The following is a 72,089-nucleotide window of genomic DNA, read 5'->3' as shown; positions in this document are numbered from 1 at the left end:
TTATGATGATTTCACAGGTTTGAACAATTAATTACCCGCCCCGCCATCGGTGGCCAAGCTTTCCAATTCTACACTTCTAACTCCTGGAACTCTCACCTTCAATCCCTCCATCTTGCTCCCTTCTCAAATTGTCTTCAAGTACTGTCTAAAAATTTACCTCTTCTACCATGCCTGTGGTCACCTCCTTCCTCCTCCCCTCGTTTTCAGTGTGCTCTGCCACGGTAAAGCACTCCGAAATGTTATTCTGCATAAAGGGCACTATATAGAGGTAATGTGCTGACCACTTTGAATTATTTAGGCATTCGCCTATGTTTCTCAAATCCGATTCAATATTATAGCTGTGACTTACACCAGATGTACTTATTGTTTAACTCTGTAATTGGGGTCAATCATGTATGAATGCAATGGTCATACGGTCATATTTTTCATATTTAGTTTTAATATCCCCTGAAGGGGGCAGTAGTGTTGCATCATGGTTTAATTTTTTTAAGAAAAGGATGGCATGTAAATTGCAACCAATATTGTAATAATTATTACAGGTGCTTATTAACCACATCACAGATCATAATTTTCATCCCCAGCATTATTGGAATGGTAACCTGATAATAAAATAGGCTGGGGTATGTTTCAGACATGGATACAATTATGATGGACCTGATGTCACAAAAATGTTTTGTGAAGTTAGTTAGTTACACATTTCTGGCTTATTATTTTCTGATTTCAATAAATTCATAAATTAAATGTCAAGTTTTTTTCAATAGAGATCCTCATATTAAAACAAATAGTCATTTAAATTTTGCGATGATTATAAACTACATTGATTATTCATTGCTGAATGCTGTCTAGTTCATTCAGGAACAGATTGAATACTAATCATTTATTGCCTTTTGACCATGACACACTGAGGTCTGCTGTGTTCCTAGGTACCAGAAGGAACACAATAGGCACTTTAATTTGCTGGCTCAGTGGCACATTTTTGATATCAGATACAAAGTCAGATGGAGAGTCAGATGAAGGGTCAGCGCACATTTCAACAGCATCAAATGAGACTTCTGAGCAATCACCCACCAACCTTTTTTGGCCAGAGAAGAGGCTCTGTACAGGGTAGCAGTGTTGCAGCCAGTCATGTCTTTGCTGAAGTGAATACCAGACGTCAAACACGGAAGCCCTTTATTGCATCCCATGAACTAAGGTTTTAGACTTGGTGAATTCTGCAGGGAACATTATATTGAAAAAATAAAAGAAACAGAATATAAAAATAATCATCCTTGCATTTGATACAACAACAACAAAATTACATTTGTATAGCGCCTTTCGCATTGGAGGGACGTCCCAAGATGCTGGACAGTCATAGTTTTGAACCCGAGCTTGGGGGTTGGGATCAAGGAGGGTAGAGGGCAGAGGGGGAAGCAGGGAAGCACAGTCGAAGAGAAGGGTCTTGAGATGGGTCTTGAAGGAGGCAAGGGAGGGGGCAAGGCAGAGGGACTGTGGGATGGAGTTCCAAAGGATGGGGGCAGAGTGGCAGAAGGCCCACCCGCTGATAATGGGATGAGCGAGGCGGGGGACGTGAGGCAGGCCAGAGCCCACTCAGGGGAGGCAGCGAGCAGGATGGTAGGGTGTTAGGAGGTCACAGAGGTAGGAGGGAGCAAGACCATGGAGGGCTTTGAAGGTGATGTCCAGGATCTTGAACTGTATCCTCTGAGTGATGGGAAGCCAGTGGAGTCAGGCGAGGATGGGGGTGATAGGGTCACGGAGCCTGGTGCGGGAGAGGACACGGGCTGCAGAGTTCTGGATGATCTGCAGCCTATGGAGGGAGGAGGTGGGGAGGCCGACAAGCAAGGAGTTTGCATAGTGAAGCCTCGATGTAATGAAAGTGTGTACGAGGGTTTCGGCGGCCTGCGGTGTGAGACAGTGGCGGAGCAGGGCGATGTTACGGAGGTGGGGGAAGGCAGAGCCGGTCACGGATACAGGGCCTTATCACATAGTTGAGATGACTCAAAGCTCTTCACAGAATATATTGAAAAGTGGATTTACTGTAATAACATCTCAAATAAAGAGCAATGTCTCTTCTACTTCCCCCACTCCACTCCACCACCAAAAATATAAACAAAAGCAGGAAGACTACTTTAAGAATGTTTGAAAAAAACAGCTGCTGATTGATAAGAAGTGTTACAGTGCTTGGAGACTGTTGAAAACAAATAACAAATAGCTGGTGGACACCTGAGATGGTAAATCATGTTTGAGATGATGAAGGGCTAGGACAGTTATTCTTTGACCTCCTTGTCCTGGAGTGAATCCATCCCCAGATGATGGGGGAAAACTCTCCTGTTCCTGGTGACTGCGAGTATCCCACATAATAAGGAATTGCAGCCTTAGAAACGTCATGCTGTGGTGGTCAGTATTCTCCTTTGATGTTACGAATCATACATAGTCCCAGCAGAGTACAGGACGCTGGATCTATACTCTGGATGTGAGACACGCTGTACCTGACCTGGAAATTTCCAATGCTGACATAAGGTCAACGGCAGAGAAAAAGAAGTTCCATTCTCCAACACTGACATTCCTCACCCAAAATACATAATCTCTGCCCACAAAGAATACACATTTAATTAACACTTAATACTAATTAAAAAAAACTAATTAAAAAAAGTGCTTTACAGGATATATAGGATATACAACGTGGTTTGACTGTGTGTTTTATGGACGAACCCACCAGCCAATTTGTGCCACAAACAGCAATGAAGTGAATGACTAATTTTGTTTAGGGGATTGTTGGCCAGAACACATTTCTTTCCTTCTCTTTTCAAACTGTGCCATGGGATCTTTAACGTCCACCTGAATAGGCAGACAAGACCTCGATTTAATATTTCATCCAAAGGACGGCATCTCCACCAATGCAGCACCAACCCAGCACTGCATTGGAATGACAGATTAGACTATATGAGTTTAAAACCCCAACGTGGGACGTGAACTGACAACCTTCTGACTCAGAGATGAGAATGCTACCAACTGAGTAAGGTTGATGCCAATCCTACACTTGATATAATGGCATTCACTTCGGGAAAATGTCGCAAAGCGCTTCACAGGAGTTACTGTAAATTGTAGTTACTATGTCGTGAACAAATACAATTTTGAATTTCAGGAGATGAGATCTAGTTATCTGAATAAATAATTTTGTTAAAAATTATCTAAATTCTAGTTGGTTTTGTTTGCATTCTATCAGATTCATGTTTCACACACACAAAGTCTAAAATGCACGACAGAATTTGCAAACTATATTAACTGTGGTAATTGCAATTTTGGATTTGTGATTCCTTTATTTTATCAGCCACATGTGGAACCTCATCAGAATGCTTATAGTATCCAAACTAGACTGATGATTCCACCTATGTACTCCGCTTACACATAGAAATGTCCCTGTGATTCTCCCTGAAGAGCACACCCCACTTAACTAACTCTGTGAAGCACTTAGCACAGATGGCAAGAGGCAAGGCTTGGGGACCTCAGAGTATGCTTTGGGATACTGTGAGAGTTTAACTGTTGGTTAAACTCCGCCAGTATCCTAAAGGAGTTACTTAATCGATCAGTGTTGTGGATTGAGAATCATTACACAGCTTGCCATTGACAGCACTGTCTGGCCAACTTCTTGCTCAGGTAGGACCACATAGGCCCAGGCCTTTATATAGTGAGGGCCTGTTGTCACACCACACCAGCAAATCCCTGCAAAGACTTGTTGGTGGTGGCACCCCGAGCGCTCGGTGCTCTTTTTGAACATCCGATAGGTTTAATGGGTTTACTCCAGCACCCGGATAGATATAAGTTCCAGATCTTGTTTGAGCAGTCCCAGTGCCCTGGGATGTCCTTCCGAAAGGCGCTATTCAAGTATAATTTTGTTGTTGTATAGTATTTACTCCCCTCCAGTTGAGGGTAACGGAGGAGAATGTCATGTTCCCTGAATCAGGGAATGTCTTAGTGATCCATTCCCTAATCACTGAGGTGTTGGAATAAGTGATTTTGTGATTGTAAGAGGTGATCAGATTTGCCTTGTCAGCCACGATTTGACCAACCAATACCCAGATGCGCTGATTTTTAGGCAGAATTAAGTGGACTTTGCGTATGCCGGTCAATGTGGGGATTAAGGGTTCCAGGATAACTCTGAACCCCTTCTCCTCCAGCTTTTGGGTTACGAATTTATAGACCTAGTTATAACTTTGAATGCAACTTGAGTACATCTGGAAACATGACTGGGCAATGTGGACGAGTGTCTCACAGGATTGACAGCCCCCATCATCCATTGGATCGGCTCCTCCGTGCAATGGGAGCAGGTTGCCTCAGACATGCACACAGTCAATATAGGACTGACTGGTGAGGACCCTAGAGCCACTGGATAAACAGTTTTGACATCTGGGGACCAGGTTGTTAGTACGGAGCCCACACCAATTGACCATCATCTCATGCAGCTGCTGATCCCAGATGTTATTTGCCGTCTCTGTGGAATGAAAGGCCTCACCCACAAAACACTGTAACGTGTCGCCTCCAGAATGTTTTTCCCGGAAGGGGTCGGTATCCACTGTCGCACATATTAACGATGATTGGGATTGGAGTAATTTAGAAAAGTGTTGTGATGTGAGGGTCGGGGATCGAGATCCTGAAGAATGGAATCCCTATGTCTGCATCCTGGGTGGAAGCGTGGAAGAAGCTTGTGGGGGTTTCCGCAGGGAGCCAAAGACACTGACAAACAGCCCCACGAGTCTGTCGATCCAATGTTCTACCGGCCCTAGACAAAATGGTATTGTTGTTTTGGGATGAGTTATTGTTATTGTTATTCCCAGCCTTTACTATGCTAATTACATGTTGCTGTGGTTTGAGGGAAGCCCGAGAAAGATTCTGGAATCCATTGTATAAGACCCCATGGACTCTCCCCCTGCATTCATCTCCTCAGTGGGTAGAGGAGAGTCATAGTTATTCCTCCCAGATCACAGGAACACTTGTAACCTACCTGAGAAATTCTCTCATTTCAGAACATCAATGGCATTATGAGAGATGGTGGGGAGGGGGGCACTGCCACCTAGTGGACAGTTAGAGTTTAATATTAAACATCCCAAATAGTGTTAGAGGTCATTGTGTTTATCGTAAGGATAATTATCCCAAATCCGAAACTTTAATCCTAAATCTCATCCTAATTTTATTACAGATTTAAAATAAGACTTTTCACTTGTTTTATTATTTAATTTTTAAACTGTGCTTGAGACTGCATGAGCATTGGATTTAACTGGAAACTGATGAAACAAAGAGCTATTATTATAATTGCTGTAACAAAAGTATGGTGGTAGTAAAGGCTTGGAATAACAATGAGCACAATGCGGTTTTAATAGTATACTTACAGTAAAATGAAAAATAAAGATTATAAGAACATGTTTGATGGGATTCAAGTGCAGACACAAGAAAGTTCTCTGGGCGAATCTTCTGAATACAGACCAACTGTACTCATGAAACCAGGCTCCATACTGCATTGTGCAATACAAATACCCCATTATAAAAACATAGGAGAATATTTTACACTGACCCTGTAGAAGGTTGAGGATTCACTGTAACTTTCCCTCTTGCTGTGCTTTTTGACTTCAATTAATAATTATAATAGTATTAATAATAATCGTTGGATTTGGTATAGTGTCTTTTACGTCAGGAGGAATGTCTCAAAGCACTTCATAGGATATACTTAAAGTGGAATAATTGTTTATTTGTAAGTGAATTGTTGGGAATCTAAGAAAATAGAGAATCAAATAAGGTAATTTAGACCAACAAGGCTACTCATTCCACAGCTCCACAGAACCCATGTCTGGTGTTCTGTCCCACAAACAGTCATGGAATGATCAGTGCTCATACAGTCACACATAACATTTTGCCCACAAAATATTCAGTCAAAACCTCTTTACAGTATACCTTGTGAAGGAATCTTATGAAGGCGACGTGATAGTAACAACAACATTACATTTATATACCGCCTTTCATGTCAGAAGGATGTCCCAAGGATGGACGTTCCAGTATCCCCACTGCTGTGTGTGATTAGCTGCCCCCGTTTTGCTCACAAAATATACAGTCAATTCACTTTACACTATATTCTGTGAAGCGTTTTGAGATGACTTGAAGACGTGATAAGCAGCTATATCAAATGCAAGGATTATAAGGATTATTATATTCCCCAGTGCTCTTCTCAGGCAGGTGTGTAGCCAGTTCTTTGCTGACGATAATTCCCCCATTCTGGTTCTCACTCACTCACTCTGCTTCTAACTGTTTTTCTTGAGAATGTAAAATTTCCTCCTCATCATCTGTTTCTAGTTTTCCCCAGCTGGCTTCTTCTCATCCCCTTGATCTCTGATGAGATGATCTCTGCTAGTTGTTTCAGCTTAATTTGCTTCCTCCTAGGGAGCCTGTCAGTCCGATCTCTCCTGAGTTGTCTCTGGTGTATTTCAGCTTACTCACCAAAGTATTCTTAGCTGCACCTGCGTTTTCACATCTTCCCTGTCACGGATAGTTACTATTCCTGACTCATGCATCTCTTTTGATAGTTGGAAGTGTAGGTGGCATCTTGGGTTCACGTTATCCTTTAGCACAGATGGTGGAAATCAAACAAAGAACAAATGGGCAGTCCTGGTAGCTACAATGCTGCAGCACGAGACTCCAAAAAAAACAAAGTGAGACTCCAAATAGTGAAACTCCAACAGTGCCCCAATGCACACCCTAGGGTCCCCAAGCCTTGGCTCTTGCCAACCTGTGCCTAATACGTCCCGGAATTAGGTAAGCAGAATGCATCCCTCCAGTGGGAGAGTGCATATTCCATTCCAACAATCTATCTCTAAAATTTCCATGTGTAGGTGGGATGCATGGAATTCTCAGCTTGGTTTCATGGTAATGGATTTCCGCATGAGTCAGACAACTGGCTGACTAAAGAAAAGACTCCCAGGTTTGAATCTCACTTCAATTTTTAAATTCCAAAGCATTGGGGGCACTAATGACACAGTTGTGTATGCGTGCATTTGCAATTGTTTTACACGTATAACTTAAAACTTGGGCTGGGTGAAGTGGCTTAAAAAGATGGAGATTAAAAGTTCCAATTGCTGTCTTAAACAGGCAGACTGAGCTGCCTCGATGTACCAGCTACCTGCCTGCAGTGATGTTGAAAAGGAGCTTGTGGGGAGGACAGCAGTTTGAATAGCACCTTGATGCCAGAAAAAGCACTTTAAGGTATAAAGTATGCCTCCTGCAGGGAGCTCCATGTATTATGCTAATTTACGATTTCGCACACTGACCTGAGATGGCTTTGGAAGTGAGTTCAGCGTGATGTTTATTAAGCGCTCTGGGACGTTACACTGTGTGAGGGGCACTATATAAATGCAAATTGTTGTTGTTTCCCAACAAATGCTTATTTAATGCCTCAGATTGTCACGGGGGAGAGAAGGAGAGGATGCTTTTGTCTTCAGTGGCACTACTGAAAATCACCTCTTCGCTTGGGGGTCTTAAAGCCTCTGGCGACAATTGTGCCAATTTATTTACCATGCGATTGTAAGGTAACAGTTCAGTGTTGCATGTTCCATTGCTTTATATACCTTAGCTAGGTCATGTGGGGAAGGGGAATAGTTAGACGTACGTACCTACTAGCTTGCAGAATCATGTCTTTACATAGTTGTCCCTGGGTCTCAACTCTGAGCCAAGAAGCAAACCATGTATCTGGGGCGCTAACTAAATGGAAAAAAGAGAAAAAATCCTTCATAATGATAATAATCCTTGCATTTGATAAAGCCCCTTTCATATCGGGAGGACATCTCAAAGCCTTTCACAGGATTTACTGTTTTTTGAATGTATTGACTTTTAGGCCACAAAATGTGTTTCCTGCTGGGAACGCCACACATGTTACAAATAAAAACACAATGAATAATCCAACCACTTTGTAACTTCAATCAAACTGTTACATTTTTAATTGTAATCGGGATGAATTACAGCCCTGAAATTGAACCAGATTTAAGTGTGTGTTCCTATAGAGCAGCACCATGTATATAAAACACAATTGTGACTACTTGTATGTTATGAGATAAATGTAGGATTTGCTAGGAATAAACTCATTCTGACAATGGAAATGCACGCAAGAAAAAGAAACTAAGTTCAGAACACATCCTGACAGCTGGAGCAAAGCTGACTGCCATCTCTCAAAGATGTTCCCAAGTTAGTAGGAGGATGTGGAATCTTCCTTTGCCTTGTAACTGATAGTGCAGGAAGCAAGAGAAAGATAACATTGTATTTTGTTCATTTCCTGTCCCTCTTTTGCCTTTCTTTGGGGATTTGTCAGTGCATTGGTGTAAGCCAACAACCTTTTCTTATGCGTTTACCGATGGTATCTTAATTGAAATTGTCACTCATCCCAGCGATCCATTGTTGAATAAAACATAGCAGCTTTCACACAGTAAACAGATTGCCAATCAGTGCAACCACCACGTTCTATGCTGGAATAGGATTCCTCAACAGACACAAATAAATTTATTTCAGAATGCTCTGCTCTCTATACAGCTGGGTGATTGTAGCTAACCTCCCTTCACTGCTCCCCACCCCCTGAATACAATGCAATAATAATTTGCTATTATCAGCAAATCCACAAATGTTCTCCTGTGCCTATTTCCAAATCATATCAACTTAAATTTAACTGGACTAAAGGAAGATTACTGATAGCATCTAACCTATAATTGGTTTATTTGTCCTATTGAACATGACCAAAATAATGTAAAAAACAAGTGACTATTGTAATAATTCAGGTCACAAAATATTGCAAATATTGCCACAAATAATCGTTTTGCTTTCATTCTCTGACAAGCATATGTCACCACAGAGGCTCAGTTTCAGAAGTGGGTGAGCGAAAGTGAAAAGTATTTGGATGTCTGATAAAAAGGTAGTTATATAAGAAAAAGGAATGAATGAAATTGTGATGAAACAAAATTGCCTTTGCTGATCTTCACATGGAAACAATTTCCAACAGAACCCTGTTTTATTGTTTCCATGAAAATCATGGATTTTGTTTAGCACAAAAAACTTGGATTCAAAAATTTTTAATCGAATTTAAGTCTGATTTTCTTGAAGAGACATATTTTATGGGTGAAACACGGCTGCTGCCAATTGCGCACAACAGTGTCCCACGAACAGTCATGGATTGAGTAACCAAATTATTATTATTATTTTTTTTGAAGATTTTATTACCCCCGGAAAAGCGATCTGCCAACCGACTATCAATCGAGTTCCTACTTACTGCTAGGTAAACAGAGGCGTGTGGAGTTAGGAAACTTGCCCAACTTTTCTCCCTGCCTGGGAATTGAACCCAGGTCCTCTCGCTTGCGAGGCGAGCGCTCTAACCACTAAGCTACAGAACTCCACAATATTTTTAGTGAGAACTGCAAAGATAGGAACACTCATTCTTTCCTTGTCACTTAATTTTGTTTTGTATAATTGGTACCTGTTTCTTTTCACTTTAGAGTTGGAGGTTTGCTTCCCATCTAGCTGCTTTCTTTGCTGAACTGAAATGATATGCAAAGAATGTAAGAAAAAGACAACTTGGCCCAACCACTCCGGGCCAATGTTTATGCTCAACACCAGTCTGTTGTAATTGGACCCTTAATCTTATCAACCTCTTATCAACCTCTTTGTTATTTAATAGTACGTTCACCAGTGGTTTTAAATTGCTCTAGATCACTGGTGTGCACCTAAATAGAATTATATGTTGGACTATGCATGGGAATTTTGTTCCATGAACAGACACTTTCGGACAGAATTATATGGAACATGATCTTCAGCTTCTCGCATTGCATAAAGTGGTGATCTTCAATTCTTTCCTTTGCTGTCAGTGCCATCCCATTGTCTTAGTTAAATTCAGTGTCGGATTGTTTCCTTTTATTGAGTTATCTTCAAGAACAGTGTTTGTGCCATACTGTCAGTACAGGGTAGGAAGTTATCAGAACTTACAACACAGGAAAAGAGGACCATGATGAGACTATTCTTTCTATAATCTTGGCCTCAAGAGCAGTGATATTCTACTCACATGAAAAAAAGCATTACTGAAGCCTAATCTGCATTCATCAGCAATGTTGAATTATCATTAAATATTTAGGGGCTAAATTCTCACTAGATGAAGCAAACCTAACACAACAGAATTAGAACTAACACCAGGTTTATAGCAGACATTCTCAGTAATGTACACTTCTTAGCTACCTGAATAATAAGAATCCTTTGCAGTTGATATAGCGCCTTTCACATCGGGGGTACATCTTGGAGTGCTTCACAGGATTTATTGTAAAGTGTAGTAACTGTGTATTTTCTGAGTGAATGGACTAATTGTCTAATGAAACAGCAAGTTTATATATCCAGCTTTGGAGTGTGGAATTTTAGGAGGCAATGAAACAGTGCCAAGCTTCAAGACAGATAATGGAAAACTTGAAAAATCCATTAAAACAAACAAAGAGCATGCTGACATCCAACAGTAAGGTCAGTTTAATGGTAATCTTCTTTCAATGAAATCTGTCTTTCAGAAATTATTTTTTACAATAAATAATTTTATTATACTGTACTTTCTTTAGCTGGAAGGAAAATTAATTCTGGGGCTTCATATATATCAAATATACAACAACAACAAGATTCCATTTATTGAGCGCCTTTCACGTCGGGAGGACGTCCCAAGGCGCTGTACGGTTGGGTCAGGACCCGAGCAAGGGGGAAATGGTCAGGGTGAGGGGAGGGAAGGGAGGGAGCGAGGAGGGGGTAGAGAGTCGAGAGGGGAGCTGAAATATAATCATGGATTGCCTCCAGTGATTCAATGGTCCAATTGTTTAAATGCTCCGAGATGCTTCCCTATGTGAAGGCACTATATAGCTGCAAGTTGTTATTATTGTTGGCCAAACTGTCTCTCACCTTAATCTTCATGGTTCTATGTTTGAATGGTTCAGATCGTACCTTTCACACTGTTGCCACTTCATCTCCCCAAACGGCTTCTCCTCGAGCCCCCGCACCATCTCGTGCGGCGTTCCTCAGGGCTCAGTCCTTGGTCTCTTTCTCTTCAATATCTATATGCTCCCTCTTCGTGACATCATCCGCAGACATGGGGTCAAATTCCACATGTATGCGGACACCCAACTCTACCTCTCTGCCTCCATTCTCGACTCCAGAACCACTGCTGTCCTGGCTATCAGACACCAAGTGCTGGATGAGAGCTAACTTTCTACAGCTGAACATCAGCAAGGCTCTCCTGATTGACTCCCGTCAGTGCCTCATCACATTACGCACGGACAGCATCACGATCCAAGGATGCACACTCCACCTCACTGAGTCAGTCTGGAACCTTGGTGTCTTGTTTGACCCTCAACGGTCCTTTCTACCCCACATCCGTGCCATGACCCGCTCTGCCTTCCCCACCACCGCAACATCGCCCGGCTCCGCCACTGTCTCACACCTCAGGTCGCCGAGACCCTCATACACACATTCATAATATCCAGGCTTGACTATGCAAACACCAGGATCTGCGACCCTATTACTCCCATCCTCGCCCAACTCCACTGGCTTCCCATCACACAGAGGATACAATTCAAGATCCTCATCTTCACTTTTAAAGCCCTCCATGGCCTTCCCCCCACCTCTGCGACCTCCTAGCCGCCTTCCAGCCTACCAGCTCCCTCCGCTTAGCAGACTCCGGCCTGCTTCACGTCCCCCACCTTGCCCGTCCCACCATAGGTGGTCTTCAGCCACTGTCCTCCCACCCTCAGGAATTCCATGCTGCAGTGCCTCTGCCTCCCTTGCTTCCTTCAAGACACACCTCAAGACCCTCTTCTTTGACCGTGCCTTCGGCCACTCTCCTACCCTCTCTGCCCTCCACCCTCCCTGATACCCCCAACCCCGCTCGGGTCCTAATCCCTGACTGTTAACTGCCTTGGGACGCCCTTCCGATGTGAAAGGCGCTTTACAAATGTAATTTTGTATTGTATTTTGTATTGTGCCTTTGGTCACCCTCCTTTCCCCCCTGCCCTCCACCCTCCCCAATCCTGAACCCCAGCTCAGATCCAAAACATTGATTGTCCAGCGCATTGGGATGTCCTCCTGATGTGAAATGTAATTTTGTTGTTATTGTTGTTAGCTGAGAATGGGGAGTGCTGAGAAAGTATATGTATGGTGGGTGTGGAACCTGATCAAGATGTATGTCAGCTTTGGCAATGGTAGCACACTTGCCTCTGTCAGAAGGTTGTGGGTTCAAGTCCCACGTCTGGACTTGGAGCTAACATAGTCTAGGCTGACGCTCCAGTGCAGTGCTGGTGGTGTGTTGCATTATTAGAGGTGATGTCCTTCAAATGAAATATTAAACTGAGGTCCTCTTTGCCTGTTCTGGTAGATGTTAAAGGTCATATAGCACTGTTTGAAAAGGGAAGGGAGTTTCTCCCGGTGTCCTGGCCAACAAACCCCTAAATAAAAATGGGTCATTCATTTCATGACTCTTTGTGGGACATTGTTATGTATAATTGTGCTGTCATATTCATCTGTAAATACACAGTCAGTCCATTTTACAGTAAATCCTGTGAATCGCCTTGAGGTATCCTTCCGACATAATAAGATGCTATATCAAATAGAAATACAAAAGCAAATGATTAAGGTTTGTTGGTGGAGAATCCTGCCAGTAATTGTTCCATATGGATGAGTATTTGAGCTACACTGTATGTGACACATAATTGCACCCTTTCATGCTGCTACTGGCATTTGGCACAGGAGAAGACAGCAGGAGGATATGAGCAGCCACGTAACCCACTGAGAGTCAAAATGAACCATTCGTCCTCCATGATGAGCAACAAAATCCACTCCAAAATAGCTTACTATTTCCTTGTATGCCAAGGCCTGATAGCCACTGGGTCTTCATATTAGTTTAGTTTGATTTTGACTGGTTCCAAATGGAAATGGAATAGAAGCTCCATCGTCAGGACTCCTTCAAATTGGTGTCTGAATAGCCATCAGGTATATGCCCATATGTTACTAAAGAAACAATATACTGATGTAGATCATCTACAGATGTCTCAAGAACTCAGCTTTCTGCAACCATTGTTAACATACACTGAAATCCTGCACATGCATTGACTCGTCAAGTGTTTTCACACCATCACATGTCAAGCAGCTACATGATCTAACACCTTCTGGCATATTTATAGAAATCTTCTTATATGATATATGAGATAATAATACAATTATCCTTGCATTTGATATGCAAGGGTTTGATACGGTTAGCAAAAATAGGTTGTTTGCACCTGTTGGGGCGTTCGTAATGAGGTGACATAAGTATAAGATACCACTTAGGGAGAACGTTAGAAGGAACTACTTTACGCAGAGGGTAATGAGAATGTGGAACTCACTGCCCAAATCTTGATTTAAGAGGACGCTAGATATACACATGAGAGATATGGGAGGGAGTAAGGAGTGGATGGAGACTCATGTGGAGTACAAACAATGACACAGCAGACTAGTTAGGCTGAAGGCCTGTTTCTGTGCTGTACAGTCTATATAAACTGAATGCTTTATCACATCAATGAAACATCTCAAAGTGCTTGACAGGCTTTTACAATAAAGCATAGTAGTTGTATAATTGTAGGCAAATAGAGTAGCCAATCCATGCACAACAATATCCCATGAAGTGAATGACAAATTTTACAATCTCCATCAAAGTCACAAACCTTTGTGCCCTTAAGGACCATTCTTAAATTAACTTTCAGAACAAAGTAAGCATTAAAGCACTTAAGCAATCATTCCCTTCCCCATAATAGCCAGCACAAGATGACAGAATATCTGTGGTCTGACAAACAATTTTTGAGGACATTCTAGGGTTCTTTTTCTTGGTATTGCATGGCTCCTTCTTACAGTTTCTGCATTGTTGCTGGCATATTGCAAAGTCAACTCCTTCTGTGCCAAACATTCTGTGATTCTACGTGGAAACTATTATTCAGAGAGTTGGCAATCACAGGCATTCACCAATCCCAGTAACACTGATGTCTGATATAACCTTGGAGTACTTTTCAATACCATCAAATTGTTACCAGTTCCAACTAGAGGAGCATTGCACAGTTTCTACTTGGCAATAAACGGCTATTTTGATTTCAAAATGATAAGCAAGACATGTTATAGATCTCGTTATCACATGGGTATCAAAGCTTCATTCTCTAGTGGTGGCCAACATGTGGCCCATGGGTCGGAAGTGACTCCCCGAATATTTGCATGAGTCAAGGCAAGTCAGTGTTCGATTGGTAGTGTGTTTTCATTTTTTTCTTAATTGAATGTTTCTTGATTTATGGCATAAATCATGAAATATTCAATCAAGAAAATTTATTTTGTTGGCTGACCATAAAGTTGACCCCCCCCACTGCTCGTGATGTTAAATGTTCCAGGATTTCAAATCCAGATCGTGTTCAAATCTATTCACTTCCTGGCACCTCCCTACCTCTCCGACATCCTCACCCCACTCCACTACCTGGCAGCTCCGCTCAACCTGGCACCAACCACTTGCTCGGCACTCACATCCTCTGCCTCACCATCGGAGGTCTTGGTTTCACCCACTACACCCCAAAACTCTGGAACACTCTCCCTCCGTCTTGCCCCCTCTCACCCCTTTCAAGTTCCAACTGAAAACTTTCCTCTTCGACCATGCTTACGGCCAACCTCCCCCTCCCCCTGGCTCCCCATCCCCCTGGCTCCGAGTCAGCCTCCGCCACCATTAAGCGCTCTGAGACTCTATCCTGTGTGGAGGGAGCTATATAAGTGCAAGTTGTTACTGTTGTTAGTGTTGATTTGATAGTATTGCTGAAGTAGCTGTAATAAGGGCAATGGACAGTGATATTTGGGTTAATTGTCTTTCGGATTTTTTGAGTACAAATTAATTTCAAGTGAAGTGTCACTGGACATGCCTAGATCCTGCCAAACGTATTCTATAACAATTCTACTTTAACAGGGGATGGTGTTCAAACTGCATTTGAACTTAAGCAAAGAAGGGACAGATTCCCAGCCCATGACACTCAAACAGTGCTCCACAAGCAATAGTGTGTAAAACTTTGCCGGCAGTATTTCACACAGATTTTTTTGGAGTGACATGGAATATTGAAGTGCAGCTGCAACATGTCTTGTTTCTGGCGCACATATTACAAGTCTGGAGTATGTCATTGCTGTCACACTGGTAACACCAGCAATGGATGGCAGGTTGGACTGAAGGCCACAAATATTTGTATAATGTAATGTAAATTTATGATCCATGTGTAAAAAAGAGCTGCCAATGGTTACATTAAAGCCAGCCATATTTGGGCTTGGATGAGGGTAGTTCTATCTGAATGTTGCGTATGAGTCAGATATTCTTCTGTTATGTCTGTTTGTACAAGAAAATTCCTTGGAATTGTGTTCTCCAACTTTCCAGTTATGAAAATGACAGCAAATTGATCCCCCAACTAATCTCTAGTCTATCAATGGACTGGAAAAGCAATTGCAACCCCAATTCAAGTGATCAAAGATAACGCTGCTCCTGAAATCACTTTGGCTTTCATCTGGAAATTTAGTGATGCACCTATTATTTATTGCATAATGGACTTTCTGAGGATATCCTAAATTTTGACACAAATTGATGTTACAGTTTCCTTGACAGTATCATAAGAACATAAGAACATAAGAACATAAGAAATAGAAGCAAGAGTAGAACATTCGGCCCCTCGAGCCTGCCCCACCATTTAATAAGATCATGGTTAATCTTCTAACCTAATTTCATTTACCTGCCCTATCCCCATATCCCTTAATCCCTTTAGTTTTTACAAATCTATCTATCTCAGTCTTGAATATATTCAATGACTGAGCATCCACAGCCTTCTGGGGTAGAGAATTCCATAAATTCATTACCCACTGAATGAAGAAATGTTTTCTCAGCTCAGTTCTAAAAGGCTGACCTTTAATCCTGAGACTATGACCCCTAACTTTAGATTCTCCAACCAGGGGAAACAGTCTCACACTATCTACCCTGTCAATGCCCTCAAGAATCTTATAGGTTACTATAAGATCACCTCTAATTCTTCTGTATTCTAGAGAATATATGCCTAGTCTACTCAAACTCTCCTCGTAGGTCAACCCCCTCATCCCAGGAACCAACCAAGTGAACCTACATTGCACCCTCTCTATGACGAGGAGACCAAAACTGCACACAATATTCTAGGTGCAGTCTCACTAAGGCCCTATACAATTGCAGCAAGACTTCCCTACTCATGTACTCTAACCCCTTTGCAATAAACGCTAACATGCTATTAGTCTTTCTAATTGTTTGCTGTACCAGCACAATGACTTTCTGTGATTGGTGTACAAGGACACCTAAATCCCTCTGAATACTTACACTACCTAGTCTCTCCCCCTCTAGAAAATAAACAGCTTTTCTATTTTTTCTACCTAGGTGAATAACTTCACCCTTTCCCACATTATACTCCATCTGCTTTGTATCAGCTTTGTCAAAGTGGTAGTATGCTTGCCTCTAGGAAAGATTAAGTCCCATATTGGACTTGAGCTCATAACCTATGCTGATTATGTATATCCATGTTTCCTTTACAAAATGTAATTATCCTCCATGTACCATATTAGTACATTCCATATCCTTTACTCCAAATAGCTTGCTTTTTTACCATTACAGTCACCTGCAAACTTAGACATTCTACTTTGAATACATTTATTGATGGTTTAGAATTATTATGAAATATAAAGGTTCCAGGAATGATCCCTAAGTACCCTGCTGATAACAATTGTCCAAATAAAACTACTGAACTTGTATTACCATACTACTTTTGACTTCTTTCTTTTGTAGCCTATTATTTAGAGCGCAGTTTATAGCTTCCTCCTCCATATCGAGAGTTTACAATTCAATCACAAGTCTCTTATGAGATCATCTTGTCATGTGCATTGTGAAATTTAAGAAGTATATTACCCTCCATGTCAATCTCCCTCAATTCAATTGCACCCACAACGAATGCCATCATCTTGACAGCATGTCCCACCTGTCATAAACTCATGTTGGCTTGGAATTTACAAATCTAATCATATCAATGTAATTTTCAATACTTCAACTGCCAAGAGTTCCAGGGAATTTCAGTCTCCCCAGGGCAGCACAGTTTTTTTCTTGTGATTTCAGCAATTTACAGTATTCATAACTTGATTTGGACATGGGAACAGGTATCTGAATGTGGATAGGGTTGAACCTCTGGAAGTCCACAGCGATGCCAATCTCCACAGATCTTCTGCCAACCGACAGGGGGATTTTTAGGCTGCAATCTAGCTTCACAGAAAGATGAGATGAAATCAGCATCCAAACACAGTTACAACATGTCAATCTGAGACACATCCCTTGGATTGCATTCTGCAAACCTTGCATTTGTAGAAGAAGAATCCTTGCCTTGCCTCTGGTATAGCGCATTTCATGTGGAAGGCCCTATATAAATACAATTTGTAGTTGTTGTTAGGCAAATGTCTCAAAGCGCTTCACATGATATACTGTAAAGTCTAGTGGCTGTATTTGTAGGTAAACGCAGCAGTCAATTTGTGCAAAGGAACATTCCAGAAATAGCCCTAAAGTTAGTGACCAATTTGGGGGATTGTTGGCCAGGACACCAGGAGGAACTCCCCTTTTCGAAAAGGATCCTAGTCTTTAGCTCAGAGAAAAAGGAAAAACAAACTAACAAGAGACCAACAATGTGACTCAAGAATTATCAGTAATTTTTTTTACTGTAATAAAAGCTTCATGTCATAAAATAAACACTTAGAACAATTTCAAATCAGTTTGAATTCTACTGCTCATTTTTTGGCCCTATTCTTCCTTCCAGTTTTAAATGTTTTCTCTATTTCTAACTAATAACCTTCGTCTGAACTTTCATGTATGGTTTTTCTTTTCCTTACTTGGAATAGACCATTTCCCAATCTGTCCTGGAGGTGGGGCCCTCATAACCAAAACTTGGCGCTCCATTGGCTGGAAACTGGCTCCAAAAGTTTTTTGTGTGTAGCTAATCGGGGTTTGGGTCATTAAAGATTGGCCTGATCGTATCCTTGAGACAACTAGGTCAACCTTTTGACATCTTTCCAGTGTGACATCGGGTGCTTGCTGAAGGAGATAACTCATTGTCAGGCCGTGCAGGAGGCACTGCCAAAATAACTTATCTGATTGGCAACAACCTGGGAGTTGATTGCCAGACTGTGGAGGCCTTGTGTTCATTTTAAACTTGAGTAATGATCGTGGCATCAGTGACAAGTGCAAAAATTATTTGAGAAAAGCTAGCCTTATCTGCCACTTCATACTGATACAGAACTGCAGCCAGAAAGGTCCACTTCACCTCTCTCTGTGTGCCCTGGATCACAGAGGCTGCCTTGCTCTGTGTCAAAACCACATGATCTGGTTTGAGAAGTGATGCAGATTAGGCCACATTATGGTGGTTCCAGAATAAACCTGTTTAACTGACTTAATTTTTGGCAACATGGTTAATTTGTGGCATTTCTGAACAAAATTCTTAATAAGAAATGTGTAACTCTTAATTATGGCAGGGAATGAATACATTTAGAGATTCCTTGGAACAATTTGAGGAAACCATAGATCATTGATCCATTGAATTTACCCATTCAATTATCCACAAGAGTCCCTCAATGTATCTGTTTTTGAATCAAAGGACCACAGGCCTGAAATGTTACTCGCAAATTTTGATCACAAAGAATTGTGGAAAATTATTAAACCCATTCTAGTGTTTCACAATTCTTAAAAAAACTGACTTCTAATTTATGACCAGATTTAAGAGTTTTCTACAAATCTGCATAACCTTAAATTTTGAGACAAAATGTTGATTCCGGCTAAGAATGTTGAGCCTCCGAAACCTTTTACTTGACATTAGCTTGTCTCAATCCTTTTGAAACATTTTGTAGATTCTTGTGTCACCGCTTGTGCTAGAAGTTTGTTCCTCAAGCCTCAACATGAACTTTGATTTCACGTGTTCAACACCGAAACAGCTGGTTAGTTACAAAGCTAAAATGTTAACATTTAATTTCATAAAACAAAATGCAAAATACTGCAGATGCTGGAAATCTGAAACAAAAACAGAAGTCGCTGGGAACACTCAGCAGGTCAAGCAGCATCTATGGAGAAAGGAAAGTTTAATTTCATAGTTTGATTTCTAACCCAATACATTGTACAAGCCTTCAAACTGAGACTTAATTTTCTGTCTGTTTGTAATCCCCACATTGATCGTTTATAAGTTATAATGTGATAATCAGATACGTTTGATTCACTTCCCTTCTTCCAAGCAATTAAGATCTGCAGGTATTCTGGTCCAAACATGAAACCATACAAGTCGCAGGTCACATTTTCTGGTTGTCAGCTGCTCTTTCTCTACAGGCATCAATATCCATATTTCTATAACAGAATTCCCATTAGAGTATCAGTTCAGAATTGTACTGCCTTCCTCTCTGCAGAGAGTACTTAAAATGCCACTATTATGAATAATTACAGCGTTAGATTATTTTACTAAAGAACGTAATTTATTCCACATGCACTATTAAGGCAGGACGAAACCAAAAGACATAATTCATGCAACTTTTGAAATTAACTGCATCTCACTGCCGGAGCATTACGGTAAATTGCATTGAAAAAAATATTTAAAGCAAAGCTCAGATTTCAAAGTCTAAGCTTTATAAGTTGTCGGTGAATTTTGTGCTCCTTAAGCTAAGCAGCATAAAACATGGGAATGGAAATGTGCTTCCATTTTTGGACATCTAATATCATCAGTATTGTACATAAACATATCAAGCTTAAAAAAAAATAAGACTCTCTCTCTCTTCTGGTTTCTGGCTGAATAAAAATTGCTTTGACCTCCCCCCAACCGCTATATTCTACACCCACAGCATTGTGCGTAAAAGCTTCTGAGTGGGATTGCCAGTTTGAGACTCTTTGTGACAGTTTCTTGTTGGTAATTTATATCTTTTAAGAAACATTTTCTTTGAATCAGTCAGGTGCTTCACACCAATCCCGTGCTTACGACTATTCAAACCAAACAATCAAGAGGTCCATATATGCATGGAAATTTCCATCTGTCTGGAATGGAGTGCACGCTCTTTCCCTGAAGGGCCACATCTTGCTATCTAGTTAAGTCTCCCTATATTTATTTCATGTTCATCAAGCAGATAGAGGGAGAAGAGATCTTGAACCCATCAGTCTGAGCTGCTTCAAACCCAGATCTCAAGGGTAACCAAATGATACTCTCACCCATTTCTTGGGCATCAAACAATAATTTAAAAGTCAACCATCACATTAAAAATGTTTTCTGTCTTTGTTATGATAAATACTGAAAACCTTCTTCAAAATGAAAGATTACAGTACAAATGCTCCTTTACTGTTAGTGCTTGGATGAATTTTTCACTAATAAGGTCTAATTTGCAGTCAACAACAAGAACAACAAGATTACATTTGTATTGCGCCTTTCATGTCAGGAGGACGTCCCAAGGCGCTGGACAGTGTACAGCATTTCAGACCCGAGCTGGGGGAAGGAGGGCAGAAGGGAGGGGAGGGGAAGGAGGGTGACCAATGGCATGGTCGAAGAGGAGGGTTTTGAAGCGGGACTTGAAGGAGGCTAAGGAGGGGGTGAGGAGGAGTGACTGGGAGATGGAATTCCAGAGGTTGAGGGCAGAGTGGCTGAAGGCTCTCCCACCGGGTGTGTCGGGGGACATGGAGCGGCCGGAGCCGGCTGAGCAGAGGGAACGGGCGGGTTGGTAGGGTTTAGGAGGTCGCAGAGGTAGGGTGGAGTGAGACCATTGAGGGCTTTGTAGATGAGGACCAGGATTTTGAACTGGATCCTCTGAAGGATAGGGAGCCAATAGAGTCAGGTGAGAATGGGGGAGATGGGGTCACAGAGTTTGGTGCGGGAGAGGACACGGGCTGCAGAGTTCTGGATTATCTGCAGTCTGTGGAGGGAGGAGTTGGGAAGGCCGACAAGCAGGGCGTTTGCATAGTCGAGCCTGGAGGTGAAGGCATGGACAAGAGTTTCAGCGGCCTGAGGGGTGAGGTAGTGGCGGAGTCGGGCGATGTTACGGAGGTGAGGGAAGGCAGAGCGGGTCATGGCTTGGATGTGGGGAAGAAAAGGCAGTTGAGGGTCAAACAAGACACCTAGGTTCCTGACTGTCAACTACAATATATTCTGTGAAGCTCTTTGAGACATTTCAAAGATGTGATAAGGTGCTATATCAAATGCAAGGATTATTATTATTTGTAACAGGAGTCATAACTATTAATGCTGAGACACAAATGGAGAATCATGTCAGTTACCTGACGTGTCCAGATGTTGATTGTGGAATTTCCGACTCTCTTCTGGTTGCCGGCAGGATTCCCACCTTATAGCTGGAAATCAACACTAACAAATCCTGGTACTAATGCACAAGATTCCAAGATTGGTTTGGATAAAATTGGTCCTTCGACCCTTCTCAAGCCTTCAGAACACCCATTTAGTCCTGTAGCTCAGTGGTTAGAGCACTCGCTTTGCAAGCGAGAGACCCGAGTTCAATTCCAAGGCAGAGGGCGAAACCTTGGGCAAGTTTCCTTACTCCACATAGAGCCTAATAATAATCCCTCCAAAACCCAAAACAATAATAAATTGGTCATTTTCAATCCACGACTGTTTGTGGGACATTGCTGTGCGCAATTGGCTGCCGCGTTCGCCCACAAATATACAGTCAATTCACTTTACAGTGTGTTCTGTGAAGCGCTTTGGGACGTCCTCCCGACGTGAAAAGCGCTATATCAAATGCAAGGATTATTATTATTATTATTATTATTCAACAATCTTCCTCTCACTGCATCGAGCTGCTTTATAAATGTCAATGTCCTGCCCTCAACCACCGATTCTTGCAACCTGTTCCAGTCATTAATTACCCTCTGAATAACGAAAACCTTCCTGATATCTGCCGAATTGCCTTTACAACTCCAAACCTCTTAATTTATTATCTTGGAGTATACTGAAGTATTGTTCTGTGTTTACTTTTTCAATCACATTTAAAATGTAATTGACTTCTCTGAAGACTGAAGGGCCCCAAACCACTGGAATTCCCTGACAAATTTCCCCTAACTTTCTCACCCCTCCTCTTTATCTGAGTGTGTTTAAATCCTACTTGAAGACTTATCTCTACAATAGCCTATGGTCACCTCCCCCTCCCCCGATTCTTGGCATCCAACCTTGCCATCGTGCAGTATTCCGTGAAGTTATCCTGCTTACATTATGTAAATGCAGTTCTTGTGGTCATTTGCCTAAGGATTAGGCCCCTGTGTGAAAAGAAAATTGGATAGTAATCTTTCATTGGTGGTGAAATTACAAGAGCAGTGTGATACTATGATCACTCAGTTACAGCCCTCAGCAGGCAATGCAAGAATATTGCATTCTTCATTAGTCCGTAAAATGCTAGAGGGCATTGTTAAGAGAGCAATGGAGAATGCAATGTTTTCAGCACTGAGGCTTGTAAACTAAGCAAAGAATGGAGAATTACCCCCAGATGTTCTACTCTTCACTGATCTTACCACCAAAGTAATCGCTTGTCATATAACTTCATAGCTAATATACTGAAGGGCAGAAACTTCCATGTTACACTTTCCAGTCACATATTACAAGAGTAGCTATTTAAAATTAGGTTAAATAAAATACCTCCAGAACCCTATATACATGCTCTCAGAGGGGCATATTTTGAAAATGGCATTGGGGTTAGAAAATTGCTCTTTTCAATGCTACTAGTGCCTTGCCACCGGAAAAAGTGCCTCACAATGTAACTTGAGTTTTCTATGAGGAAATCACTGCTGTATATTATTCTGAAATGATTTCATCTCAGAGCTGAGATCTCGTGAGTCATCATGCCATTCATGGGATTTCCTCCAGAAATTGTAGGATACACCACGAGGCACTCTTTCTAGTAGTGAAGTGCTAGTAATGCTACTGCTTTCAAGAGGAGCTCTTTTTTCCATTTCACAGAATCATTAAAGCATGTGGAGGACCAGAAAAGATCGATGTGATCCATCTGGCTGTTCCCAAAGGATTGTAAAATCTTAAGGCTCAGTGGAGCTTTTACCCTTATCCTCTTGTCCAGAGCTCTGCCACCATCTACTCCACAGTATGAATCTTGTTCAGGCTGGTAACTCATCTCCTACAGAGTATCCTATCCTAATTGAATACATTTACCCTAGTAACCATTTTCACATCAGTAAGATGGTTGCTGCAGGAATCCTTACCGCTTTTTGGCTTCAAAGACTGATTTGTTTGAAGAACTACATTTGCCCAAACAGTCTAATGCTTCATTACTGCAGAAGACAAATGTTCTTCAGTATCATTTGAGGAATTCTTCCAAAATATTAACCCCGTTATCGTGCCGTAATAGGCAAGGATTGGAATTCCCTTTGGTGTTGTATGTAATGATTTTGATTATGGCTGATTGTAACAGGGATATTCCATTAGAATCCAACATTGTCAATGTGACTTCACGGAAGACTGACTGGAATTTCAGACCACTCAACCAATCTTAAATGACTCCAGTGTCCAAGCTGTCATCATCCATCCTGCTAACTCATTCCAGCTGCCTCACCACCAGTACAAAATGAAATTAGACATCATAATGCATCAAGGTTATGTGACTAATTTTCAAGCCATTAAGGTGAATTATTTACAAAGTGACAACTTGTGTTTGATTGGAAAGCTAAACATGTCCCGCGGCAAAACAAAAATCTGTTTTCCATTCTCCTTGTTATTATGCCTACTCACTATGTCCACTCATCTGAATCCAAGTATACCTTGAGATGTCAGTATTTACCATAGACTCAGTCTCTGCTGAAATGTCATGTAAGGGAGGGCTTTGGAGAATTTTTTTCACACAGACAGTCACCCCACTATTGGCGGTCGGACCTTCAGCTTCTCTGCCCCTTCCCTTTGGAACTCCATCCCACAGTCCCTTTGCCTTGTTCCTTCCTTGCCTCCTTCAAGGCTGACTCAAGACCCTCCTCTTCAACCACACTTTCGGTCACCCTCCTACTCCTACCCCTACCCTCCTTACCCTCCACCCTTTCTGATCCCAGCCCCCAACCCTCATCCAAATCACTGATTGTCCAGCGCCTTGGGATGTCCTCCTTACATGAAAGGTGCTAGACAAATGTAATTTGTTGTTGTCATTGTTGGGATGAGGAATGCCCTTCTAAGTGATAGAAGCATAGTCAATTGTGGGTTCAAAGAAGGAAATGGACAAGTATATGAAAGATAAAGGCTTGAAGGGGTATAGAGATAGGACAGGGCAGTGAGATTCAATAGACAGCTTAATCTGAGAGCCAGTGACTCAATGGGCTGAATAGTCTCCCTTGCACTGCAAATTTCTATGATTCTAAGTTGCAAAGCAGATGTTTCTGCACTAATTGGCGAAAAAATCTATTTAAAAAAAGTGGGGAAAACTTTCATAATCCTAAACACTCACGAAAGCCATATTGGGTCAGGTGGTTTAGCTTCCAATCTTTTGTCTGACATTTGGAACACAAGAAGAACCAAAAACAGTGTCACAGCTAATAATCCTCACATTTGATATAGTGCCTATGAACATCAAAACATCTCTAAGTGCTCCATAGAGTTAAGTGTCAATGATTGTGTATTTATAGGCTAATGTGGCAGTTAATTTGTGTTCTAGCAATGTCTTACAAACAGCCATAAAGTGAACAACCAATTGTATCTGGGGAATTGTTGGCCGGAAACAGGGAGAAACTCCCTTCTCTTTTTGAGGAGTGACATGAAAGCTCTTAACTTTGAACTGAACAGGCAAGACAGGATCTTGGTTAAACCTGATATCTAATGTAATGTTAGATACACGAGAATATGGGAGTTTCGCATTTTTAGTCTTTATATGGAATTACCTGTGGGTTCTGAATAAACATAGGAATTTCTAGGAATATAATTCACTGTTTTTCATTTTATTTTGCCCTTAAAAGCACCAGCAAGACACATTTGTATAGAACATGCGAACACACCATCCCTGTGGCGAAATTCACCAATGGCAATTCTAGCACGTTTAGCTTTTTTCTTTCAATTCTAACTTGTGCTGCTGCATGACAGAAATGGAAAAATCTGACATTAACAATGTTTGCAAAAGGAAATAGCAGGGAGGGGTGCACACTACTGGGTCCAGCCCCTCATAAAGCAGCAGCCTTCGCTGATTCAGGCAACTTAACAGTGCCCTTGCAGAACACCTTTCCTTGATAACCCTGCTATAGATACTTGTGCAAATTCTATGAATAGATACTTTTTTTTGTAACTAGAAATAACCCATCTGTTCTCCAAAATAAACAGGTCTTATCGGGCTCTCTGGGCTCTCTGTCCAGCTCTTAAAAGGATAAAAACTGATTTTAATTGACAATGTAACACTATAGAGATTATTTAATAGCACAGTGCCATTTAGAGCTTTTCATAACTTTTTTTTGTAATAATTAGCACAAGCGAGGCTTTATGAGCCATCAATTTCATTCCAGTAACACTAGAATTTGCAAGGTTCGAAAATTCTGGATGTTGTAATTATTTGAAAGAAATTATGAGACTGAGTTATTAAATTAAGTCGAACAAGAAAATGTCAGCAGCACAGCTGCTGTACTGATGTTTTGTTTGGACTGGGCACCCAGGAGTCAGGAGAGGAAAATAATTAAGTGTTGAAAAATGGGTCTGACATCAATATGTTTTGTATATTAGGTGACACAATAGAAGGGTGCAGCCAGAGGGAGTTATAGGAAGAGCAGTTGAGTCGTGAATTGGGCCCTCGTGGTTATAAACATGGAAAGATCTATGATGTCAAGTTTGCACTGTTCACCAGTGGCTGAATACAGGCTCCAACATATCTCTTTGATTTTGAAATTCAGAGGCTATATGTAGCTGCATTCTCTCATGTTGTACAGGATAATACAAGGATTATAATAATAATTCTTTGCATTTGATGTAACATTTCAAAGCATTTCATGGGTACTTGCTGTAAGTTATAATGACTGTTTTTTAGACAAACAGGGCAGCCAATTTGCACACTCAGTGCCCCTCAAATTGTTGGCCGGGAGAAACTGCAGTCTTTTTTGGAATACTGTCATCGTATTTTTGATGGCCACCTCAACAGGCAAACCGGTATTCGGTTTCAACTTCTCTGCCAATGTAGCGCTCCCTCAGCAATGCAATGTCAGCCTAACACTCTGGAATGTCAGGCTCAAAGTGCTGAGTTGGGACTTAAATTCACAGCCTACATGCACCATACACAAAGTGATGTTAATGGTCACAATCTGGGAAGCAGCCATGGTTCAATCTAAGTGTTTTTTCATCACTTGTGGCTCGTTGGTCTAGCGGAGAGATTCTTGCTTTGGGTGTAAGAGGTCCCTCGTTCAAATTCCAGGCCAGCCCCATTTTCTCTAGTGGGGAATAAATTGAGGTTTGTAACAGTGGTGCAACATTTTAAGTTCAAACTGCAACAATAAACCCAGAACAGTACTTTAGGATGCATGCACCAAGACAGTAGACCAAGAATAACTTGAACTTATATAGTGCCCTCCACACAGGGTAGCATCTCAGAGCTCTTAACAGTGGCAGAGCCTGACTCCGAGCCGGGGGTGGGGGGTGGCCCTAAGCACGGTCGAACAGGAAAGTCTTCAGGCTGAAAGAGGGGAGAGAGGGGGCAAGGCAGAGGGATTGAGGGAGAGTGTTCCAGAGTTTTGGGGCATAGGGGGTGAAAGCATGACCTCTGATGGTGGGCCAGAGGGTGCAAGGGATGAACAGGAAGCTGGTGCCAGTCGAGCGGAGGAGCCGGGTGATGGATTGGGGAGTGAGGAGGTTGCAGAGGTAGGGAATGAATGGATTTGAACATGAGTGTGAGGATCTTGAAGTAGATCCGATCCATTCGGTGATGGAGAGCCAGTGGAGCCTGGCCAGAACTGGTGAGATGTGGGTTTGGAGTTTCTTCTGGGTTAGTATGTGGGCAGCAGAGCTGGATCTTTTGAATGGTGGAGCTGGGAAGATCGGCGAGAAGTGTGTTGGAATAATCTAAGCGGGAGGTGACAAATGCATGCACGAGATTATCGGCTGCATTTGGGGTAAGGTACTGTCGGAGGTGGGCAATGTGGTGGAGGTGGAAGAAAGTGGTCCTGTTCAGGAACCCGATGTGGGGGAGGAAGGACAGCTGGGGGTCGAACCAGAACACCTAGGTTGCACACTGGTTTGGTGAGTCTAATGGAGAGCCCAGTGAGGGTGAGGAGTTTAGATCTGCAGGAGTGAAGACATTGATGGAAACTTGGACCATGCGAGTGTGGACCCCACTAAGATAGATGAGGGAGGAGAGCAGATGGAGGAGGATGGTATGGTCGACTGTGTCGAATGCAGCAGAGAGATCCAGGAGGACAAGAAGGCAGAGAGAGCCCTGGTCACAGAGAATGTCGTTTGTGATTTTGACAAGCGCTGTCTCTGTCCTGGGGACAGGGCCTAAACCAGACTGCAGGGGCCCGAGGAGGGACTGGAGGGAGAGGTGTGACCAAAGTTGACCTGAAACAATGCATTCCAGGACTTTGGCAAGGAAGGGTAGGCTGGAGATGGGATGGTAGTGTGAGAGATAGAGGGATTGAGGGTGGGTTTTTTGAGGAGGGGTGTGATGACAATGGTTTTCAGGGGGAATGGAACAGAGCCTGAGGAGAGAGACTGGTTGACCGTGTTGGCCAGCAGGTGGAGAGAAGGGGGAGATGAGTGACCAGCAGCTGGTTGGGGAGGGGGTTGAGGTAGCAGGTGGTGAACTTCATCCAGGTGATTGTGGTTGAGAGGGAGGAGGGAGAAATGGGGCCAAAGGAGTATAAGGAGGGGAGAGTGGCAGGAGCTGTGGTGGAAGGAGAAGGCGATGTTGATGATCTGGGTGGGGTGAAAGAGGACATGGGAGGGGAAGATGATGCAGCCAATTGGATGTTTTCCATTTGTGAGGCAAAAAAAGTTCTAGGACCTGTTTGCACTTGGCATTTGACAGGAGGTTAGAGGGGGCTTGAGGGGTTGCACAGAGGAAGTGATGCATGGTGGAAAATAGCATCTTTGGTTTGTTGTTTGCCCCTGTGAGAGAGTGAACAGCAGGGCATCTTCAGCCTGTGGGCTACGGGAGACAGAGCAGGGGGTGGAGAGGGAGGATGGCGGTCATGGTTTAGGTGCCAGAGACCATAAGGCAGAGAACAAGAGGTTTAGAGTGTAAAGAGCAATTTCAGGACAGATACCAGGAAGTTTTTTTTTACTCAAAAGGTAATTCAATACTGCAACAGGTTGCCAAGAAGACACAGGACTCATTTAAAAAGCAAGCCTGGTGCTGTGAAGGTGGAGCGATTGTGGGGGAGATGGGGGGTGGGAAGTATACTGGGTATTCTGGAAGAAACAGATTGGATGGGCCAAAGGAAATTCTTCACCCAAACTAATCTTGTGATCTTGTGAATCTTATGATTTTCTTGCACTTCATAACATGGCCTTTGAGAGATTGGACCCAGGGGAGCATATTATAATAAGGTATACCAAGTGTAAAGGGACAGGTTAGCGTGCTTGCCTCGCAAACGAGAGGACCCAGGGTTGATTCTCGGGCAGGGTGAAACCTTACTCCACAATCCTCTGTTTACATAGCAATGAGTAGTAACTCGGTTGTTAGTTGATTGACGATCACTTTCCGGGGATAATAATCTCTCAAAAAAAATTGGTAACTCAATACATGACTGTTTGTGGGACTCTGCTGCCGCGTTTTTCCCATTAAAATACACAGTCAATTCACTTTGTAATATATTCTGTGAAGCGCTTTGAGACATCTCAACGATGTGATAAGGTACTATATCAAATGCGTATTATTATTATAATAAGCATTTTCTGCTGGGATATTCCTGTTATGCACTGTTAATTTCAAGTCAATCTAAGCCAAGTTCAAGAGAGGTGCTGCTGAAAACACAGCTTATATCTAGAGTGGCTTTTGCTTCGACATTATACTTAGAAACAGTTGCAAAAAAGCAACATTTCCATGATGCTGAACTAAGCATTTGCCTACAAAATGCATAATCATTAGGCTTTACAGTAAATCCTTGAGATGTACAGTACATTTACAGTAAGTCCTCCTGATGTGAAATGCTTTATAACAAATGTAATTCTTCTTATTATTTTTCAATATATTCCAGGATTTGTTAAGCAGGGCGCGTCCCTCTGGGGGGAGAATGTTACTCAATTCCAGACAAATGGGAAATTTCCATGCGTAGGTGGCATACATCTGTGGACCACTCAGTTTGTTTGGATACTCTGAAGCATGGCGATGGGTTTCCGTATGTGTCAGGCACCCAGCTGACCAAAGAAAAATAATTGTGCAGAACCTCGGTGCCAATATCTACTGCAGTGGTCTTAAAGGGGAAATCATTAGAAGACATAGAAGTCAGCAAAAATAATTGGACAGTTTGAAGGCTAATGACATTGAAGAAAAGCTACACTTATCTTCAGATATTTGGCAGACCTGCCATTGTGTAATCAACTATGTAGCAATGAACATGAATAATGCTATCAGTGTCTCTCAGAACACTAACACTGGCATCCTGAAGTTCAGAAATTGGCAGACGCCTATATACAATACAACTGACACTGTACAATGTGGAAGAGCTCATGCAGTCAATGCAATTGTCACCATGAGCAGTCTTGTAATGCTACTTTGTAAAATTCACCTAACTTATAAGGTCGTATAACACTTAGAAAACTTGACAAAAAACATATAATATCCAACCCATGTCTCCATTGTAACAATGACTCCTCTACTCCTGTTCCTGCTCCCATTAGAAACTATAGAAGCAAATTCCTACTCAAAACCCATTGAATTTAATCTGTGTTGTGGTTGCTGTAACATTGAAAGTCTGGCACTGATCCATCATCCAAAGTCAGCAGCTGAACAGCTAAAACAAATTATTCAGTCTCTTCTCTCCATTCTGCTTCAATTACTTTGCCAAAACGAGAGCTATATGGTGCTCAGAGGAGATGACTTCAACTCTCAAGTACCTCCTGCTGTGTCTCTGGGTAGGACTCTGGCCTCCAGTGTCCTTGGCTGCTTTTTTTCCCTCTCCCTATTCCAGGAAGGCAAATACAGTGCAGCACCTTAACTTCCCCAAACCCTCACACAGAGATAAGATCGGTGTGTTGATTTTTCTGATGCAATGTCCCTTACTTCTGTTCTAGATGATCTGATCATAAGTTGAAACAATGCTGATGTAGTGTGAACCTTTTGCCTCAGTTTCCACCCCAAAATTAATTTGACTTACATTTGCTTATTTGGTGCACAAGAATTAGGCAAAACCCCCTTTCCTTTTCAAACAGTATTATAGAATCTTTATTCCTAGACCAACAACATCAACAACAACAACATTACATTTATAAAGCACCATTCACATCGGAAGGACATTCCAAGGCATTGGACAGTTAACAGCCAGATGGGTTTAACATCTCATCTGAAGGACAAGTACTTGGAAAAATACATTATTAATGAAACAAAATCTATTTGTGCTTGATTTTGTAACTTACAATGAAACAGCTCACACAAGAGTTGTTTTGAGATGAAATGACTGCTAGGTTGGAAATGCTGTTTTCATTTTAATTAATTAACTTCAATTAATTAACAAATAATTAATAAATAAATTTCAATTAATAAACCAGAATCTCTCTGCCTCACTTCCTCCCTTGTCCCCTTCAAGGCCAGATCAAGACTTTCCACTTTGATTGTACTTTTGGTCACCCTCCCACCACTCTCCACCTGCACCCTTCTTGATTCCAACCCCAAGCTCGGGTGCAAACCCTTAACTGTGCAGTGCCTTGGTCTGTTCTTCCAACATGAAAGGTGCTATATAAATGTAATTTTGTTGTTGTTGATGTTGTTGGTATAGCAATAACCCACAAACAACAATGTTACCAATAAATCTGTTGCTGTATATTTAGACGAGGGATGAAGAGAATATTGACCAGGACACTAGAAGAACTCCCCTCTCCTCCTCGAAATATTGTGATGGGATCTTTAATAATGACCACAAGAAGCACCAAGCAAGTTTTGGCTTCATGTACTTCGAAACCAATTCCAGCTGAGCTATATGGCTTTCTCTCAAATAGTTTTCCCACTGTACAGTGCTCTGAGATGTTACGTGAAGGGCGCTATATATATGCAAGTGTTGCTGTTGATTCTGAGCTGACGTTCATGATTCAAAAAAGTAGGAAGATGAATCTTTTTTCATCAACTTGAGGGGGTTCCCAAAGCTCTGTTCTTTCTCCCAATATAGGCTGAAACATCTGTTGGTACAGCAGATGAGTTTAATGATGGAATTTTAAGAGTTCGCTAGCATAAATATTCTGCAGGGAAGCATATAAAAAATATACAGTAGCACCATCGAAACCTTAATGATGCTCGTTCAAGCACTCTGAGACATTACCCTACATGAACGGCGCTATACAAATGTAGGTTGTTGTTACTTAACTGCTTAGACAAGGCCCAGCATAATTTTGCACTGCAAATTCCATTCTTTTTGTCTGTATTAAGACAAGTGCACTTTTCCGTGTGTTAGATTTGATGCTAAAATTCTGGAAGTACATCTTAAATGTCGGTTTTGGAAGGAATTACAATGGAGAGCATTTTCTTCTACATCTAAAAGAAAACAATCTTCTTCAATGTATCCATAAAACACATCTAAACACAAGCCTGAACCTACCATAGTACAATGGCTAGACACATTTGTTATATTCCACTCAGCATTCACTGAGGGCAGTTAGGATTTACTAACTGGAATTCACAATCCTAGCTAAACATTTTGATAATCCACATCCCACAGCTCTGTCACTACCACTCTGTGGTATTATTACAGAACCATAGAAATTTATGGCACAGAAGAAGGCCATTCAGCCCATTATTTCCGTGTCATCTACCTCAAGAACATCCTTTCAGTCCCACTTACTGCTCTTTCCACTTACCTTGTAGCTGACTCTTTTTAAGGCATTTGTCTAGTTCGCTCTTGAAGGTCAATACGATTCTACCTCAGCCACATTCCCGATAGGTATTGCATATCCTAACTGCTCTGTCCATGAAAACATTTCCCCATTTGCTCATTTACTAACTATCTTAAATTGATGCCCTCATTAGTACGACAATTCGGTTGATGAACTAGAATGGAGATTCCTAAATCTGATGGTAATATGGCGAGCATGATGTTCAAGTATAATTTTGCAGCACTCAATAATTGGAGCTGACATTTGTGTATTAGCTGGATTAGTTGGGAGCACTCTTATTTCTGAATTAGATGGTTGTGGATTCAAAGCCCACATCAGGACTTGCAGTCTAGGCTGTCGCCTCAGTGCAATGCTGGGGGTATGCTGTAAATAGTACCTTCCTTCAAATTTGATATTAAATGAGACCCCTATCTGCCTGTTCAGAGTGACGTTAAACATCCCATGGCACTATTTGTAAAAGAGAAGGAGGTTTCTCCCAATGTTCTGGTCAACAATTGCCCAAATAATATTAATCATTCACTTCATGGCTGTTTGTGGGATATCGCTGGGTGAAAATTGGTAGCTGCATTCACCCACAAAGCACACACAGTCACTGCACTTTACAGAATATCCTTTGAGCGCTTCTTGATGTCTTCTTGACGTGAGAGGCACTATAACAAATGTAAGGATTATTATCATTATATATTTGACAAGAGGAAGAATGTTCAGAATGTTTCCTTGTTCTGCAAGCTGGACTGAAGAGTCTTTTTCATTTTCAAACTCCTGTAATAAATATTGCACCAAAATATCCCAGAGGAAAATTATAGAGTGTAAAAACAAAATTACACCAAGCTGAGGATTGGTTTCATGTGAGAATGTCTTAAAATAACCAAAACAAAATCTGTTATCAAACATTCTTCAGTGTGAAAATAGCACTCTGTTAAAAAGTCAAGTGTTATGTGCCTAGACAAATGTGGCTGAACTTGTTTCGGATTGGAAAGTATTTCTATACTTCAGGACAAAATATCCTGGAAACTGTTATTACAATGAAATAGAAGCTAAAGCAGATAGGTTAAAAAAAATCCTTCATCAGTAAGAAGAGGTTTTAATAACATTTTTGAATGTCTTTGGAGGAAGCTCTTTGCTTTTTCAGAGTACAGTACCACCTCAAGGTTTCCCTCACATGTTGTAGGGCTATGAGATGCCAGCCAAGCAGTTGTTAACATTTGAAAGAGTTAAGAGCAGCTCAAATAGCAACAAATTCCCCCAAGAAATGTTCTAACATTTTCCTAAACTGCTGCTGTACTGGGGCTTTCATCTCACCCCCAGCATCAGCCCATGTAAAAGAAAAAATGATTAAAATAGGAACGATTTGAACCCACGGTCAATGAGACAGTGTTTGCGGGTAGCTAAGCAACAAAACAATGAGCAACAAAACTGGTGCTCTATGTCTTCCATTGGCAAGAGTTGCTCCTGGTTAGATAGCAGTGACATGGACATTTCTAATAATTTAAATATTAAAGTGCATTCAACTGAAATATCCTCTTGCCTGCGCTTGTGATCACCGATTAGTCTGCTCAGAATTGGAACTCGTAGCAAGAAAATTGTCATTACTGGGTATGAAATGCAGTTTCCCTGCACCAAGCTTTTTTGTGGCACATCTGTAAGCCATCGGAACGTAAAGCTTAGGATTTCAACAATGGAGCTAAACATTATTGCTGTAATCCTAGTATTTATGTGGGAATATCCACAGAAGTGATTTAGAAAACTTTCACTTGTTCAACAGTGATATTCCTAATAAGCTATCACTCCTTGTGATGGAAAGTTTAGCCCACATTGACAATGTGCATAGAAAACAGGCAATTCCATTGTAAATGCAAAACTTCTAGGGGTTAGGAAATCCAGCGAGATTACATAAATAGAGTTAAAGTATCTTATTACGTTTTTAATTTAGAGTGTTGTGCAGTGGGAAAATCCAAACTAGTTAATAATAATAATAATAATCCTTGCATTTGATATAGCGTCTTATCAAATCATTGAGATGTCTCAAAGGGCTTCACAGAACATAGTGTGAAGTGAATTGACTGTATATTTTGTGAGCAAAATGGGGGCAGCCAATTGCACACAGTAGAGTCCCACAAACAGTTGTGGATTGAGTGACCACATTTTTTTTGATTAGTACCCCCAGAAAGCAATCGCCATTCGACTGAAAACCAGGTTCCTACTTACTTCTAGGTAAACAGGTGTATGGTGTAAGGAAACTTACCTAACATTTTGCCTTGTACTGGAATTGAACCTGGGTCCTCTGACTTGCAAAGCAAGTGCTCTAACAATACACTACAGTTCATCAGTGGTTGTTGTACAAGTACATTAGGAGGGTGAGAAAAGTCATAGTCTGGAGAGCAAAATAAAGAGTGGGTTTCTTCAGCCACCTCAACTGCTTATTGAGTGCCAGCTCAAGAGAAGAACTTGCATGCAGTTGGCTCCTTCCAAACGTTAAACTGTCACTTTGATCATTATCAACACCATCAACAGGTTGGAATTAAACAGTCAGCAATGTGAATAATGCTATAAAGAAGGAACACATCACCGTTTTACACTACAAAGGTGCTTACTCCTGCTACATTGACAATCACGACATCAATTTATTAAGATTTAACTCTGTTTCATCACTTTTAGTGCTGCAATAGCCATCTGTTACTTTGAAACTTATCTATGCATTACTGATCCAGGAGAAGTAAAATAATAATCCTTGCATTTGATACAGTACATTTCACATCAGAAAGCCAGTTTGTGGACAGCAATATCTCATAAACAACAGTGAAGTAAACGACCAATTTTATTTGGGATATTGTTGGCCTGGATATTGGAGAAACTCCCTTCTCTTTTAAAATAGTGACATGGGATATTTAACATACACCATAACAAGCAGATGGGACCTCAATTTAACATCTCATCCAAAGCTTAGCTTCCAGCAATGTAGCACACCTCCAGTACTAGAGTATATGAGTTCAAAGTTCCTTAGGGCTAGAACCCACAATCTTCTGACTCAAAGACTAGAGTGCTACCAACTGAGCCAGAAATATTGCAAAGTTTAAACATGCCAAAATGCACATATTGAAGCACCTAATACAGCACCTAATCCCTTCATCAAAACATTTCAAAGCAATTCACAATATACTGTAAAGTGATCTGGCTGTGTATTTTGCGGGTGAATGTGGTAGCAACTTGTGCATGGCAATGCCCCACAAAAAGCCATGAAGTGAGTGCCAGTTATATTGGGAGGATTGTTGGCCAGTGCACCAGAAGAAGCTCTCTCTTTTTTGAATAGGGTTCTTTAATATCCACTGGGACATGAGTTGAAAGTCTCATCTGAAGGATGGCTACCTCCTATAATACAGTCCTCCCCCATCTCCAGCAGCGTATTAGTGTCAGTATGGACTATATGGGTTTCGAATCCCAACATACAGTTAATGCACAGATAAGTGTGCATTATTTTCTGTAAGGTCCAAATAACATATGTCATTTAGAGAAGACACAGTATTTTAACACTTGACTTAGATGTTCTAAATCTTAAATGCCAAACCTTTTATGATTTCAGTATTTTAACATGCAAACAATTTTGGTTTCTTTCATGACATGGATTTGTTCAAATGCTTGTGAAAATTTTATTGGAGAAAAGAAATTAAAATGCATGGGAATATATTTGCATATAGTGCATGGAGATTTGTAATACAATATAAGTATGGATTAAAGACTCATTTTTCAGTCTACACCACAGCTTGAAGATGATTTATTTGAGGCTTTCATTATTGTTGAATGTTTATAAAAGCATAAAGTGCAGTTTGGCATTAACTAATTGTGATTCCACGCAGTTAATGTACTTAACAAGCTTTGGCATTGGGTTGCAAGCTTCCAACAGAAAATTGTATGGTTTTCATAGTTTATTTGTATGATAATTTCCTTAAAATTACTGAGCACAACATCATTCAGACAGATTGAGAAAAGTTTTGAGGACAGAAATTTTCTGTAGAAAAATGTGGGCTAAGATTAGTTCAAATTAAATCCACTTGACTTTGTGCTTGAAGTGGAGTAGTAGTGTGCAATTCAAAAAATCGTGATGTTCAATAATATGAAAGAAATTGCAGAGAATTGAGGGAAACAAAATCATATTTCCATGTTAGTGTGTAGCAATGACATACAATGGTATTTTTTAAATTGAACGGACTTGCATTGGAAAAAGTACTAATTTGGTTGCTCAATCCATGAGTGTTTGTAGGACACTGTTATGCGCAATTGGCTGCTGCGTTTCGCCCACAAAATATACAGTCAATTGACTTTACAGTATATCCTGTGAAGCGCTTTGAGACGTCATAAAGACATATAAAGATGCTATATCAAATGCAAGGTTTATTACTATTGAAAGAAGCTCACAGACTATTTTTTATATGGAGCAATAAGGCAAATTTTTCCGAGGACATCCCACATCCCATTCCCATCACTTATCCATCCATCATAAACATACATCCTCTCTTCACAAGATATCACAAGGTCACAGATCGATTTGGATGAAGAAAGCCATTCAGCCTATTGATTTCACCCTTTACAATACCAATTCCTTTTAATGAGTCCAGCATCCTGATCACAATCATTCTTCTTCAATGAAGAGAATATATAACAAGTGGTCAATTTTGCAGTATATTATAGCCAGATATCTTAATTAAAAAACCTGAAAAGGAATTCCTTTTGGTAGCCAGTGGTATATCAGATATATGTCATACACCTCTGTCCTGTCTGCCTTTCCAAATGGATATTAAAGATCCCGTGGTACTAATTGAAAAGAGGAGGGAGTTTCTCCCATTGTCCTGGACAACAATTCCCCAAATAAAATTGATTACTCACGCCAAGACTGTTTGTGGAACATTGTTGTGCATTAATCAGTTGTAATGTTCACCCACAAAATACACAGTCACTCCACTTTTCAGGGTACACCATGATAATAATAATAATACCATATCTGGGAAGCTATGTAATGCTATGGCTTTATTTGAAATTCCTTCACCACATCCTCCAGGTTTCATAGATATAATCCATTTGTATACTGCCACAACACATTGAAATGGAAGTATAGTGGCAGAGCCATCTAGCTGGTGACTATCGCCTCACTGTGCTTGTTAATAAGGGCAGAGAGGTTCGATGTGACAATGGTATCTGATCAGTTACATTTTTGGAATAACTTCTGGACCTTCTAGAGACTTAACATTCGCAATTTGCAATGTTCCTGCATTAATGTTTTGGTGCTAAAAAATTTCTGGCACCACCCACAGTCCATACCCCTTTATGGCAGCTATGTTCATGAAATGGAATTTCGACCCCCGAAGGAGGTAGTAGCTTTCCACTCAAAATACAACCTTTAACCCAGTTAACAGCCTCCCTCTCCAACTCAAGATCAGGCCTCTGCCTAGTTGCAGTTTACAATCCTGCCAAAACCAAGCATCAGCTCAAGCCAATACTACTTTCCAAACCCAATAATAAATGTTCTTTCAAAGCGATGTTTCATAAATTATCATATCCCATGTCAAAAACCTCTTGTACAACATTCTACTTAAAAATATATATAGCTCCCCTGAAAGAAAAATAGGAAAATAATAATAAATAATAATAGTTATCCTTGCATTTGATATAGCGGCCCAGCTCAAGCTCTCAGTCAGGATGTGAAAAAACTTTGAGAAGCGCTCCCAACGTGAAAGGCACTCTTATTCAAATATCTCAAAGCGATTCACAGGATTTTCACAGAGCTCCCGGCTCTTTACGAATTTGGGATTATATTTATGTTTTTCTGTTTTATTCAACCTGTACCTATTCATCTAGTTCTTCACCTTCCCCCACACCCAATTGTCTGTCCTTGGTTAAAGGCAGGCACCAGCAATGATCAAGTTCTCCATTTACATGATCTTATTTAAGACTAGCTAGTGGCCATTAATCATGAAGTTCTGTAGCTCAGTGGTTAGAGCACTCGCCTCAGAAGCGAGAGACCTGGGTTCGATTCCCGGCAGGATGAAATGTTGGGCAAGTTCCCTTACTCCACACACCTCTGTTTGCCTATCAGTAAGTAAGTAGATAAGTAGTAAGTAAGTAGGAAACTGGATTTTAGTTGATTGGCGGATTGCTTTTCCAGGGGTAATAATTCCTTCAAAAAATAATAATAAATTGGTCATTCAATCCACGACTGTTTGTGGAACATTGTTGTGCACAATTGGCTGCACACTGCAATGTCCACAAAATATAAAGTCAATTCACTTTGCAGTATATTCTGTGAAGCGCTTTGAGACATCTCGAAGGCATGATAGCGTACCATATCAAATGCAAGGATTATTATTATTATTAAATGGCTATTTGGCCAGCATCAGAACCCAGGGAAGGCCTAACCAGTTTTCTTCTGCTGTTAGCAGATAAGTATGTTCCAGTGGTCACTGGATAGTGAACAGTAGTGGGAGCTTTGGGAACTGGGTGATTAGTCCTCTCCTGAACCAATGGTGCTGAGGACAATTATGCCCTATTATAATCCAAGCTGAAATCAGTACAACTGCATAGTCCAGGGAGTATATGATTTTTTTAGTTGACTAGCTGAATGCTCTTACTGAGCGTTTTAAATAATTGATTTTTCTTTGAGGGGCGTGTAGCATGTTTTGTGCTGTTAAAGTAAATAGCCCATTGCCATCATCAACCGCAGAATGTAACTATCACTATTCTATCCCCCAACTAGCTTGGAGATGCTGATAACATGAAGTTCCTGTCTGTTCTGAAGATCTGAATCAATCAAAATTCCCTGCACGGGTCAGCTGTTGCCTTTAAAGTCAAGATAATATCTGGTTAAGACCTATATCTATGTTTGGTCAAAAAATGCCTGAAATTCATCTGTGAGCATAACAAAGCTGTGATTTTGCTACACCAAATGATGAAAACATTGGATGAAAAATGCGCTTGGAAACACCCAGTAAGGGATAGTTGCAGAAAAAACGGAAAAATTTTGAACAGCTCCACTGAATTGGAACTGAAAATTCCAAAACAGGCAGATAAATGTGTCATTCTCCATATGTTTTGGGATGCTTCACTTTCTTATCTTCACTGTTATGACTGCATTCAGACCTCTTTGTTGAAAACTCAGGAGGCCCAACCAAATAATAGTCATTATCAGATGCTTCAAGTTATTGAAGTTCAAACAACCTTCCTTATTCAGTGGTAAGAGGGGAATAGTGGTCATTTATTTTAAATTACGCTGTTTCCTCATATGTTTCCCTGTTTATCTTATATTCACTGACTTTGATTGCCCTTCTTGTTAAAGTGTCCTTTTTTTTCTCGTTTCCTTTACGGTCGCACACCTAAGAACACCATAATGGTACAACATAATTGGATCAGCGTGTTATTGGTCCTTCCTGATCTGTGTGACACTGATGTAAAACAAAAGGTATGAAAGAAAGCCTGAATGCGCCATGCTAAATCTCAACCGATGATAAATTCCGCCTGCTTGTAGATTTGAACTGCAGAAGACCACCAAAAATAATTAGCAATGTTATTTCTTTTTCTTGTTCAACAAGAGTTGAATTTGTTTACAATGATAATCTTCACAATTGATAAAACCTTATCACAGTGTCTTTGTGGAGTCCTGTAGCTCAGTGGTTAGAGCTCTCGCTTTGCAAGCGAGAGATCTGAGTTCAATTCCAGGCAGGGCGAAACCTTGGGCAAGTTTCCTTACTCCACACGCCTAATAATAATCCCTCCAAAACAAAACAATAATAAATTGGTCATTTTCAATCTACGACTGTTTGTGGGACATTGCTGTGCGCAATTGGCTGCCGCGTTCGCCCACAAATATACAGTCAATTCACTTTACAGTCTATTCTGTGAAGCGCTTTGGGACGTCCTCCCGACGTGAAAAGCGCTATATCAAATGCAAGGATTATTATTATTATTATTATTAAAGTGCTTCATGGGAATTTACTGTGAAGTCTAGTGACTGTGCACACAACAATGCCCCAGAAACAGTAATGAAGTGAATGGCCAATTTTATCTGGGAGATTGTTGGGGAAGACACTGGGAGAAACTGCCTTCCCTTTTTGAATTGTATCCCTTTTTGAATTGGATCTTTAACATCCACTTGAACAGTCAGATGGGACCTTGGTTTAATGTTTCATCTGAAGGATGGGACCTCCAACAATCATAGATGTCAGCCTGGCTCAGTTGGGTAGCACTCTTGCCTCTGAGTCAGAAGAGTGTGGATTCAGGCCTTACATTGGGACTTTGAACTCACAGTCTAGGTTGACCTTGCAGTACAATGCTGAAGGAACGTTGCATTGTCGGAGGTGCCATCCTTCTGATTAAACGCTAACCTGAGGTAGGTCCTGTCTGCTTGTGCAGGAGGACATTAAAGATCCCGTGTCACTGTTTAAAAAGCAAAGAGAGTTTCTCCTGTTGCCTGGTTAAATACAAATCAACCAAATACAAATTGGTTACTCACTTCATGTCTGTTTGTGGTGACATTGCTCTGCGCAAATTCGTTGGGGTGTAGACGAGCATATTAGATTGTCATGAGGTAGATTATTTTAATCCAACTAATGATGTGTTGTTGCAATTGTAATTCTTTTTCCATTATGAAAGAGGCGTGTAATGTGATAATTCATAGCAGGAACTCTGAATTCTGCTTTCATGTAATATATTTCCAACTTTATCAATATATTTTTCCATCAACTGTAGTATTGGCCAGCACTTATTTTCATAGTCACAATACCAAGAAATGAGACAACTGCAGAAATATAAGTTTGGTGTAATTTTATTGCAGACCATATTATTTTGCTTTTCATTGTGTTTATTACATTTGGGTTCTTTACCCCCATGACTTCTTTGCACTTTGTCTTGCCAAGCACCTGTATGTGTCTGATAGATGCCTGCTATTCCCCAGTCACTGGAGAAAATAATCACATTCAAATGGGGATGTTCAATTCAGTGTATAGGACACTGGAGAGATGCGTAACACTATGTGATATCTGGGCAATAGGACAAGGAATGGCTTGAGATGATCCAGTGAGAGGATTAATGTCTTCCAGAGGGTGTGCAAGGATATGTTGTTTAGGCTCTGAATTATCGCAGAACAAGCATTAACAGGAGAGCCAACATCCTGTCTGTCTTGACACAGACTGTGTACTTCGTGTTTTGCTTGCTAAAGTGGTGTTTTGCTGTACACTGCAATTCCAGATGAGCCATGTTTATCTGCAGAAAGAAGGTGCTTAACGTGACAATAGTGCATGACAAGATGCTTCAAGCCACACTTATTAATAGGAGGCACATTTGCCATGCCATGACAGGGGTCAAGCTAGCTCACTAATTGGTAGCACTAATTCAAAAAAGAAAAGGGAATTTCTTGTGGCCAAGAAGCCCCCAAATAAAACTGATAATTTACTTTATGGCTGTTCGTCAGACATTGCTGTTTGGAAATTGTCTGCTGCATTCACCTACAAAAACATTGCACTTCACTGTAAGTGAAGCGCTTTGCGATATGATAAGGTGCTAGATCAAATGTAAGGATTATTATGTAAATATTATGTTAATATGATCCAGCATTTATATGGTCTGAAATGCTGTCCAACACTGAATGATCACACGTTTTGCCCTATCTAAACACAGTACAATACCTCAACTAAGGAAGAAAGACATGTAATGACATGTCACTGAAAATAGAAAACTGACAATGGATTGAAAGTATGATGTGTGCTGTGATAATTATCACATCGAAGAAGATACCATTCCTGGAAATGTCTGTGCCAATGATTGTCATTGGTGGACAGACATTCCATTCTCCAACTTCATTGCTCACTATGTCAAAACTATGTCTAGAACTAAAACTAAAAAATCTATAGGTTTGGAAGTTATTTTCACATTTATCGCAGCAAATTCTTTTAAACTATCTATACAGCTGGTGATCAAAAAATAAGAACCTCACATCCCAAACCAATATCTTAAAAGAATAATGGCCAAGTGAGTTACGCTGTCACATATCTCTACTGTATAGATAGCATAGCCCATCAACCAAAAGGGAATAATATGCCTAAAAGTGAATAAACTGTAATTTAATTGCAGCGAATGAGTATTAAACAGTGTCTGTTTCAGCACAAAGGAGGCTTTGTGCTTTGGGGGCATTGTGTTTTTATAAACAAACTGTACATCATGTAGTTTACAACAAAAAGGATTAGTATGGTTACATTTTTGAATTCTCCCCAAGGTCTCAGTACCATTTATCTCCCATATGGCAGGCCATAGAAAATCCAGCCAATGATGAGTTTTCAGTCAAGGCAATGATTTACATTGTCCAAAAATCCTAGACATGCTTGTTTGTTTTTAGTATATCATGAGAAATAGACACAAGGGGCTTTATGTTGTCAGCTTTAAAAATGTATGCTGCTTCTTATCCAGTTCTGCTTTGGGTGAACTGACAACCAATGATTTTTTTCCAATTAGAGTATAATGAATTGGTAAGACTGGGATTTCATTTACTTTATTTTCTTGCTGGTATTTCTTAATAAGGATCGGTGTGACGTATTGGAAGAGGTCCCCATTTGCGTAACGTAGAGGATTCCCAAATTAGATCCCGCTATATCTGTACATCACATAAAGCCTTCATAAACATTACAGTCAAAAAGAATGTGTCCTGTTCAGAAGCTTTTCAATTCTAAAAGATGATCTTCTTTGATTTGAGAGTGCTGGTTCAGCACATTCACAAGAAGATTTGTATTGTACATTTAGAGGGATATTTTGTCAATCATACTTCATTATTACATTAAATTAATTTTGTCCAGCTTCATGAATGCATTTTCTTTATTCAATTAATTGTTATCTTGGATCATTGGTAAAGTTACTGACCAGCAGAGAAAGACACATTCAATCAGTAGATATATTTACCAATGAACGGAAACGTGTGCCTCTTATCTCTCCTTATTAACTGCAGTGTGCAATTAAAGATAATGCTCCTCTCCAATGTTTCCTCCCTTGCCCAGTATCTTTCTCAAGCAACTGAAGTAAACTCAGAGCAATGACGGACATCCAATACCGCACTCAAGTGCCAATTTTTAATGACTCAGTATGGACATTGAGTTATTCAAACACAAGAATGATGCTGCCAAATCCAATCTTGTCTGCACTTGGGGCTGTTCACACCATCAATGTGCTACATTCAGGGCTTTCTCAACCCCGGGACATACCGACAAGCACAGTTGCAATTGGCTAAAACAAACCAAGAGTTAAAGCAATGATGTTTTTGGTCTCTTTGTTTCAATGTCACACCAAATATTGGGAACAAACAAAGTGCCTGTTCAGGTACATGTTAAAGATCCCGTGTAACTATTCAAAAAGTGAAAGGAGTTTCTCTGGTTTCCTGGTCAATAATTCCCCAAATAAAATACATCATTCAATTCATGGCTGTTTGTGGGACATTGCGGTGCGCAAATTGTCTGCTGCATTTGCCTGCAAGCTACACAATCACTACACTTTATATTAAATCTTGTGAAGTATTATGAGATGTCCTCCCAATGTTAAAGGCACTATACTAAATGCAAGGATTATTTAATATTAATATTATAACAATGTACAGAAAGATAGACTAAATCAGCAGTGAGATCTCTGCCCAGCAAGCTACAAAAATGTAATTCCAGCTGCACAACTATTTATAGGTATAATTCTACACGAAAGAAACACGGTAGAACAAAAATCTGAACTATACCATTATCCAACATCTATGGTGCAAATAGTCAAGTATGAACTAATTTTGAATTCAAAGCAGTCATTCTTGGCTTAATCATCAACATGAAGAATGCTTACTTTGAGTCCAGCTGGCAGTATAGGTGGGTGGTTAAGCCACATCTGTTGGATGCGTTTGACATCTGTACTGCTGCAAATTGTAAAATGCTGGCCAAGCAATTTTGGAAAAAAANCTATTTCATTTATTGTAGGATTTTGAAGAGCAAATGATCCACCACGTGGCGATCATTTTTCTCAGTTTTTAGGGCTGTGCAGACTTTATTCATGTAGGGACCTTTGTCCTGGCCGCCCATGATGCTGCTGATTATTTATTAGGAGGTAAAGTAATACATTGCACATCTGCCATAAAAGAACACCATTTTCTACTGGTTTTGCTATTTTCATTCAATACCGAAATCTACTGTTGAACATAATTTACTGTGGGATCTGTTATTTCTTTTCTCCCAGTTCCTTCCACCACCATGATTACTTTGCCATCGTTAAGAATGTCGCTTTTATAGCTGCTCACTATCTGGTCTCTATCTTTGGCTGGGAAAAGCACGTTTGATCCCAGAATATTTGAGCCAGTGAGAACTGTAAAAAAAACCTGTGAAAGCAAAAAGAGCAATCAGAAAAATCTGTGCTTGTGTGAAGGCTCTGCTAACACAGCCAATGTGTTATCATCAAAGTTCCTTCTCCTTTCTTCCCCAGTCAGTGGTTCCCAGTAGCTTTGCGAAACATTACATGAAAGGTGCTATGTAAGTGTTGTTCTTCTCCACTTGCCACTGACTTTTGGTACTGTGTGCTTAAAATGGGCAGATGCTGTATTAAGTACATACTGCTACTGCCAAAGGTAGGTAAATTTACCCATAAATGGAGAGTAATAATCTTTCCAAGGATCAGCATATTTAACAACCAGGAATGACCCCCGAGGTGACTATTTCAGGCGTGTATGTCAGTGTTACTCACTTATGTTACACAGTTGATAAAACCTACCAATCCTCTTCAACCTATTATACCGTTTATACAATATAAAAACAATCCTTGGATTTGATATAGCGACTTATTGCATCATTGAGCCAACTCAAAGCACTTCACATAATATACTGTAAAGCCAATTGACTGTATATTTTGTGGGCGAAACATAATAGGAAGCCAGAAGAAGCTTTGTACTGTGAATTAGATACAAGGTTCTATTGATATGAAAATCACCTTGATAGGTTAAAGTTTAAGTGTTTGCTCAATTCTGCTGTGAAAACATGGAGAGGATTGAACGAGAGCAGTGAGACTGCTCACTTTGAATAGATTGTGTATTTTCCTTTTTTTACTCAATTTCTAAATCTCTGAAGACTGGAATGTAGATTGCCAAAATCTTTTGCTGAGGTAAAATGTAAAGATTCTAACAATATTTTCACAGCAGATTTGTTTCACGAAAAAAGATTGTTTTGATTTTGGGAGTCCACCTTTTACAGTATTGTGCAGAAATTACTTTTTCCATTTGAATGGATTTGAATATATGAAGAAATAAAATACTGCATAGCAAATAAACTAACTGTTCTTTGATCTGAAAAATCTTGCAAATTTGATAACTGAAATTGTATTTGCTTTCTGTACTGAAGGCATTAGAAAATAGGTCAGAAACCAGGAGTAGACAGCCTATTCAAAGAGTTTAAATCACTTACTGGGAGATCAGAGGAGGCAGCCAAGATCTTGGATAGAGAGTTTAAAGATCCTTGCATTTGGTATAGCATCTTTCATGTCAGAAGGAACTCCCAAAGCGCTTCACAGAATTTATTGTGAAGTGGAGTGACTGTGTATTTATAGGCGAATGCAGCAGCCCAATTGCGTGCAGCAATGTCCCACAAACAGTCATGGAATGAGAGTTTGACAAGGTATGGACTAATGATGTCAATTTCTTTTGGTCAGCTGGGTGTTTGACACATGCAGAAACCCATCACCATGCTTAAGAGTATACAAATAAGACTGAGAATTATATATATATGCCACTTACACATGAAAATTACAGCATTGGGAATGGAATGCACACACTCCCTGGAGAGACATATCCTGCTTACCAAAATCCAGACTGTGTTAGATGCAGGTTGGCAAGAGTCACAACTTGGGGACCCCAGAGTGTGGGTTTGGGTATTGCTGGAACTTAATCTGCTAAAACCACATATCTTGCCATTGAAAGCTCTGCCTGTCAAGCATTTTGGTGCTTGTCCAGCTGGGACCTCACAACCGATTATGCTTTGACTTGGAGACTTAACAGAAGCTGAGTAGGGAAAAAAATCCCACCCAGTGAAATTGAGGTTCAGTATGGGTAAGGTTAAGGTGTTGCTTTTAGGTAAGTAAAAGGAGGAGGCACATTATTCTATGGATGGGATAGAACTTATAAAGGGGGAAGCGGAAAGAGACCTGAGGGTCAAAATTGATTGTTTGCAACCAACTTATCCATGGTTGAGCAAAATGAGAATATTGTGGCTGGGAAAAGTGGGTTCAGCTCTAAAACAAATGTTGTGGTACCATGTGAAAAAACAATGTGAGCCAGCAATAAACAAAAAGGCAAACATGTTGTTGAGCTGTATTGCCAAATCAGTTGAGTTCAGATTCTGAGTAGTCTTGATCAAGTTGTATTGTGGTCTGGTCAGGCTGTAATGAGAGTAAAATGTACAGTTCTAGTCACCATGACATAAGAAGGTTGTCAAGGCTCCAGAAGTAGAATAAAGGAGAGCAACGAGGATGCTGCCCAGTGTCAGAGATGAGCTTTGAACAAAGATTAGACAAACTAGGGCTGTTCAGCCTTGAAAAGAGATGTCTCAGAGAGGGAACTAATTGAGCCACATAAGATTCTAAAAGGGATTGAGAATATAAACCGAGTATTATGGGAATATAATCCCCTCTCTCCACTCAGGTCCAAATCTCTGACATTCCAGGGCCTTGGGACGTCCTCCCCACATGAAAGGTGCTATACAAATAAAATTTTGCATTCTATTAAATTCAGAGTTAATTTGGAAGGTGGTTTGGATCTAAGAATTGTGGAAAGCGCACAAATTCCAAATTAATTTAAAACTTTTTAAAATGTATGCAAGAGTTTAAATTTTTTTTAAAAAATCAAGTAAAATTTGCAACTGTTTGTGTTAATTGCAAAAAATATTAATTTGAATTATAATGATTTGGGGCTCATGGTACATGCAGTGGAGGGCTTTCTGTCAGCCTATTTGTGAAGTCCAGGAACAACTAGTGAGATGAATTGGTGTAAACATAGGGAGGAAGGGTTCTGGCCTAGACTGACCTGTTATTGAACACCCTGAAGGTGGGGGAGCGGTGGGGGGGGGGGGGGGGGGGGGGCTGGAGGGCGGGAGTGTGGATGGGCTGGAGCAAGGGGGGGGTGGAGGAGGGGCTGTGGAGAAGGGGGGTGGAGGAGGGGAGGGTATGAAGGAGGGGAAGGTACGAGGAGTCTCCTTGGAGATGAGTTTGCTCCAATGTGTCGCGCTTGGCAATGTAGTGTCAGAAACAAGTCATCTCTGTAGCAGTATTGGTAAGGGGGCAAAGCCATAGACTTCCACTTTCTTCTCTACCTCTCACCTTGTGGACACACACAATCAGGGATATTCTTTTTCTCTCTCATACAGGTATGAGATGCACCAAGTCAGGCCAGTAAACATCCTCAAAGACGTCAACAGTTGGAACTAGGAAAAGGAAGCGGGAACCTGGTTGTTATTTGATTGGTGGATTGCTTTCCGAGGGCAATAATCCGTTCAAAAAATAATAATAATCTGGTCACTCAATCCACGACACTGTTCTTTGCAATTGCCTACCACTTTTCGCCCACTTAATTCACTTTACAGTATATTCTGTGAAGCGCTTTGAGACGTCACAAAGATGTGATAAGGCGCTATTTCAAATGCAAGGATTATTATTATATTAAAGGAAACACATAACATAGTTCTCTAATGGTAGGCACATTGTTAGGGATTTATAATTGTAAATACTTTTATTAGTTTATTTTGATATAATTATTTTTCACACTTAACTGTTGCTCGTAGTCTTTTCTTTGTTCCTGCACAGATGTTTTTCCAAATTCTGTGGAGTTCAGCTGCACACAATGTTCCAAAGAGCCATAAAAATTATGGTCTTATTGTAATCCAAACACATGGATATTTTAGGGTCTGGAAGAAGGTGCCCAGTGTTACAAAAGCAAGTGCTAACATCTCACAGGAATCTTCCACACAAAGCAATTGCATTTTCTTTTAATCAAACCTCTTCAAGTTACAGCAGATATCTTAATTTATGCCGTTAATAGTCAGCATGGTGTTGAATGGTACACAGAAGGTATATCCAAAAGTCCATCCACTCCAACAAAGTAATGTTTATTATAGCTCTAAGATTTATGGATTGTTAACTGATGAATGTGCTGCTCATTTGACAAACATGTATCATTGCTGAAGCAAGCTGCTGCACTGGAAACTGATTGGGCGGAAGTGGAGAGAAAGGGCAGTTACATGTTGCATACAATATAATAAGACATCTGCCTGCATCTCTTTTTGCTGTCATTCTTCCTCTGCAACTCTATGAAATCTGAAGAAGGAGCCAAAGAGATCTAATCTGAAGCTCATCTCCCAAAATGAGTGTCTGCGTCAGATCTGTTCCATAGCTCACTGACCGCTGAATTTTACACATCTGCAATGTTAATTGTTTTTACTAGCAAATAACCTATTCCAATGCTGTTGTCCCATTATAAGCGCACACCGCCAAGGTCAGTAAATTTACTGACAAGCAGAGAATAACCCCCTCTTGAATAAATCTCTCTTGAGATTTCCTCTTGAATTAAATACCACTAACACTGGCTCAAAGTTGAGAAAAATTTGAATACGCCGGATGTTCCTTTCCTCGACTTTCATTAATTTGTATGAAACACTCCCAAATGGCTTTTTTAACTGGACACAGTGAGAAAATTAGACCATTCCATACGTGAGACAAACTGAACATTATAACATTGAGCCTTCAAAGTGAATGGATGCAAGGAATTTTCATGTTTAGTTTGGTTTGGATACTCCTGAGTATAGTGATGGGTTTCCGCATGTGTCGGACACCTGCTGATCAACAATAAAAATCACTGAATATGGGTTACCTCAAATATCCGGATAATATCAGGATAGTTGTGGAAGATTATATTATTGAAATCGTTTTTACAATTAAATAAATTCTATGGGCCAATAGAGAAAGACCATGTGGTTAGAAAAGCACAGCTCAAAAAAACACTTGGGACACAGTCACATTTGGTTTGGCTGCTTCTTAAAATGTTGCAAAAAGCCAAATCATCTTGTCTTTTTCAGATCAATGGACAGAAATTCCGATTGGCAAAGGCAGCCCTTGCGTTTTAGTGGATGGAGCTGCAGTTCACAGACCAGAAACTCACTGGTTAAAATTGTGGTCTGTGTGAGTTTGCTGGTCTTTGTGTGGATGGCATAAGGAGGTTAAATCAGCCTTGGACTTCCCAGGTTTAGGGAGGGGAAACCAGACAGTGGAGCGTTTCTGTTTACCTAGCAGTAAATGGGAACCCGGTTCTTAGTTGATTGGCAGATTGCTTTCTGGGGGTAATAATCCCTCCAAAAGAAAATCCTTCCCCCCACCCAAATTAGTCACTCGATCCAAGACTCATTGTGGGATACTGATGTGCCCAATTGGATGCCATGTTTTGCCCAGTCAATTCACTTTACAATATATCCTGTGAAGCACTTTGAGACATCTCAACGACATGATAAGTTGTCATATCAAATGCAAGGATTATTATTATTATTATAAGAAAACTATGAACAGATAGAGATACACAGGAAGTGAGCAGCTGAGTATGAAACAGAGCAAGAGAATGCAGGGACAACTTCAATGTATTACTCTTCTCTCACCACCATCATAACCAAAATGAAACCACCACTTACCTGCTCCCTCAACCCCATCCCTATTCTTACCTCCCAACTCCACCTCCTTGCCCCTCTACTCACAGACATCATCAACAAATAGAACATCTCCTTGTCCACTGGCACTCTTCCCACCTCCTTAAAAATAGCTGTCATAGTTCCTATCTTCAAAAAACCTTGCCTGGACCCATTCCTGCACTCAAATTACCACCCCATCTCCAACCTCCCTTTCCTTTGTAAGGTGTGGAACAAGTCGTTCCTTCCTGGCTTTGTTCCATCCTCTCCTGCCACTCCCTCTAAGAATCCCCCCAATCGGGTTTCCGTGTTGCCTAAAATACAGAAACAGCCTTGGTCAAAGTGACAAATGACCTTTTGTCAATCTATGACCAGGACTCCATCTATCTCCTCATCCTCTTTACCTTTCTGCGGGCTTTGACAGGGTTGGCTATTCTATCCTCCTCCACCGCTTGTCCTCTCACCTCAACCTTCATGGTTCTGTCCTTGACTGACTTAAATCCTACTTCTCACACCGTCTCCACTTTGTCTCCACAAATGGCTACTCCTCAAGCCCCCGCACCATCTCATGCAGCCTTCCTCAGGGCTCTGTACTTGGTCCCCTCCTCTTCAATATCTACATGTTCCCTCTTGGTGACATCATCCTAAGACATGGGGTCAACTTTCATATGTGTGCGGATGACATTCAAATCTATCTTTTTGCCTCCACCCTCGACTTTCTACAGTTGAACATCAACAAAACCGAGGCCCTCCTGATTGTCTCCCTTCAGCGCTTCCACACCTCAGGTGCTGACAGCGTCACCATCCACGGTTGCACACTCCACCTCACCGAGCAAGTCCGGAACCTTGGCGTCTTGTTTGACCCTCAACTGTCCTTTCTACCCTACATCTGTACTATGACCAGCTTTGCCTTCCCCCAACTCCTCAACATCACCCGACTCCGTCACTGCCATTCCCCTCAGTCCGCTGAAATCCTTATCCACACATTTATTACATCTAGGCTCGACTATGCCAACTCCTTGCTTGTCGGCCATCCCAACTCTTCCCTCCACAAACTGCAGATCATCCAGATCTCTGCACCTCGAGTTCTCTCCAACACCACGCTCCGTGACTCTATCAGCCCCATCCTTGCCTAGCTTCACTGACTCCCCTTTCCCAAAGCATAGAGTTCAAAATCCTTGTCCTTGTCTTCAAAAGGCCCTCTGGCCTTGCTCCTTCCTACCTCTGTGACCTGCTATTCCCATATCAACCTGTCTGCTCCATTTATTTAGCATTCTCCAGCCTGCACCATGTCCGACACCCCCGGTGCCGGCCTGGCCTTCAGCTTCTCTGCCCCCACCGTTTGAAACTCCATCCCACATTCCCTTTGTCTTGTTCCCTCCCTTGCTTCCTTCAAAGCATGTCTCAAGACCTTCCTCTTCAACCATGCATTCGGCCACCCCTCCACTCCCTGCCCTCCACCTCTCCTGAACCCAACCCCCTGCTCGAGTTTCTGACGTGAAAGACGCTATACAAATGTAAGTTGTTATTGTTACTAAGGCATTCAATAGAGATAAGACAGACATTGGAAAATTTGGTGATAGGGATAGAGAAATCAGGAAGCGAGGAAGAGAAACACTAAAAGAAACATAGAGACAAACAGGAGGCACAAGACTCATTCCCAAACACAAAGGACACTTTCATCCTCACTGCCAACAGCTGTTCCTATAGACCTTAGTTTCTAGGTAAGCCTTCCTGCTTATTGCCCAACCTGGGAGAGGCACATCATTAGTATATATAGGGAAAATGACTAACATAATAATAATCCTTGCTTTTAATATAGTGCCTTATCACGTCATTGAGACATCACAAAGCGCTTCACAGAACATACTTCAAATAATAATCATAATAATAATCCTTGCATTTGATATAGCACTTTTTATGTCTTCTAGATGTCTCAAAGCGCTTCACAGAATATACTGCAAAGTGAATTGACTGTATATTTGTGGGCAAAACGCGGCAGCCAATTGCGCACAGCAGTGTCCAACAAACAGTTGTGGATTGAATGACCAAATTATTATAATTTAGAAAGGATTATTATCCGCGAAAAGCCATCCACCAATCGACTAACAACTGGGTTCCTACTTACTGCTAGATGAACAGAGCTGTGTGGAGTATGAACCATGGCGAAGGTTTTGCCCCTGGAATCGAACCTGGGTCCTCTCGCTTGCATTGCGAATGTTCTAACCAATATGCTACAGGACTCCAGAAATCAAAATAAAACATAAGGTATATAATGTAGCTACATATGTACTCTAGAGCTTTCTTTGACTTATTGTGGGGAGCAGGGAGCATACTTTGCAGAATTTCTCAAAGATGAAATGGGTTGGATGGAATATAGTCCATAATATGGTGTATTATATATGGTCTGTGGAAGGAATTGCCTAAATTGGGCCAAATGGCGATTTCTTATGTTTTGATGTTCGTATGTTTTAATCTTCATAAATATGAATGTTTTCATTATACTAGATGAGTGTTGGGCATATGGAAGAAATTGCAGTAGCCAGTCCAAACAAACATTCAAAATGCATTGCAAAGCTGTGGATGAGTTGCGAAAAGAAACGTTAATGCATTTGGATCCAGATTACGTAATTTATTTGGATCCAATTTATTTAGATTCTAGAGATTATAAAAGAGTGGGTGTGAGATGGAGTGGTGGGGGAGGGAGTATCATTGGTTAAGGGCATTGGACTGAAGGCTTGGATACCTGATGGTGGGCAGGGGAATGCGCAGCAAACTCAAGATAACTGAAAGCGTTTTGGGATGCTACTCTGCATGAGGACCACTATATAAATGCTAATTGTGCTGTTGTATAAATCCAACAGTGTTGTTGAATGGAGAGGGTGGAGGGGAGGAGTGGGGTAGAAGGAGATAGTGTAAAATGTAATGCCCGTATGTGTAGGCGAAAGTGGCAGTAACAGGTCAGATATTGCGAGAGGTAAATGTCATGTTTACATGTCCCCCACCTGGCCCACCCCACTTACACTCTGCCCCCACCCTTTGGAACTCCATCCCACAGACCCTTCGGCTCGCTCCCTCCCTTGCCTCCTTCAAGACATGTCTTAAGATTCTCCTGTTCAACTGTGCCTTTGGGCACCCTCCTACCTCCCTGCCCTCTACCCTCCCTTATTCCTCAATCCTGTCTAAATGCCTGACTGTCCTCCCGATCTGAAAGGCACTGTACAAATGTAATTTTGTGTTGTATTTTGTAATGTATTGTAAATCCTGTGAAGTGCTTTGAGACATCCTTCCACCGTAAAAGATGCTATACCAAATACAAGAATAATTATTATTATTATTAACTACAGTACTGTACAGTACTGGGGATCTCCATCTGTCTCTCTATAGCCTTATATAAAAGATGAATTATACAAAGCCTTTTTCAATTGCATACTCTGAAACAAAGGTATGAAAATAAGCAGTTTATTTTAAAAAAACAAAAATGAAATCCTGTGAATCAAAACAATATTTTTGCAAATCATTGAAAGTATTAAGCATTTCCAAAAAATATTGAAAATGGGTTTTATCTGAAAGCTGTCTCCTCTTTAGCTGTAACATTGCTGAATTTGATTTCAGACGATAAATATATCACAAATGAATGCAGCAAAATAGAGGTTAAAGCAAGTATAGCATATACTTTGTAAGAACAATATTCTACTAGACCCGCATATTTCTATCTCTTACAGACAACAGCTGGCAATTAATCACAAAAAGCCTTAGCTGATCCAGACACATTTATATTCCAGGTGTCCTTCTGTAACTTTGAGCTGCAAATGAGATTATGTCTGCTCTTTTTATATTCCTTGCTGCGTTGGCTTTGCAGCAGAATTCCCCAAGTGCCCTGTTCAAATACAGATTCAAACACAATTGTTAGTCAGTGATGGCTTCTGATGAATAAAGCTTAAGTTGAACTCAAGGGCGTATCAACCATAGGAAGTATAAAAATGTGAAAGGGAAGTAGGAGGAATGTTCTTTGAAACAACAGTTTAACAGCACACAGATATGAGCTTCATAAAACGTGTAACATTTTGAATCCTTGAAGCAACAAAGTGCAAGGCTTTTAGCTTTCCAGTATGTAACACACTAAATTCTCAGGTAGATTGATAGTTGCTGCCTGTGGTTTTTTGCAACTATGCTGAAAAATGTCTGCAGGGTTTGGTACATGACAGAAATGCAGTCGCAGTGTGTCTGGATAATCTTGCCAGTGCTGGTTTTAATCTTATGAAGCCACTGTTTCTTCTCTTAGGAATTTGTCTGTGATCCCGTGCCAAGTACGCTGGAAAAAGTCTGTGCTCCTTATCATAGCCAGTGTACATTGCACAGCATTGTGAATCTTATGGGGATAATGAAGAAATTAACTTTTTGTTTCTGTCAGTATGCATGTTTCCTAGAAAATAAAATAGTTCTAGGTATTTTAAATTGCTACACGGTGGTGCAGATGTAGCAATATTCCTGAAATCTGAAATCATCCTTAGTTTGAATTTAGAAAAGATTTTAAAATCTGTTTGCTACAACAAATTTTCCATTACTAATCATTACCTGACTTTTTATATTACTGTATCTATGTTTTGGAGGTAAAAATATACAAATATTATCTGAAAATACATATGAACAAAATGAGAGCCAAATTTGAGCACCATGAGTGTTATAAGCAATGAGCGATGTTAACTTTATTGATGTTAATCATGCGCCAAGGAATTAAAGAAAAGGTGCAAGTGGCTTTTGCTGGATGTTATAGTCACTTATGTAATGAGAAAACAAACGTTTTAGACCAGTTGCCAAGATCCCGCTATCACTGTCTGTTTTAATGTACTCTGGGGTCATAGTCATTCTGCTTACTTGATCACAATAAGGCTAACAACAGGCTCCATTATGTGAACAACCATAACAGTTTTATATGTGTGACCCCAGAGGGCAATAATTTTCTATTAAGCTGTCTTAAATACATAAGAGTGTTTTCTACGTGCGTTGTGTCAAACATAGGATTTCATAGATATCTGCATTTTAGACTGTAATAGGATCTTCCAAAGTAAGTAGTCTGTCCAGCCAAGGTGTCAGTAAAAAGCCAGATTGCCTATCCGCGGTCAGGTCTTTGCCTGAAAATTATTCTACACGTACATAACGATAAGTCTATTGAGAGATGATTACAGGTGAAGCGTTTCTTTAAAAGAACGACTTGTTGAAGCATTGCAGAAGCCACGTGACCTGCGTCTATTCAAACATCGATGAGGACGAAGACATCAGAACAATCCCTAGCTTTTTAATTACCATGGATCCAGTCGACAGTGTGCACTGTGCTTACGGATTAAAAATAATGTGAGTCAGGAACAGGTGCTCTGTATAACTCAAGATATAAGGAAGATTACATTGACCATGGTACTACCTGCTCAATATTTGATCCTTCACATACTTTGGGTTAATATGGGGTGAAGGATGCAGTAACGCTAATTGAATCATTCGTTTGAAGGCCTCAACCAGCTCTGGGTAAACCGATTGCATCGAAATCAGCGCTCCAAGACACTACACTATGTTAAGAGCACTATATAAACTGGTCAACAGTCCTCCAGATAAAAAGATCACTCAATTCATGATTGTTCACAGGGAAACACTGTGCATAAATTGTTTGTTTGCCTACAAATATGTGTTAAGTTTATCTGCTAACCCCATATCAATCTGTCCGCTTCCTCAACTCAGCGGGCTGCGGCCTGCTTCATGTCCCCACTGGCCCACCCCACCATCAGCGGTCAGGCCTTCAGCCTCTCTGCTCCCATCCTTTGGAACTCCATCCCACAGTATCTTTCACCTCACTCCCTCCCTTGCCTCCTTCAAGGCATGTCTCAAGACCTTCCTCTTCAACCACGCCTTTGGCCACCCTCCTAACCTCCGTGCCCTCCACCCTCCTTGATCTCAACATGCCCTGATCCCAACCCCTCTGCTTGGGTCGAATCCCTGACTGTCCAGCACCTTTGGACGTCCTTCCGACATGAAAGGCGTTATACAAATGTAATTTTGTATTGTATTGTCAGTACACAGTTTCTGGACTTTACAGCAGCTATCTGTGAAGCACTTTGAGAAGTTTGGATGTTAAAGGCTCCACATCACATGTAAAAAATATTATTATATTCAGTCGTTATTACTATATTATTATAAGCCAGTCCAGAACCTTGACGTCTTGTTTGACCCGCTCTGCCTTTCCCCACCTCCGCAACATTGCCCGGCTCTGCCACTGTCTCATACCACAGGCCGCCGAAACCCTCATACACGCATTTAGAACATCGAGGCTTGAATTTGCAAACTCCCTGCTTGTCGGCCTCCCCAACTCCTCCCTCCATAGGTTGCAGATCATCCAGAACTCTGCAGCCCGTGTTCTTTCCCGCACCAGGCTTCGTGACTCTATCACCCTATCTTCGCCTGACTCCACTGGCTTCCCATCACAGAGAGGATACAGTTCAAGATACTGGTCCTCAACTTCAAAGCCCTCCATGGCCTTGCTCCCCACTACCTTTGCGACCTCCTAACCCTCAACCATCCTGCTCGCTCCCTCCACTCAGTGGGCTCCAACCTACTTCACGTCCCCACCTTGCCCGCCCCACCATTGGCAGATGGGCCTTCTACCACTCTGCCCCCACCCTCAGGAACTCCATCTCGCAATCCCTCCACCTCCCTTGCCTCCTTCGAGACCAATCTCAAGACCCTTCTCTTCAACCATGCTTTCGTTCACCCTGCTTCCCCCTCTGCCCTCCACCTTCCCTAATCTCGATCTCCAACTCGGGTCCAAAACACTGACTGTCCAGCACCTTGGGATATCCTCCCGATGTGAAAAGCGCTATACAAATTTTGTTGTTGTTGTTATATATATTATTACTTTTTGGTGATGTGATAATTACCACATGATGCACCACATATTTCATGCCAGTCACGTGATGGCAACATTTATACTGTAGCAATCCAGATACAATTACAGGTGAAGCCATCTGCAGATGAGCTCAACAGCTGATCTCCATCATGTGGAAATACTAACGGTCAACAGTTATGCAGCTCAACCTGCTCCTCAATTGTGCTGCTCCATCTAGACATGTACTGCTCCTTGTACGGTGAATCACTACCCAAATAGTAGGGATTACAGTGAAAAGCAGCCTAAGTACAACATAAATCCTTTGTCCTATTAATTTGAATGAAAAATCTGAAAAGCATAGATACTGTGAAATCTGTGTACAACTTAGTGATGGATAAAAGTTCAGTGCCATAATCTCTGGAGGCATAAAACTGGTTAATATGCTAAGAAAAACTTAAAGATTGTTCCTATGAGCACTTCAATACAAAACCCATAAAAATATAGTGGAACCACTACAAGAGGTGAAAATTGCCCTACCCTCTTTCTATGCCAATATACTTGACACTTTATACTAATGTAGAAAGGTCAGGGACAAATTTACGTCGAAGAAGTTTAAGGACACGTCATTACGTCCTGGAGGAGTCCTGTAGCTCAGTGGTTAGAGCACTCATCTCGTAAGACCTGGGTTTGATTCCCGGCAGCGAGAAACCTTGGGCAAGTTTCCTTACTCCACATGCCTGATAATAATCCCTCAAGAAAAAAAAAACAATAATAAAATTGGTCACTTCAATCCACGGCTGTTTGTGGGACACTGCTGTGCACAACTGACCTCCGTGTTTCACCCACAAATATAGTCAATTCACTTTAGAGTATATTCTGTTAAGCACTTTGAGACGTGAAAAGTGTCATATTAAATGCAAGGATTATTATTATTACTTCAATTCAAAAGAGGCACACAGAAGTTTGTCAACATCAGTAACCACTCATGTGGAATATAAGCGCGGGCTGAACTAGATGGGCCAAATGGCCTGTTTGCGAGCTGTACTTTCTATGAATCTGAATGTTATGAGCCATGATTGTGTTGAGGTTGAATCAAAGGTTTATTTTCCCAGACACATCTCATGAGTCTCAACAGCAGAGTATATTCTCCTTCACGTCTTCCGTACAGAAATACTTGGCTAAAATGGTCACCAATTCAATTCTGAAAGAAGGTTCATTGAATAAAGAATTTAACTCTATGTAAAACTTACTATAGAATTTTTGGAATCATTGGAAAATGGAAGAAATGTACACAACATGAAAGAATGTCTTAAAGTGTACTCATAACTATTTGCTCCCTTGACCTATAATGTTCTGTGCAGGATGAATTGCCCTTCTCCTCAGCTGATGTGTTTGTGTTCCTTCTGAGATATAGTCCATGCACACATTCTTAAGGATTACCCCTGGTGTGTCAAGCAGAGCTACACTGTACTCTTTTCAGGATCTCTTTTCAGTTTTACTCTGTTGTAAATCTCCTCCTGACTTAATATTAATAACAATAACAATAGTATGACATCCATCAAAACGATATAGAAAGTAGTTCATCTGAATCAATAAAAATGGCACAAGGAATGAACATATATATAACTGCATTGTTATGTTGAATCAGATACTTTAATTATGCTAGGGCTGGACATGATAACACGTGGTCTGCTGTTTTTAGTACTTGGCATTTTGGATCAATGTTTCTCTTTAAGATCTTGTTTCATAATAACGGATAGTAATAGATATAATACTACTACTACTAATAATAATCCTTGCGTTTCATAAAGCGCTTTTCACATCTTCTAGACGTCTCAAAGCGCTTCACAGAATAGACTGTAAAGTGAATTGACTGTATATTTGTGGGCGAAATGCGGCAGCACACAGCAGTATCCCACAAACAGTCAAAGATTGAAGTAACCTATTTATTATTGTTTTTTTCTTGAGGGATTATTATTATTATTTTTATTATTGATAATTATTATTATCAGGCATGTGGAGTAAGGAAACCCTGCTGGGAAAGACAGTACTCTCACCACTGAGCTATAGGACTCCACTGGTCCTGTGCTGAAATTATGAGAGCTTCTGTTTCAGCTTTCAGATCCCCATTTTGATTGAAGTTAGCAAGACCTTCATCTTTGGCCATACTACCCCATCGGCTCCCAATGCTCCTGAATCTAATCCTGAGCTCAGGTGCAAATCCTTGACTGTCTAGCACCTTGAGATGTCCTCCCGATGTGAAAGACACTACATAAATGCAATTTGTTATTGTTGTTGATGTTCAGCAAAGCTTACTTTGAAACAAATACAAATTAACCTGATTTTAACGTGAAGGCATTGTTGGCTAAATATTCCATCCGGGTCTAGATTTAGCCTATTAATGTATCTTTACACTTCAAATGCTATGATGAATAAATAACTTAGAACCCAAGAAATTTACAGCAAAGAAGAAGGTCTTTTGGGCCATCGCCTCTATGCTGCCTCTTTGAAAGAGCAATCCATTCAGTCCCATATACCTGCCTCTTTCCCCATATCCTGGAGGTTATTCCTCTTTAGATATCTATCTAGTTCCCTCTGAAAATTATTGTAGATGCTGCGTTGAACACAAAATTGGAACACCAAATCCTAAACTCTCTGTGTAAACAAAATACATTTGTTGTGTAAATGAAGCAATTATTGCTTTGCGTATTGTACACTGAAAATGTTCTAACACCAGAACTGCCTGGAGACCATAAAATTGTAGGGTACAGCACTTAAAATTAATACTTGTAGAATCTCTTGGAAGCATATGCTATTTCCAACACACTTGTGAGTTGAAAACTATTAGATTTTTGACTCGAAACCTGTACAATTGTTGTCTTTTGGATGCTGCTTTTGGATAAATGGCTTCCACTAGTATTAACTAACTGTGCATTTAATCATGGCTTTTGTGTTGTATGTTGTTTGAGAGCATTCTTGGATACATCAGATGTATTATTCAAGCTTCCAACTTGAGAAGTGCTTCCCAAAGTCACAAACATTTTTCATGTAGATCTGCCGTAAGATTAAGGTAAAACATGCATTTAAAGGATCACTCTGTTTTCAAGAAAAAGTGCCTCTTCTTTCTGTTGAAGGAACAACAAAAACAGCTTGCATTTATATAGTGCCATTTAGATGGTCTCAGAGCGTTTAACAAGTGGAGTGGCTTGAAGTCGAGCCAGAAAGATGGGGACAGAAGAGGCAAGTGCACTTTGTCAACAACAACAATAACCTGCGTTTATATGGAGCCCTTCAAGCACCCTTGGAGCATTTTACAAAGACAGGGTCAGATGTAAAGCAAGAAAGAGGAGCAGTGGCCATAGAGGAATTCAAAGCGGTAGGTTTTAAGATGGAATTTAACGATAGACAGAGGTGGGGGGGTGGGAGAACAAGATGGAGGGTTAGAAAGAGGGAGTTCCAGAGGTTGAACTATAATAATAATAAATAATAATCCTTGCATTTGAGACAGTGCCTTTTCATGTCTTCGAGATGTCTCAAAGCATTTCACAGAATGTACTGTAAAGTGAAATGATTATATATTTGGTGGGCAAAGCGCGGCAGCCAATTGCACACAATAGTGTCCAACAAATAACAACAACAACAAGATTACATTTGTACAGCATCTTTCATGTTGGGAGGACGACAAACAGTCATGATTGAATGAATAAATTATTATTTTTTTTGAAGGGATAAAATCTAAAGGCTTGGCCACCGGTGGTGGGGCAGAGAGGGGGTAAGATACACAGCAAGCCCAAGTTTTTATCATAATGAACCGCCAAGTAATGGTAGGAAAGATATGTTTTGATGACTTAATTACATTTCTTCACAAAAAAAGGTCTGCCAAGCACTTTTTCATGAAGTGGGTGCCCCTTTAAAAAGTTTGCTGATACAACTGAGTATTTAACATTTAAGCTCCATTAGTTTCACCCAAAATATACAGTCAATTCACTTTAGAGTATATTCTGTGAAACGTTTTGAGACGTCTCGAAGAAGTGATAAGGCTCTATATCAAATGCAAGGATTATTATTATTATTATTGACATTTTTGGTAACTGGACACCAACTTGACAAATAGCCTTTATGCATAAGCTAATTGAACCCTATTTAACCACATAGCACAGTGCAAAGCAATGCCATGTTTATCTTCTCAACAATGCTATACTTTTATATTGTATTTAACAAGCTTTGCCAATATTCTACCCTCTTTCCTTTGAACTTTTGAACCACCTACCGTTATTTATTTAGCAGTCTTCTTGTGGCATTCAGTTGTATGCTCGATATTTCAGCCTCTGTACCAGCTGCTTCATATTTTTCCTCCCTGGCCGATAACCATATATGGCTTGCATTCACTGTAGCTTGCCTCTGGAAAAACTCGGTCCCGTGTATTGAATCAAAAGATGAAGAATCCTTAGAAATGGAAACAAACACAGAGGAACCTTTCAGCAATACATCCAGATAATGACATTTCACTTGACAGGGAATTCATGTCCTGCTAAAATGAAAGGGCAATTATTTTAGTAAATGGCACAATAATGTCATTAGTTATTGCTTGTGTCTGGAATAAAAATAATGGTTCTAAAAGTTTGTTAAAAAATTAAAACAACCTGTTCAATCTTCTTTACCCTAGAACTCCACCCCCCCTCCCCCGCCCCCACACACACAACAATATCTTGCCCTGTCAGATATTGCAACTGCTCTAGCTTGAACTTCCCAGGGGCCAATAAAGGACTGTAACAGGAAAACTTCCAGCTGGGTAGTTTCAGAAACTGGGCTTTGCCAAAACTCCCTGATAGTGTGACATAACCACAGCTTTCTGCATCCTACCTCTGTGACCACCTGCAATCTTACTAACTGGGCCGCTCCCTTCGTTCAGCAAACATTGACCTGCCTCAAATCCCCTGCATTGTCCTCCCCATCGTCGGTGCCCAGGCACTGACAGCTAATACTTAGGGCAAAGTCAATTCACCAGCAATTTTTTTTTAACTGGCATAACTCCGAGTAATTTCTTTGTTCTTGTCAAACAAAAAAATCACCACTACAGATTCACATGTGTGATAATGAGCATTCTTCATGCAGTTCCCATTCTGAGATCATAAAATTCTTTTAAAACTTTAAAGGGTCACAAGAAAGCTAAGCAGAAAGTACTTCACACCTGAAAAAAGCTGCTAGTGCAGAACATCAGTTTTTATGTGGCACCATTAATGTCACTTACAATAATAATAATCCTTCCATTTGCTATAACTTCTTATCATATTGTTGAGACGTCTTAAAGCTCTTCACTAATATATTGTAAAGTGACTGCGTATTTTGTGGGTGTAACGTGACAGCCAATTACCCCTGGAAAGCAATCCGCCAATCAACTAACATCTGGGTTTACTGCTAGGTAGAGTATGGTGTAAGGAAACTTGCCTTAGTTTTTCCCCCGGCTGAGAATCGAACCTGGATCCTCTCACTTGTAAGGCAAGCGCGCTAACCATTATGCTATGGGACTGCTTATCTCTACTTGAGATCAGCATTCAATTTCAACTTTTCCTTGAAACACTAGTAAGTTGATTAATATTGCAAGCATTGGATTTGCATGACAATTTTATGAACTGAAATCCATTTGGAAAAAATTCTGAATTTAGCAACTCTCTCCAGACTGTGAGTCAGCCAAGATCTCTCTCTTTCCCCATGACCTTGGTCTGAGACCAAACCAACTTAAGAGTCTGGGTGACCTTTGGGAGTTCAGCTCTGTTCGTGACTCCAATGCATCTAAAACAAGGCCAACAGCTGCTGAATACTCTGTCATCTCATAGACCACTTGTGTTTTTCTCTGTTTTTATCCTCACTACCTGAAGAATCAGACGACTTGACATTACTTAGGTTGGTGATTTTACTAATATATCAAAGTGTGTGAATAGGGATAGAACGCTGAGGTTAGAATTCCAGGGTATTGGGCTAATACGTGATATTGTATCACCTGTTTACATCGGAGTCCTGTAGTTCAGTGGTTAGAGCACTCGCTTTGCAAGTGAGAGACCTGAGTTCAATTCCAGGCAGGGCGAAACCTTGGGCAAGTTTCCTTACTCCACACGCCTAATAATAATCCCTCCAAAAAACCCAAAACAATAATAAATTGGTCATTTTCAACCTAAGACTGTTTGTGGGACATTGCTGTGCGCAATTGGCTGCCGCGTTCGCCCACAAATATACAGTCAATTCACTTTACAGTGTGTTCTGTGAAGCGCTTTGGGACGTCCTCCCGACGTGAAAAGCGCTATATCAAATGCAAGGATTATTATTATTATTACTAATAATCATAGTTGGAGACAGAAGTGGCAGAATCTTCTGGGCTTTAATAACACTCAACATTGCAATAACACTTCAGACTTGGAATTACTTTCAACAGCTCTTTTCCACCTTCTTACCCAGCCAACCTTTGCGTGTGCTGCTTCTCTGCTTTACCACTTCTGCTCCAAACACCCAGAGCACCCAAACACGCATGCATGCACACATTCACTCTCTGCACCCCACCTTCTGACCCCACCCTACCACTTACCTCAGAACCAGAAAATGTCCTCAACCCCACTAAATGGCCAGTATTTCACCAGAGGTTAATTTATTAAGTGAATTGTTAGCCGAGCCCCTCTTCCCAATGTTTCAGTGTCAAACATTCTGATAAGATCCAGGAAGTTTTTCTTTATTCTGAGGGTAATCAACCATTGGAACAGATTGCCAGGAGATGTCAGTAGAGGCCAGCTTGATGCAGTGATAGGGGGATGGTAGGGTGGTGGTTTGGATGGATTATATCAGATGGGCCGAAAAGCCTTCTTCATCCAGATCAATCTTGTGATCTTATGGATCCTGTGTTCCTAAACCTTTGATCTTATCAATTGCCCTATTTCAGATACTGTTACATCTCAACAGGATGATCGACTCCCTTAACAAAACTTTCAGTTCTGCTTTTTGGCCTATCTATTGTTACCAGATAAACAGGGAGCACTTAAAGGAATTCTAAAACATTGTGGACAAATGCCCTGTCCAATTGAGATGTTTCAATGTAATAGGCACTTTACAAATGCAAGAATTATTTATCCATCGTTTTTTTGAACGCCTCAATTGACTGGCTTTATGGCTTGCTAAGGGAGCCCATTTCTGGACTTTCCTTTTCTTGGCTCATCTCTAATTTTAAGGTTATATTCTCGTATTCTGGATTCCCAAATTTGAGTGAGGAGCCATTGCCTCTTTACTTGTCAATACCCTTCATTATTATGAACACCTCAATCAGATCAAGTCTCAACTTCCAGAACTCCAACAAATATATTTAGCCACGAATATATTACTCACTTAGCCTCTCAGTACCATATGGCAATTGTGAGTGAAATCTCCACATTATTGGTAGTGGGGAACATCAGGAATTTGGCTAGTCAGTGTTTTGGCCAGTCAGGCTCATGGTAACTATGTGTTTCTGATTCCATTATTTAATTGGCAGGAAAGCAAATTCTGGGTTTCTGAAAAACCAGATTCCACAACATTAAGCTATTTATAACTGTAAGCAGGAGCTGAAATTCAATTTATTTGCACACTTATTTGGTTTATTTGGTTAGGCAATCATCTTTTGCAAGCAGTTTACCAGACCATTAGTGCTGGTTTGCATTGGTGCAGAGAAAGTGCAAAAAGGCTGAAAGTAACATAATTGCACAAAATACATGCAGATGTTAATGCATAAGGTATGCCTCATTTACAAACTCATTACTCTTTCTTACAAATAAAAACAAAATCCGGAATAATATTTTGACTAGAACATTCCAGATTTTATGATATTTTCTCAAAATACTTAAATATCAAGATAGCATGAGCTCAAAAAGCTACCATTTTTCCATTTGTCCATGTGTCAGGCTGGCTCAGTCTGGAGCACTCTCACCTTTGAGGCAGAAGGTTGTGGACTCAAGCCCCTTGTCATGACTTTGAAACACTCCAATGCTGGAGATGTGCTGCTTTGTCGGAGGTGCTGTCTTTTAGATAAGTCATTATGCTAAAGTCCTGCTGCCTGTTCAGATGGATGTTAAAGATCCCATGGCAGTATTTGAAAAGAAAATGGGAGTTTCACTTGGTGCCCTGGCCAACAATCCTCCAGATAAAACTAGTCATTCACTTCATGACTGCTTGTGGGACATTGCTATGTGAAAACTGTCTGCAGCATTCATCCATAAAATACAAATGCACTGCACTTTACAATAAGTCCTGTGAAGAGCATTGAGATGTCCTCCTAATGTGAAAGGTGCTGTATCAAAAGCAAGGATTAACATCACAAAATACCACTATTGTAATGCTATCTGTCACTGCTCTTTACGCTCTAATTATGCATTATAAATTAAGGTTAACAATCTCGAGTTGGCAGTATCATAGTACTTTAATCACTTTAATTTACAACACAGCAATGTAAAGGTAGTAGTTGTCAATCGAGACCAACTCTGCTCCCCAATGACCTCTTGAAAATTGTGACCAGTGATGTGTTAAATATCACATCACTGATAATTCCACCCTGTTTTTACTAAAGATATTAACAGGTATGAATGTCACCCCCTATTCATAATTCAGTCTCAATGTTTTTGCTTGAAGGCAGCCCATGTGGGTTCAAGCCCTTTGTTGGGACTTTGAACTCAACAACAACAACAACAACAAAATTGCATTTGTAAAGCGCCTTTCATGTTGGGAGGACTTCCCAAGGTGCTGCACAGACAGAGTTTCGGACCCGAGCTGGGGCTTGGGGTTGGGGAGGGTGGAGGGCAGGGGAGGAAACAGGGAGATCGAAAGCATGGTCGAAGAGGAGGGTCTTGAGACGAGCCTTGAAGGTGGCAAGGGAGGGGGTGAGGCGGAGGGACTGCGGGATGGAATTCCAGAGGGTGGGTGCAGAGTGGCTGGATGCCCGCCCGTGAATGGGGCTAACAAATTGGGGGGTGTGAAGCAGTGAGGAGCCTGCTGAGTGGAGGTAGCGGGCAGGATGGTGGGGGTTAGGAGGTCACAGAGGTAAGGGGGAGCAAGACCATGGGGGGCTTTGGAGGTGAGGACCAGGATCTTGACTATACCCTCTGTGTGATGGGAAGCCAGTGGAGTCAAACTCCAATGCTGGAGTTGCGCTGCATTGTTGGAGATGCTGGGTGTTCAGATGGATATTAAAGTTCCCATGGCAGTATTTGAAAAGAAAAGGGATGTTTCTCCTGGCGTCCACAGCCTATGAGTGAGGCCTAGCATGAAATTTCAAGAATGAAACTTAGCACCAGTATTAATTCACACAATGTGTACAAAATTATGAGGTGTTTTGGCGAGGCTAAACAGGAAGAAGCTATTTCCATTGATAGGGGTGTCAGTGCCTAAGAGACATAGATATAAGAGTCACAATAAAGACGAAAGGAGAACTTGGAATGTTTTCACAAAGAGAATTGTTGGGACATGGAATGCCCTCCCTTATAAGGTCGTAGAGGCAGAGTCCATTGAGGGTTTTAAGAGTTATATGAAAGATAAAGGCATTAAAAGTATGGAGTTAGGGCGAGGCAATTGGATTGAATAAACATCTTGCTCTAATACCCAGTGCAGACTCGATGGGCTGAATAGCTTCCTTCTGTGCTGTAACTTTCTATAATTCTATGACTCTACATCATGGGTTGCAATTTTCTCCCCACTCATCAATAACAGTTCGTTCTGCATCTGCACAAATAAACAGATTCGCGGATCCAAATCGGGTATTAATTTTTAACAGCCCTCAATTCCAATGTGCTGAGAAGCTGGAAGTTAAGAGCTTCATTCTAGTGCTGGATACAAAGTTGGTTCACTTCCACCAGGATTAAAGCAGGAAGAAAATCCCGATGTGCTGAAGGAATTTTGTAGTGATAGAATTGTACACTGAAAGGTAAACCTAGATTGAGAAGAGATCATTTGGACAATATAGACTGTTCGTTTTCTTCCTTCTATGAATATAATAATAATAATCCTTGCATTTTGATATAGTGCCTTATCATGTCTTTGAGATGTCTCAAAGCGCTTCACAGAATATGCTATAAAGTGAATTGACTGTATATTTGTGGTCAAAATGCGGCAGCCAATTGCGCACAGCAGTGTCCCACAAACAGTCGTTGATTGAGTGCCCAATTTCTTCTTATTATTTTTTAAGTAATTATTACCCCTGAAAAAGTGATTCGTCAATCGACTAACAACAACAACAACAAGATTCCATTTATAGAGCGCCTTTCATGTCGGGAGGACGTCCCAAGGCGCTGGGTTCATACTTACTGCTAGGTAAACAGAGGCGTGTGGATTAAGGAAACTTGCCCAAGGTTTTACCCTGCCTGAAATGTTCGCTTAATCCACAAAGATCACTGAAGAGAGCTCTGCAAAATCTAGTGATCCTTCATTGCATCCACGTTTACCCTGGCAGGATTCCATCCATTAATCCCAACAGCTCTGACCATCATGCTATGGAGTGTGTGGCTTCATCCATTGTTTAACTCTTTCTTCCAACAGATATGTATCTAACTTCTATTATTTTAAATGGTGCTAACAGGCTCAGCATTAATTGCTTCTGATTGAGATTTGTTCCACAAAAGTTTCTTCTGATCTCTAATCTCTCTGGAGCATTAGAAATGATATACTTGTGGTTACCCTCCTTGGAGGGGGAGGTAAATGGGATCTCCTTTGAGATGAACTGGCTCCAAGATGACATGCCTGGCTATAGAATGTCAGAATCGAGCCAGCCCTCCGTGGCAATCTTGGTAGTCCAGTTTGTGAGCAAGGTGAGTTTGCAGTATTCCAGGGCACTGCTGATGACAGCACAGCTAGCCTGGTTCACCAGCAGGATTTGGAAGGGCAGACCAGTCACTGGGGGCAGGGAGTCAACCCACTCAGCTTCTCTTAACCCTGTAAGCCAAAGCCCTAATGGGTAGAGGTGGTCCAAGCTGGACAAGCAGCGGGAAAGTTTGCCAGACAGCAAAATCAATGGCAAACTATGTGGTTTTAGCTGGTTACACTCCAGCAGTACCCAAATGCACATTCTTGGGTCCCCAAGGGTTGGCTCGTGCCAACCTCTGCCTAATACTCTCCGGAATTAGATAAGCAGGATGTGTCCCTCCAGAGAGAGAGTGTGCTTTTCATTCCAACAATCTATCTCTGAGATTTGCAGGTTGGATGCATGGAAATCGCAGCTTGGTTTCGATACTGTTAAGCATGGTGATGGTTTCCGCATGTGTTAAGACACCCGGCTGACCCCCCAAAATACTTGTGTTCTCTCATTCTAGCTTGGCATAGATAAATAATTAGTATTATCTATGTCTCTCAAGTATGCTTTAATTGCTCTTTAAGCCTCTTTAGTTTGGCACTGCTTCACTTCTCATCCAGAATAACACAGACAAACTTTTTTTTGCCAGTTAATGCACATTGTATTATTGCTGTAATAGAAATGTATTGCTTGCATCTGGTATGTTGTGCATTGGGAAAAGATCGACATCCCTATCTATAGATCATTATGTAGAGCGTGGAAGAGAAATTTCAAAGTTCACATGTATTAGTGATGCTTTTTATATCAATCTGTTTTGTTGTGCTGAAATGAAACTGACCATGCCTTGCATCGAACATAATGTCAAAGACATGTAGAACTCAAAGTTTAATGCTGGAGGCAAAGTAAAGACAGGAATCGTTTTTCTCTGAGCATAAAATGCAATTTCTGAAATAGTTGAATATCAAACACTTTGCTCGTTAGGAACACTTAGGAAGCTGGAAACCGCAGAGGTAACTAAAAGGGATTCCTGTAAATTCGTAAAACTGATTTACGCAGAAATTCAATGATAAACTTTCCAGGGATTGCAGGTCACAACTGGAGGGAAGAAACAGCTGATCCTAATCAATCCATGTTGTAATATCTTGCAATACATTCCCTCGCATTCAGTCCTATCCCGAAGGCCAACATTCCCGGCTATTAATCTTCTCATATTAACACGTCCAAGATCTCAAAACCCAGCAGCAGCTCCTGCAGATTCCTCAGACACCTGTGTACCTCACCAATATGATAGATTACGCTTTTGCATTTCTGTGCAAAACCTTCTAAACCTGAGAATCTGTCACAGAAAATTAATTTGCCGGATTTAAAAGTCGCCCTTTACTTGTGCAAAAGTGCCAGATGGCTTTGTCCCAAGATAATATAGTAATCAATTATAAGATCACACTGCTCGGAACGTGTGGGGGTGGGGGGGGGTGCGGGGAGCGCTAACAAAAAATGGTGATTGTTTGGCTCAGTCGGTAGCGCTCTCGTCTCTCAAGTCCTAAAATGTTGTGGGTTCAAACCGCACATTGAAACTTGAGCTCACTAGGCTGACATGCTAGTGTAGCACTGAGGGTGTGCTGCAATGTAAGAGGAGCCTTCTCTTGGATGAGGTGTTCATTTAAACTCCAAGGAACTGAACACCATTTAAAATGCAAGGATTATTATCTGCTTGGCCAGGCATGCTGGGTGCCTCATTTGACCTCTACAACTTTGCCCATTTTTGCCATTGCATATTACCTGCGCTAACCCCCCCCCGAGCTGACTAGACTCTCATCCATGCTTTCATCACATCCAGGCTTGACTATGTGAATGCCCTACCCCGTGGACTCCCCAGCCTCTCCATATACAGTTGTGTCCTCCTAACGTGAAATGCATTATCACAAATTTTGTCCCCTGAGTGTGGACGGTTCTACCCGACTATCCTACTCAGCTCAGGCTACTGCGCGAATGATATTAATGCTACAGGACTGAGTACCTTCTTAAAAAGTAGTTACAGTTCCAGTCTAATTCAGAGACTGTTGTAATTGTGGAGGTTGAATGAGTTGGTGGCTTTCTACTGAATTTTACTTAACAAAGACCACAGATACTCACAGAGATTAAAGTTTTTACAGTGCGTCTTAGCTTCTGCATTCTGACCTTAACCCACCATGCCCTTGAAGAGCTCTGGGATGCTACCCCACGTGAAGGGTGCTATATAAATGCAAGTTGTTGTTGTTGTCCTCTGGAACTCTCTTTTGAAACCAATTTCCTTGTTATCTGTCTCCGTGCTTTCAAACACTTTCTGAAAGCATATTTTCAACTGTGTGTGCCTTTGGTTAATATCTATAATGTCTTCCTGTTCACCATGACTTTTATCAAGTACTTTGAGATGGTCTTTTATGTTAAAAGTACTATATAAATAAATGTACATTATTGCATAAAAATCAGATGTAATGAGTGGGCTGCTACATTACAAATCTTGATACTAGAGATAGACCTTACCTGCTCTTTGTTTTCAAAATTTCAAGCTTCAGGATGAATATATATACGTGATATATGTATGTATATGTGATATGCACCTATACTATCCACTTTTACAATGCTTCATTTTATTGACATAGGTTTGACAGAAATCAGCATGAGGTGAGCAGTAAAATGAGATTTTGTGGTGCTGTACTATCTATTTGTGTATAACACACTCTTAGACATGATACCATTTCAAAGCAGCTCATTGTCTTTGTCATTTTCTTTTCAAGTATCTAAAGATCATTGAGAACAATGGCACAGTTAAACAAACTGATTCATCCCTGTGGCAAATGTCCCATGAGAAAATAGATGGTATTTGTACGCATATTGACTAATGTGATCTGAGCAAACTAATTGTGTTCTTACTGAAGTCTTAATGGGTTCCACAATGCACTTAATTCTCCCGAAGTGAAAGGTGCTATACAAATGTAATTTGGTGTTGTTGTTGTTGGATCTTAAAGGTACTTTCCTCTGTTCTACTCCATTAGGATAACGTAGCTTTAAATGCTTTCAAGCATTATTTCCTTCTGGGACCATAGGAATATGAGTTGACTATTTAGCTTATGGAGCTTGATCTGTCATTTTATTAGCTCAGAGCAAATCTTGTAGTCCTATTTTATGCCTTATTCCTTAATACCCTTACTTCCCAAATACCGGCTGCATCTCCTTCTTAATCTCTCATTGATTCTGGGCCAACATGTTCCACATTCTCTTAACATTCAGTGTGAAGAAAGCATCCTAGCTCTAAGTCTCAGGTTTTATTTATAGATAGAGTTGTTACCTTTGCTTGTTGAACACCAGCCAATGTAGAAAAGAAATGCTCAAAAGTAGACAAAGAATTTGCACTTGGATGGTATGTAGAAAAATGGCATATATGGTTACATTATAGAGAATTTATCTCCTATGTTCATCCTCAAGCCTCCATGACCTTAATTATCACAAAAGAAAGCAGCCAAACTGGAATGTTTTGTTGCACAATGGTTGGCTTGTTTATCAGAATCCACTAATGTCCTGGAAAATATTCTCCCCCACTTCATCTCCACTGCCTTGGAGTCATCTGAACTCCTCCCCCTTCTGGGCTTCCTCTCGCAATGACATATCTCAGTCATTCAGCTCCACAACTACCTCTCAGCCACTCTCAATGTCCTCACCTCACTCACCTTCCGAAATGCCTCCTATGCACACAAGTCGCCTTGATACACCAGCCAGTGTGTGTTTGTGTGTGTGTGTGTGTGTGGGGGGGGGAGGTGACCATAAGCACAGTCAAAGAGGAAGGTTTTCAGGTGGGTCTTGAAAAAGGGGAGAGGGGACAAGGCGGTGGGATTGAGAGAGAATATTCCAGAGTTTCAGAGAATAGTGGCTGAAAGCGCGACCTCCGATGGTGGGGCGGAGGGTGCGAGGGATGAGTGCCAATGCCAATCGAGCAGAGGCGCCTGTTGGTGGATTGGGGAGTGAGGAGGTTGGAGAGGTAGGGAGGTGCCAGAGAATGAAAGGATTCCATCATCATAACCACATGAATCACCTTCCCTCTCCCTTGGACCCCAGCATTATCTCCCTATGCTCCTACCTGGGCATCCTCCGCCACACCCATTGTGGCACCCAGCATTGGTTGCCCCAGAGCAGCCACCCCAACTGTCCCATTGCTCAATCTCTCCGCAGCAACCACTTCTAAAAGGCAAACACTCCTTCCCCTCCCTCATCCATACCCTCTCCAACTCTCCAAACTCCTCAAATTCCATGATCACTTCTGCCCCATGAACTCAAATCCTCTCTATATCACTCTCCTCATCACCGCCCCCCACCAGCAAACCTATCCATATTTCCCTCCACTCTCTCTCCAACAAAGCCCTTATTATCCATGACCCCATCCTGGATGAGCACATTGATAATCTTGGGCTTACAGAAACTTGGCTCTCCCCTGGTGACCCCATCACCCTCGTTGAAGCCTTTCCACCTGGCTACACTTTTCACCACAACCCCCCGCCCCAACCAACGTGGCGGTGGGGTGGTCCTCATCTCCCAAGCTTCCCTTGGTCTATCCCCTTATTCCTCTGGCTGATTCTCCTCCTTTGAGC

The 72,089-nt window shown here is 41.0% G+C and overlaps 1 long non-coding RNA gene and 1 other non-coding gene across 2 annotated transcripts; one reads left to right on the top strand and one right to left on the bottom strand.

The window, feature by feature from the left end:
• Positions 1–38,067: 38,067 nt before the first annotated feature.
• On the top strand, positions 38,068–38,139 carry trnal-cag. The gene has a single exon. It is a non-coding gene; the product is annotated as a tRNA-Leu (tRNA).
• A 9,837-nt stretch (positions 38,140–47,976) lies between these two features.
• LOC103178044 lies at positions 47,977–61,370 on the bottom strand. Its single transcript, XR_487796.1, has 3 exons — positions 61,319–61,370; positions 60,946–61,121; positions 47,977–48,037 (listed from the first exon to the last, which is right to left on the bottom strand). It is a non-coding gene; the product is annotated as an uncharacterized LOC103178044 (long non-coding RNA).
• Between the last annotated feature and the right edge of the window lie 10,719 nt (positions 61,371–72,089).

Source organism: Callorhinchus milii, unplaced genomic scaffold (genome assembly GCF_018977255.1).
Source record: "Callorhinchus milii isolate IMCB2004 unplaced genomic scaffold, IMCB_Cmil_1.0 Scaffold32, whole genome shotgun sequence".
NCBI lineage: Eukaryota > Metazoa > Chordata > Chondrichthyes > Chimaeriformes > Callorhinchidae > Callorhinchus > Callorhinchus milii.
The sequence above is the reverse complement of the archived record's forward strand: the minus strand, read 5'-3'. Positions and strand labels throughout refer to the sequence as shown.